We start from the raw sequence: 72,089 nt of genomic DNA, 5'->3' as shown, positions 1-72,089 counted from the left end.
TACAAAGAGTCGGAAGTCAGAGAACTCTAGGGCCCTATTTCAAAGGCTCGCCTAGGACCTTCAAATTCTCAGCGCCGAACTTGGTTGTATCATGGATATTGCACCAACGATAGGAATTGTTGATAGAGGGAAACCGCACCAACCAAAAAAATATATGATAAAATCAAGAATCTGGTCCATAGGTTTATTCAGAGCAGTTAGCAGCGTAACTTAGATTTTGGGAATGACGACTACCAAGTAATTAGAGAAGAAGTGAACAGGAAGAAGACGTAGGGTTTTTGCTTTTTTTTTTTTTTTTTTTTATTTTTTTTTTCAAAAAGAATTTTTGTTGATAATAAGCGTCCATGAGTTGTAGTCTTATCTAACTACATAATCCAACGTGTTATGGTTGTAGTTGAAGACATTTATCTCCATCTCTGGTATATTTCCTAATTTCTTTTTTGAAATATGTGAGGATAATTCGGGTATGAAAATTTTGATTCTTGTAAGCCATGTCCAGTCCGAATATCTGACCTCCATCCCTCCCTCTCATTTATTTCGATAAGTTGGAGAAATTGTCTGCTCACTTTTTTATTTTGATTCTTGCATATCATAGTCGTGGAAATTGTCTGCTCAATCATCTTTTCTTCCTAATTTGGAGAAAATCTGGATTTGCATATCATAGTCGTGGTGGATCAAATATCTATTTTGTTAAGTCTCGCTCATACATGTATGACAAGATGGTCGCAACATCAGAATCAGATGCATTTGTTCGTGAGCATGTTAGGAAGCCTGGCTCACTTCCACTTTTATATTCAAGCACATAGTATTAAAGGTTCGTTTCGAATCTTGCTGTCGCTGTATTAGCTCAATTTTCTGATTCCTAGAGGAAGTTTGAGTTACTGCTGTTGCCGAAACAAGGGTCGGTGACACATAAGTTTGTTTTTTCTACTTTCCAGTAATGATTTAAGTGAAAAATGAGGTAGTAGCCGCTTACAATGGTCTTCGATCTTCTTTGTCAGAATTAAAAGTTGATGTTCATGTCAAAACGGGGCAAACATTTTATTTCCAAGGGTGGTTTTTGTCTTAAGGATGAAGGCTCACATCATAGTTAAAGTTTTAAGGAGCATTCAATTTGACCAGCTCGACATTGCCAAAAATGGACATGTCAAGAAAATGTTAAGGTTGGATAGCTCATATCATTGCAGAAATTCACTCAAATATTTGCGTAGTTGAAGAGGTTATCTCAAGAATTTAGTACTGGTTTGGTAATGATGTGTTTTTATAAAAAGTGGGTATAAAAAAAAAGTTGAGCTCAAAGAAATGTTTGGTAAATACTTAAAAACAATTATTTTCACAGTTTTGTGTGAAAAAAGTTGAAAACGTGAAGCAGCAAAAATGAGTTTATTTTTACAGCACAACAGAAGCAGTTTTTTTTCAACTGCAGCGTCTTTCATTGCCATGGACAGAAAAAGTTCAAGAACCATATCGGGATTGACACGGTTGTGAAAATTATCGGTAATGCCTGCACTGCAGAATTGCAAAATTGTAGTCATGCGTTGTAAATTTTTATTTATTTTTGTTTTATTAAAAGAGAGCGGTATATTATATAACGTGGGATAGGTAAGTTTTTCTCCTTGTTTACAGCCTCACTTTCACCTTTGGCCATCGTTGAATTCCTCAATAGATATTCAAACACAATGAACCAAACAATCAACTACATAACGATCAAGTGGAGCTGAATGTCAAAAAAATAAAAATAAAAATATAAAATAAAATAAAATAACAAATCTAACTCTTACATTTCATTGAAACAAATGTACCTCTCAGTAGACATAACCCGCATTCCTTTGGCACTATTTTTAAGTGTGATTGTTACATCACCTGCCAGTTGGCCTACCAATAAAGCCAGCCTAATCTAACTTCGTTACTTCCGAACATGTTTTCATTTTTATAAGTACCCTTTTCTTTTCTTTTTTTCTTTTTTTCTTTTTTAATCAAACTTTTTATAAGTACTCTTTACTCTGACTTGTTTTCTTATTGCAAAGATAATCTTTGCAAAATTCATTCTAGTACATTTGGTAAGAACTTAGAATTGTTCTGGATAGAAATTTTCGAAATAACTTTGTAACAAAAACAAGCGCGTATTATCTCAATGACAATAATTTCTAGCTTACTGAGGAAAGCAGCTACGGGATCATTGGCTTCCATTCCATAGCAAGCACTCAAATTCCACATCTGACAGTGTCTGACACAAGGGATTAACATCTAATTCTATGTACCAAACTGTAAAGAAAAGAGATCATTGGATTCCTTATCGTATATGGTAGACAAAAAAAGGGTTCTACTGGTTTTCACTGTTCAGCGGTATATTGATAGATTCATTCCACTAGGTCACTTCTCATAAAAATAAAAAAAATAAACACTCCAAAACTGATTCAAGTTCAAAATTTTCTACATTGCCTGGTCTATTTTTACCTATCTCTGCAAACCTTTTTAGCTATCCTTGTCAATTCTTCAGGCATTACCTTATTATTCTATAAATCTTCACTAGAACCCATCCCCAAGACGACATGTTCTCGCGATTTCATTTGACTTTGGATGGCATGAATTGATTGTAGTTTAGAGGACTATGAGCTGCGGCATTTTAATAAACCAATGACCAGATTCAGCAACTGAAGTTTGGATATATCGAAAATGAAGTGAAATCAGCACGAACATGTTAATAAGTAACACGAAGCAACCCATGACATCACAACAAGAATAAGGAAAATTTTGTTGTTTTACTTCCACTGATGAGGGCGAGCCTTGGTGCAACGAAAATATTGCTCCTTTGTGACCAAAAGGTCACAGGTTAGAGTCATGGAAACAGCCTCTCCACAAAGTAAGAGTAATGATGCGTACAATAGACGTTCCTCCCAACTCTCGCAAAGCGGTGAGCCTTGTTGGCTTAGGGTTGCCCATTTTACTTCCACAGATGAATTCCAACAAAGTACATGTATGATTTCAATCTCACAATTCATGTATTATTGCACATCTTCTACTTTGTTACAATGAATAGGAAAAGAAAAAAAAAAAAGGTTTATCCAAATGAGTGTGTAATCCAGCTAGCTAAACCAGATCACTTAGAGCAACTCCACCCCTGAAAAACATGCGCCAGCACCCAGCCCATTTAATCCACTCAGTGAACAGTGACATACCCCAATGAACAATGATAGGCCAAATGTATCTCCACCCCTAAAAAATGCGCTAGCACAAATGATCTCCACCCCTACAAAATGCGCTGGCACCCAGCCCATTTAAAATATTATTATTTTTTAAATAATAAATAAAAAAATAGTTTTAATTTTGGATAGGATTTTTAACCAATCTCGTCACGCCACGTGTCATTATCCGAACGTATTATTTTATGAATAGATTTTCAACCAATCCCTATGCGCCTCATGTCACTATTTGTTTACAATAATTTAGCCAAGATTGCAATAAGATTTTCAACCAATCTTGTCACGCCACATGTCATTATCCGAACGTACTATTTTGGGGATAAATTTCCGATAAGATTTTCAACCAATCTCGACGCGCCACGTGTCACTATCTGTTTACAATAACTTAGCCAAGATTTCGATAAGATTTTCAACCAATCACGTAGTGCCACATGGCATTGTCCACAACCTCATCCTTTCTTTTTTTTGTCCATATAAACCCTACATCCCTACATCCATCCTCACACCAAACTTAATCCTTCTTTTTAGCTCAGAATCCTTCTTCATCGTTTTCAAATCTTGAGTTCTTACAATGTCTTCTTCAAGGAGAGTATATAAACAGCTTGAGGAGCAACACAAAAGATTGTTGGCACAACAGGAAGAATTGGTCAATCTCGAGGAAGGTGGAGGTGGAGATAAGGCTTTCGCGATGGAGGAGGATGAGGATGATGACCATAGAAGGCAAAGGGCCTCACATTCCCATCGTGTCATGGAAGCTGTGGGTCAAAGAGCCAAACCCAGACGTGCCACAAACTTCGATAGAAAAAGGGAAAGACGAGGTAAAGATCTCTTGGAAGATTATTTTATTCCCAAAAACGTATTCCCTGATCATGTTTTTAGACGTCGTTTTAGAATGCAACGAAGTTTGTTCGACAAAATTATGAGTGTTATTTGCAACCGTCATCCAAACTTTGTACCAAAAGAGGATGTTTTTCATGTTCTAGGTTTTCTTCCTGAGCAAAAAATTACGGCTGCCTTGCGAATGCTTACATATGGAGCATCTGCAGATCAAGTGGATAAGATCACGAGGATGGGAAAAACAACTGTTCTAGAGTCCCTGATGCGGTTTTGCTCTACAATTGAAGTGCTCTACACCAATGAGTACCTCTAAAAACCCACGGTAAGGGACATGGGAAGGCTTCTGAGGAAGGGTGAGATGCGAGGTTTTCCTGACATGATTGGAAACATCGACTGCATGCACTGGACTTGGAAAAATTGTCCAAGTGCGTGGCAAGGAGCTTATGGCGACAGAAAATGAGCCAAAAGTATCATTTTGGAAGTGGTGGCTTCATTTGATACATGGATTTGGCATGCTTTTATTGGTGTTCGAGGAGCTCAGAATGACCTAAATGTCCTTGCCCAATCTCCAGTGTTTGATGAACTGCTTCAAGGAAAAGCGCCGAGATGCACATATTGGGTTAATGGCCATAAATATAAGGGACCTTACTACCTTGCAGACGACATTTACCCAAGGTGGTCAACGTTTGTCAAAACAGTCCCACATCCATAGAGTGAAAAAGAAAAACACTTCACAAAATGTCAAGAGGGATGTAGGAATGATGTGGAGCGTTATTTTGGTATTCTGCAAGCTCATTGGGTGATTGTCAAGGTTGCTGCTAGAACCTTTGATGTCGAGGCTCTTCAATCCATCATGATGAAGTGTATTATTCTCCACAACATGATTGTGGAAGATGAGTATGATTATGATGTCGTCGATGAATACGAACCGGATACGATGAACAACTCAAGAACACGTATCTACTATGCTCATGACCGGATTGAAGATCTTGTGCAACACGAGCTGTTAGAATGGGATGGACGTTACAATGAATTGATCGTTGAGCAATACACTTCAGCGCAAGAGCCATACTGGCACATAAGCTGCTAGAATGACTTGATTGAGCACCAGTGGGAATTGCAACAAAAGATAATTAAAATGAGCTTTCGGTTGAAGAATAAAGTGTATTTTTTTAAGTTTATGTAATTTTATTTAGTGTGTTTTTTTTTTTTTAGGTTTATTTGGTAAGGTTATGTAATTTAATTGGGTGGTTTTTTTTTTTTTTTTTTTTTTTTTTTAAGTTTATTTGGTGAATTTATGTAATCGTATTTGATGTGTTTAAATAAAGTTCCAAAAATAAATTTGAAATTACATAAAGTTTTAAAAAATAAATAAGAAATTACACAAAGTACTAATAATAAATAAGAAATTACATCTATTAATAAAAATAAATAAGAAATTACATAAAGTACTAAAAATAAAGACGAAATTACATAAAGTACTAAGAATTAAGACGAAATTAAATAAAGTACTACAAATAAATACGAAATTATACAAGTGGTGATAGGATCTTCGTTGCTAGGATCTATGTAGCTAGAACCCCCTTGACTTGTTTCCGCATCTCTTGCACGCCTCCTTCGCACTACGTCTCTTTTTTCCGAAGTCCAAAAATATTTTGAATTTGGAGACAGTCCTACTAGAGGCTTGTTCATAGTGTCACGATCTGCTTGAACCATCCTTTCTTCTCTAAGCATCTCATTTTCTCGATAAAGTGCTTCTCTAATCATCTCGTTCTCTCGATAAAGTATTCTCTTTGTCTCTCAACCGCCGCATCACGTCTCTCAGTAGCTACTAATATTGCTACCATAACAGCAGCTTTTTCCTCATCTCTAGCTGCTTCCCGCGCCATGTTCAGTTCACCTTGGCGAGCAAGTTTGCCCATATATTTAGTGTAATCAAAACTACCTTTTTCCTTTGATGCCTTTTTACCTTAAGGCCTGAGGGATTGACGAATCGGTTGGCTCTCCGACACTTCGTCTGGCATCCATTCCGTCTCTTCAAATGTGTTGCATTCTTGTTCGGCTGTGTCTGCCTCTAGCGAACTTTGTAGACTCATGCCGTGCATGACAACTTCTGGACCAGTTGCCACAATTCTGTATCTGGGACAATCTTTGACAATTTGCCAACATTCCCATTTGCTGAGTGATTTGTTGTGGTTCTTCGCATTGTAGAATGCTTGTGCTTGTAGTGCCTATAAATGTGGGATAAGATAGTATTATAAAATGCGGGTGTAACACAAATAAATAAATTAAAATATTGATGCGGGTGGAATGCATATAAATAAATAAAAATATTGTCACCTGATCTGCTAAACTTGTCCCACTACGCAGATTACCAGAAGCATGAGAGATGGTGTTTTTCCAACAAGTAAAGGATGTGTTGAGTTTTTTCCAACGACCTTGAAGACCTTGACTAATTCTGGCGTCTTTTCCATGTACATCGCAAAACAATTTCGTAATTTTACTCCACATTTCTAACTTATCCATCTCATTACCCGTAATCAGGTCATGAATACTGTGAACCCAGCATTCACACAAAGTAAGATCTTCGATGAGCTTCCACGTAGTCATTTTTTCCTCTCAAAAATTATATGAAAGCTTAGGTAAAAATTGTTGAAAATATTGAAATGTGGTGTAAGGTGGAATATGTGTGACATCCCACATCGCCCAGGGGAGTGATCCTTATATGTATATTCTAATCCCTACCTAGCACGAGGCCTTTTGGGAGCTCACTGGCTTCGGGTTCCGTAGGAACTCCGAAGTTAAACGAGAAGGGGGCTAGAGCAATCCCATGATGGGTGACCTACTGGGAAGTTGCTTGTGAGTTCCCAAAAATAAAATCGTGAGGGAATGGTAAGCCCAAAGCGGACAATATCGTGCTACGGTGGTGGAACGGGCCCGGGAAGTGGTCAACCGCTGGCCAGGATGTGACAATTGGTATAAGCGCCTAACCCTGGCCGCGTGTGTACCGACGAGGACGTCGGGCCCCTAAGGGGGGTTGATTGTGACATCCCACATCGCCCAGGGGAGTGATCCTTATATGTGTATCCCAATCCCTACCTAGCACGAGGCCTTTTGGGAGCTCACTGGCTTCGGGTTCCGTAGGAACTCCGAAGTTAAGCGAGAAGGGGGCTAGAGCAATCCCATGATGGGTGACCCACTGGGAAGTTGCTCGTGAGTTCCCAAAAACAAAACCGTGAGGGAATGGTAAGCCCAAAGCGGACAATATCGTGCTACGGTGGTGGAACGGGCCCGGGAAGTGGTCCGCCCCGGACCAGGATGTGACAATATGAGGATTAGATATTTATAGGAAAAATAAATAATTTTTTTTAAAATTTTTTCTGTATTTTTTAACAATTTTTTTATCAATTTTAATTTAGGTAATTAATCTGGACCGTTGGATTTGAAAAAGATTCAAATCCAACAGCCTATACCTTGACAAGTGGCCAATGGTCATAATTCTGACCATTGTGCCTTTTTTTTTATATTTTTGGCTGAAAAACGTGGACCGTTGATCTCTGGATTGAACGGTCCAGATCAAGCCATGTTAGTAGCCGTTGGGTTTCAAATTTAAAATTTTTTTACTGTTGGATATCCAAAAATCCAAAAATTTAGCCGTTGGAAATCCAACGGCCGAGGACTGGCCACGTGGCCTCCCATCATATAGGTTTAGTGCACATGTGCAAGCAGGCCCACCTCTGTTTTGTTGTTGGCGACGCACGCCCAATCGCTCGTCCTTCCCACACGCCTGGTGCAAAAAAATTATATAAGGCCGTCAGACATCATGCTGACGTCAGATAGGCCATCCCTTCCCTCTATCGATTATGGGTTGGCCTATGGCCTGGCTTGGGCTGGGTGCCAGCCTAAAGGGCTGGGGTGGAGCAAATAAACGGGATGCAGGTCCATTTTTTGGACTGGGTGCTAGCCTAAAGAGTTGGGGTGGAACTACTCTTATAACACTGATACCAATCAGGCCATGAATACTTTATACAAAACGAATCTAGGAAAAGGGTACAATATAAGACTCGAAGAATGAAACAACCTAAGAATGAGATCACTGTGACTGAGTTAAGTATATGTGACTTTCCAACTTTAAGAAACTAACAATCCTCTCACTATTTGATAGCAGCTACAGTAATTTTGAGTCGCTCACCTTAATTTCATAACAAGAAAGAAAAAAAGAATCAACAGATGAGCGTTTTTTTTTTTTTTTTTTTTTTTTTGTCAAAAATAGACGGGCATTCACTAATCCTAAAAGTCCATAGGCAAAAATCAAAGATATAAAATCATTTCTAAAATGAAGATAAAAATTCCACTACAAGAAAAAAACCATTTCGCAACACTTTTATTTTGCGACCAGCGGAGATTTGGTTGTCAATTCATTGTATTGGCGACCAGCTGAGAATTGGCCGCCATTCGTTATTTTGGCAACCAAATTATTTAGTTGCTGGAAAGTAAATACATACCGGTACAAATTGAAACTATTGGCGGCGAAGAGTTATCTTGCACAGTGAGGCCTACCCAAAAAATGCCTTATAGTCTCATGCCTATTTTGTGAGAAGTATGAGCATATTTTGTGCATGATTCATCGTGCACCTGCAAATGAACAACAATGAAAAAAGGTTGGTCTTTTGGCCATTTAAAGGGATATTGTAAGTTTGTGAGAAAACTGAACAATTATACTCTGCTATTTTGGGTCTCATTATTCTATATTCACATTCGTTTGATTAGAAGTAAATCTTCATATGAAATATTGGACAAAACCTAATGCTTGGATCCGACAACTTGGTCATGTATTCCGTAACCGATACTGTACCTTTGAACAAGAAAAATGTTAAGTTGTATTGCATTCCATAGCTCTCTCACACTATCTCTCTTTTTCTAACTCTCTTCCTGTCTCTCTTTCTTTCTCTCTATCTTTCTCTCTATCTCGAATGAAGCTTCCCAATCTTTGGAAGGATTTTGAGTAATCGAAGGAAGTGGGGAATTTGATATGGTAAACAATTGGAGGGAGTTTTGGCAAGAAGCAGAAAGGGAATGCTCAAATGGGGTTTTGGCGGCAGTTGCAGTGGTCCGAGATGGAGCGGCGAATAAAAGGTAGAAAGATCTTGGCGATGCTCTTTGGGTTTTTGAGGGGTTTTTAGGTTTTGGTGGATTGTTTCCTCCTGAATTATTTCCCTCGCCATTGTTTCCCTGATTGTTCAAGGGGTCATCGTTGGGGGACGCTTGGGGGAGGGGTGACTGTTTCCTAGATTTTTTTTCGGATTAGGCATGGAACAGCACACAAAGAAACTTATTGTTACACAACACAGAAAAAAAAAAAAAAACAAGTACAGAAAACTGCAAACAGTGCACCAATTCTCAGCCTTCTATACGGATTAACTCCTATCACCAAGAATGCCTTGAAAGGGCAGAAACTACCGTTGAACGTACTGTACTAACAACCATTCTGATTGCCTCTATGCATAAATTTTTTTACTGGCATGATGCTGTACCTATGAAGATATTGAATCGCATTCTCTAGTTCTCTCTTTCTCAAACTCTCTTTCCAACTTTGTTTCTCTCTCTTTACGTCTACCTCGAAAGAAGTTTCCCGTTGGAATTATAGGGAGTTACGAAATCTGGAAAAATAATTAAATTTGTAACCTATGTAGCAATATAGTACCTTTTAAGTTTATAATAATTATAACCAAAAGTTGGTATAAAAATATTAATATACCCTTAAAATGAAGTCAATCAAAATGAAATTGAGGATCGTCTCCCTCTACACCTCCAATCTCGTCTCCTTCTAAAAAATAGATATTAATTATGGTGCTTTTTCTTCGGCATTGTCATCTCCCTCCTCTTGTTGGTCGTCCATGTTTACATCACCGCGCTCTGGAACTTGGCCCACGTGGTCTCCGTGCTCAAGCATGTCTACGGGTTCGCCACCATGGAGAAGAGCTATGAGCTACTCAAGGGAGGGTTGGTATAACCTTCGTGCTCATTTTCGGGTACTTGACCATATGCGGGTTGTCGGTGCTATTTTCGGGTCAGGTGTGGTGCATGGCAGGGAGGATTATGGGGCTTTTGTGAGGATTATGGTTGGCGGGTGTTCTGGTGATTGTGAATTTGTTGGATTGCTATTGCAGAATTTGTTTTACTACGTCGACAAAAATGGAGATTAATTCCTCAAATTTACACTCATCCTCCTCATTTGGGAAATTTGAAAAAATAACCAAATTTTAGACCTCATATAGATTTATAGCTATCATTTTAATTTTATGATAATTATAACCAAAACTTGATATAAGCATAAACCAAATCGCCCGTGCCGTCAGATCCTTAGAGGAAGCCAAACCCCAAACCAAGAAAGTAGACACCAAATCCAAGTCCCCTTCACAAACCCCTACAAATATATACAAAGAAAGTATCTTATGGATAGAAAGTGAGGCTAAGGGTATATAAAATACCCTTATTGTGGTGTAGGCCGCATAACACTTAGCCTCGATGGGGATCTAGCATGGCGGTTTAGGGAGGAGAAGTGAGGGATGAAAGTGAATCTGGTATCCAACTTCTTATTGGAACCCGCAAATGTGCGCACAAGATGGGGTGGGGATGAAATATCATGGTTAAGCAGGAGGGAGGAAGGAAAAGTAAATAACAGTAAACAATAAAAGGTGGCAAAGAACACCATATAAGGGGCATGAAGCCCAAATGTGAGACAAGCTCAGGGGTATTTGAGACCAAGCTCAAAGGAAACTGAGATAAAACTCATAAGAGAACCGAAATAAAAGAAGAAAGAAATAAGACTGGAACGGGGGAAGGAAGAGGGGGTGAGATATTGTGAGGGGGAAAGGATAGAGAAGATGATAGGGAAGGAAAAGAAGGAGAGGGCAATGTAGAACGGTGGGAAAGAGGAGGAACAGAGGGAGGGAGGGAGTAGCAGGCTGCCACCTACCTCGAGCAAGAGCAAGGGGTAGCTGCTAAAACTTCGATCTAGGTTGGGTTTTTGCAGCAGCACAGAGAGAGTTTAGACAGAGATTGGTTAGCAGCCACCTCTATCATCTACATTTCCTGGGCCACCACCTCCATTGTTTCCAAGGGGTTTTTAGAGACCTCATGATCTTGAATAGCATACACACCACTATAGACGAACACAAGGCAGTAAAGCCAACCGAGAAGACGATATCTTTACTTCCCAACATTGCCATGTTGAAGGCTTGAAACCATTAATGGCAGATGAAACCTTCAAAGAAACGGTCCCATCTTCACCATTGAAATGGTGGCAGGTTTACAATTTTAGGAATCACTATAATTAAAGTTTGTTGTTGGTTTTTATTTGAACAATGAATGATAATGTTTCTTTTAAGTGTCTTTGGTTGACACTTTGGTATTCTCTTGTAATCTTATTCTACACTATTTGGATTAACTTTTTTGTGTGGATTATGATGGGCAAAGTAGAATTTGAACTAATATTTATTGAGGTTGTTTGGTATAAAATTTGAAAAATATTGCAAACTAAGGTGTTATAAGATTGAAATTAATAAAGTTGAGCAAACCCAAATCCAACCCAAATGAACCCAAACCCAATTAAACCTTAACTCGGACAAGCCCAACTCCAATAAATGTTGGTTTACGGGTGGGTTGACCATTTAACGCATCTAACTTGCTCGAGTTGCATCCTGAGTGCAATATATGACATACAACTCTGTAATCCGGAATTCAATAAAAATAAATTCTAAGAAAATCAAGGACACTGATTACAAATATTTCTCCCTCAAATAGAGATTATATATGTTGTGTGAAAAGTTAAGGTTCTGTTGATCCTAAAAACTACCAAGCTTACGTGGCGCGCGGGCCGAGTAACTAATAAGCTAACTACGTCCTTCAGTTGTGTGTGGGGCGTGCCAACTCGTCAACCGAGTTCGACTGGAGAGTAAAATATATTGATGTGGTGTTGGGCGCACTACTGACTTCTTGATCTTGCGACTGCGGCCGAGAAAGGAACACGCCTCGGCCTTCGGGTTCTAGAACCTAAAGAAAAGGCTGCTAGTTTCTTCGAAGTTCAAAAATTGTCAGCGTCGGGTTCGGTCTTAGTAATTATATTCACGAGAGTATAAGTACGCCAAATTGGTACTAAACTATACGGACACAAATACTCGAAAGAGATAAATGTCTTGATTGTAAATGTTGTTCGGTCGTCATAATGCCGAACTCTAAAATGTACTTGCAAATATCAAATCATAAAACTCGACTTTCAATATGCCAAGCCTAGTAACCTGGTAATACCTCACTTCACCAAGAAGACTGATGAGATGACCTCTACCAACAAGGACTCGAATATCCTTGTTGACCAAGACTTGGATAAATAACCGGTCGAACTCAAAGCAATGTTGTCTATCCAAACTAAAGGTGCTCCTCGGTTGACTGATTCTATGACTCCTGTGTTGTCTATCCAAATTGAAAATGTCACCGGTTGCCTTCACAGTGTTGTTTATCCAAACTGAAGATGTGTTGGCGAGAAGAAAGGGGAAGAGGAAAAATCTCAGGGTTGTTGAGAAGCTTTGTGCAGGGCAATTTGTGTGTTGATTTGAAGGGCTTTGAATGATGCTCTCCCCTCAGCAGCAAACCCCTTATAACTGAACTAGAGATTCACTTGGATTAGAACTCCTCAACCCAATCTTATCAGGTTTCGACCAATCCTAACCCCTATAGGACTTTGAACCAATCTCCTTAACAAACCAAATTCATCCCCTAATTTTAAGCATCCTCAGCTTTAAGACTTCTTGTTGCACTAGGGTTCGACTACCTTACCCTTATCTACACCATTCCTCTCCGTAATAGGATTCGACCGACCTTGATTAGACGACCAATAACAAGATTCTAGATGAATTTTACTGGACCGAGAACGACTCTAACCTTGGCCCAAAATATTGTTTTGGGCCCAAACATTGCCCCCTCGCTTCTAAGGTCTTCGCCCTATAATTCCTGGACAAGCCTCCAGCTTGAAGAAGTGATTTATTGCTAAAGAATAAACCCTTAGCATATTCCCTCTAGAAAGCCAGAGAACATTGCAAGCCACGAATACTCCAACCACCCAGACGCCTTTATTAAGCACAATCTCTTACCCCTATCAATTTTCTGAAAATGCTATAAAACTTAACACGTGGCAGTTTCTCATTGCGACTGTCCATTTTCAATAATGCGTACCCCACGTTTGAGGTGTATGGACACCGAAATGTCTCTTCGTCATAAACCTCATCGTTACACACAATCGTGCAACCTTAATTTGCGTGCTTTTCGGCCTCTTCACCTGGATTTCAAAAGATTTGTTATGATTATGAAATTCTTCGATCGGATTTGCCCTTCATCTCTGATGCGGGAATTATACGCACACAAATTAAACCCTCTTGTGACAATTGTAGTATAGATATAAGTAGGGATCGTTCTTAACCGGGGATTAGGAGGGATTGCAAAATCACTTGGAAACAGACTCAAAAACGTAAAATAAAGTTTAAAACACTAAACTAAACTCAAAGAATGCAAAACTAAACACTTAAAACACTAAAACAAATCAAATGACTAAGACTTAACAAAATATGGGGGGGGGGGGTTGAGTTTTTGACGAAATTAACTAAAATGCACAAATTGTAATTAAAGGCAGAATGTAAATATGAATGTGATGAAAATATGGATGGAATGCTAGCTAGAAGGTTCTTCTCCACACATGTTACACTTGCATACAAGATTGATTTTCAGTTGGTCTTTCGATAAATTATGAAACTCGACGCTCCAAGTTAATTAGGTCCGCTTAAATTAACCTTCAGATTTCCCTAGAATCATTGAATTGGATGAATATGCATCGCAATCAAATTATCCTAACAAGTTCTCTATATGAACAACATGATAAAGATACAAGTTAGAATCATTACGTTCTTTGGAAATCATAAGCATCGACGAGGCATTTGTAACTATGAAAAGCATGATACTCTTGCCAAGAATTCATTTAACGCGATTGTTTATAAGCAACCTCCACTACTTGTGAATATAAGTTCATAACTATTAGGTGAAACTCACTTATATTCTAGCGTCATATTCATGCATGAAAATTAAGCGTGCACTCTCAATAAACATACGTAAATAAGTTATCAATCAAACAGTTAAACAAATTGAATCCACAACTTATGAAATTCCAACCAAAGGTAATCAATTCATATTGCAAGCATAAACATGGTTTCGAATCACCCCCTAGCTAAAGGGGGTTTAGTTCCTCATACGTACAAGACAAAGAGAATTGAAATTAAACATTGAAATCAAAGAAACACCTAAACATTCCAACAACTCAAACTTGAATTGTATGAACGTTTAGGCCCTCTTCTCTTCCTCTTTGTTGCGGCACAAGGTCTAAGGATAGGTTTTGGGGTGGTGTGAAGTGTTTTTGAGGGATGGGGAGTGGTTGGAGTGGCTACAATGGAGGAGAAAAACTGCAGAAAATGGAAGGGGATGCACGGCATAGAATGGGCAGTTTTGTGTTGTGTGTTGTGTGATTGTATGGATGGTATGGTGGAGTGAAATGGATATTTATTTATAGGTGGATGAATGATTAAAAGAGGGAATATGACAGCTAGGAGGTTGGTGGAAAGCTGGAAATGGGATGGGAGTGCACGGCATAGTGGTAGGAATGGGTGAATGTGCATGTGGCTGATTTATTTGAAGATGCATGTGGAATGGCTGGAATGAAGGTGTTTTGCACGGCACCAAGGGGTTTGAATGATTGAATGTGGATGAATGATTGAATGTGCATGTGGGTGAATATGTGGCTGCAATGATGAAGTGGACAACCTGGAAATGCAAGGTGAATGTGCACGGCAAGGGGAGTGAATGATTGAATGTGCATGTGGGTGAATATGTGGCTGCAATGATGAAGTGGACAACCTGGAAATGCAAGGTGAATGTGCACGGCAAGGGGAGTGAATGATTGAATGTGCATGTGGGTGAATATGTGGCTGCAATGATTTTGGAAGAATGATATTGAAATGGGAAAGCATGTGGCTGCCAACTAGAGTGAATGATTGAAGTGGGATGGCTGGAATGAATGTGTTTTGCACGGCAAAGGGGAGTGCATGTGGAATTGCAAGGGGGAAAGCTGGAAATGGGATATGAAATGCACGGCAATGAAGGGAAGTTGCTGGAATTGAAAGGTTTTGCACGGCTAAGGCTTTGTTTGATTGGGCTAGGCCCTTTGTTTTATGTCCTAAAGTGCATACAAGGCCTTCAATTTCGTCCAACACTTTGGCTCCAAGCATAAGCTATCCATTCCAAGTCCAATTTTGCTCCAAAATGCATCTTTTTGCTTCCTTAGCCATATGAACCTAAAAACACACGAAAATGGCTTAAACTACTAAAACAATCAGGAATTAACAATATAAATGCACGAAAACAAGCTAAGTAAGTCGCCTAAATATGCTCCTATCAATCTCTTAAACCTAAACAAGTTGATCTTCTCCTCCAATTACCTATAAATACTCTGCCCAGATTCATTTGACCTTTCACGCTTTCAACTTTCATTAATTCTTGCCAGTATGCTTTCAACCCAGAAAAAGAAACCAAACTTCGAAACCCAAAAAAACCTTCAAACCTTCTTCAATGGCCTCCAATACTTTCATTACCAAGCTCACCGAGAAATGCAACAAATGCCAAGACTTCATTGATCAAAATGCTATCAAAACCCTCTGATTTGATGGTGATTCAAACACCTCCCACCAAATTCTAGGACCACTATTTAAGGACAACATCCCAGAAACCACCACCGAAATGCTGAAGGCCTACTGCCTAAAACCCTTATTCCAATGGTATGATTGGTTGAAGTGGGAATCGACCAAACCCTAAGGGCTTGGCCCTCAACCCCCGTGACCTAGGCTGCTTGGGTCACCCGAATGGAGCCAACTTCAGAGATGAATGAAAGACTCTTGGCATCTGCAACGCCATCAAACTTTCAACCCTTGAGATCAACATGGACCGAGAGCTCTTGATGGCCACCCTGAGCATCTGGTGTTCGGCCACCAATATTATGGTTCTTCCTCTTGGCCCCATTGGTCCAACCATGCTGGATATCACAGCCATATTCGGCACTTCTCCTTCTGGTCTCCAAATTGATACCACTCTTTCTCGGTATCAATTTAACCTGGATTTGAAAACAGTCTTCTACAAGCGTGCCGTCGAAGTTTTAACAAAGATAGATCCAGAGGTGTCAAAAGAAGATGTGCACAAACTGCACAAAAATTTCTTCAACTGCAACACGTTAATCAGCCACTTTGCTGGCTTAGAGGAGGAGGATCTCAAGAAAGGAGAGCATGAGACCTACTTGTTTTATTGGAACAATAAATTCATCTTTTATACCAAGTCGAACAAATGTTTAGTCGAAAATATGCCAGTGGCCGAAGCTCTAGCCAGTGGCCGTGTCCTGGCCCTTAGCTTGGCCATCCTCACCAACCTCACTCAGTGTTTAGCCAAGGCCTTTGTTAGGAAAATCGATCCCCACCAGGACGGCCCACTCTAGGTCTTTCAACTCTGGCTGCAGGTCTATTTTTCGACGTTGAGGCCAGAGATCCTAAACTTCAACTCTTCTGAAGCGATAGGTCTTCAAATGGCCTAGCACCCCATTCCTACTCAGTCGGCCGAAGACATCTTCAAGTATTTCTTTGGCCTTAAAGATCTGTCAAATGATGAATTTCTTGTTTGCCGCTACCAGAAATATGTCTTCCATCAACCTCCCCACAACGGCATAGGAAGAAGTAGAGGAAGCCAACCTTCGACAATCCTAGGGGTCGTTTACCCTAGCTTGCGACCTTCCCCTTGGTTGCGATGCTCGACGAGCTAGCTGGGAAGTCTACCATCCCCACTTTGTGGCTCATCAATTAGATTATCTTCAGGGTTGTCCTATCCCACTCCTCACTTCTCGCTCACTCTTGAGCCGAGAACTCCTCTTCGGCTTCTCGGAGAGGGAATGTAAAGAAGCCGAGTAAGAATATCAAGAGTGATGTACCAAATTCTACCTTCAGTTGAACACTCCAGAGATCCATTGTACCAGCACCTTAGCCAATTGGTGGGATGCCTATATCAAGGATTTCTTTGGTGCTTCAGCCAAGGACACTTCAAATAAGTTTTTGGCGATCAACCAAAAAAGACTTTTGCTCCAAAATCCAAAGAAACGGCTCAAGGTATATATCTTTTATTTCTTTGTTCATTTATTCAAACTTTATTCTGACTCAGACTTATCTTTTCCAGGTGGTTATGTAATAAAACGGGCCGATGAGGTTGTGATAGTCGCAACCAAGAAACTCGCTCATCCTCTAAAGAAGGCTGCAACTATCGCGGCTTCCTTAGCCAAAGAGACAACTACTTCAACTCCTGTAGTGGCCACTGTTATGCCGTTCGCACCAAGAAAATAGCCTCGCTCGGATATCGAGACGATTCGTAACGTTGCCTAGCCCCAAAAATGTATCAAGAAAATGGCAAAGAAAGGATAGCAAGATATTAATGTTATCTCAAGTTAGAACACAAAAGCAATCACTCCTAGTATCCCTATCCCTTCTCCTATTATCCAAGTCTCGGAAAAGGTACCACAAAACCCTTCGACCTCGACCATGGGCCAAGTGATCGCAGTTCGACCCATCGCCCAAGCTAAAACCAATCATCACCTCAGTTGTCGAGGAACTTGCAACTCTAGAGCAGACCGTTGCCTCTGCTGATGTCGACCCAACAGTTGCTACTCTGAAGAAGGGGGCAACCACGACCAAAAGAAACCTTTCCACTAATCCAAAGAAGAATCCAGTGATTGTCTTAGAGGAAGAGGTATAACAATTTCCTTTAATAATGTTCTCCTTTCATTTTGACTGGATCTCCCGACTAACGAACAATCCTCTTTTATAATCAGGAGAACAAAAGCTAAGTGTCATCACTATTAAAGCATCCTCAACGGGTTGAACCACCTACTACGAGTCCCTTGCCTCTAGACAAAGGTAAATGTGTCACATCCCCTCTAAGTGATCTCCAACTAGTGGTCAGGGAGACTGGCTAGGTCAACCCCCAAGCGGCCGAAGTAGGTCCAGGACATGAAACGGCACATTTTGTTGAACCAAAAACAACGACAGAGATGCCGGTTTATCCCCAAGACCAAAACCTCAACATTCCTCCTCATCATGTTTCTTTGACCTTGGTAAGACATCAACATTTTCTTTTATTAATTTCCTACCTTAAAACTCTAAACCAACAAAAACATTAAATGCTAAGTGCTCATTCGCTCATTTCACCAAAAATTCTATGCGCCGAATGTCATTATTTATATTTCCTGGCCACCCCAATGGCCATCAAATGTAGATAACCTTCATCGACCACATGAATTGAAAAGCTACCTTAAACATTGGGCTTGGCCATTGAGCTCTCTGGGTTCGACCAACGAACTAGCAGATATGGCCAAAGTCTCTTCTTGGCAGGTCTAAAACAACTTCTTTCTCTGCCATCCTTTCAAATTCTTTTTTCTTTACAACCCTTTTATGTGCAACCTTCATGGGAAGTTGAGCTTGATGCCTTTCTCTCAAGCACTTCAGGGACGGCTGGGCCTTCTGCAACCCAGGCCAAGTCTAGCCCCCTTGCCAAACTGCAGGAACTTCTGTCTCTTTCGGCCTCACAAATCCTTTAACGCAAAGGCCTTGACTTTGTGGGAGAGTGCTTAAACAACCTTGCAGCCGATGGGTTGCTGAGCAACGAAAGTGTTGTTTATCTGACAACTGTCCTGGAAAGAATTCGATAATATTTCACTATTTTTTAGAAGGCTTTCCAGACAGAGGACGACCTCAAGGCTATAATGGTCTCTCACGAAGCTAACGGACCAGGTCTCAAGGTAATAAAGGCAAAGAATGAGAAACTGGACGACCTTGATCGTCAAATCGTCGAACTTCATTGTCAGAAATCGGCCATTGCTTCTGACCTCAAAAAGGATTTTGAGTCAAACAAATCTAAATTGGCAGAGTACGCGGCTGACACGAAGCGAATACAGCAAATAAAGGCTGACAAAAGAACTCTTGAAGCTTTTCTTCCTTGGACTCCCTAGGATTTTCTGGTGCCGACTTGTGGGCCGATCGATTTCGTTTGTAATTTTGTGTGTACAACCGTTGAAAATTAATGAAACAAAGCCCTCATTCTTGCATCTCCTAAGTGGTTGGATAATATTTCTTTAAGAATTTCCATTGATTGGCAATTTATGAATTAAACCAGTTCGATCCTTGAGGTGGTATGGCCCCTTACCGAGAACTTTATGGATGATGAATGGGCCTTCCCAGTTCGACGACCATGTCCTAAATCTGGGATCCTTAATCCCTACTGGTAACATGGTTTGCCACACTAAATCACCTTCACCAAACATCTTTTGCCTAACTCGTCAATTATAAGCTCATTTAGTAATCGTTTTCTGCACGACTAGCAAGTTATAATCATTGAGCCGAGCTTCCTCCAAATCCTCTAACTTTTGCGTCATGGCTTGACTATACTCGGCACTGACAAATTGCTTTGTTCAATAACTTGTAACGAGTTTATGCTTAGCTCGACTGGTAGCATCATATCATATCCATAAGTTAACGCATATGAGGTCGTCCCTTTTGCTGATCGGAGTGAAGTTCGATATGCCTATAATGCCTCGTTTAACTTCAAATGCCAAATACCAGGCTTTTCTTTTATCATTTTCTCAAGGATACCGATTAGAACTTTATTACTTGCTTTGGCCTGTCCATTTGCCTGTGAGTAATACTGCGTGGACTGTTTGAGTCGAATTTTCAAACTTGTTGTGTATTCTTTAAACCTGTCGGGCGTAAAAATCGTGTCGTTGTCCATTATAATTGTTTATGGTATGCCAAATCTTATGATATTTTCGTCTACAAAAGTGCAAACCTTTTTAGATGTAAATCAGCATATGATTTTGCTTCGACCCACTTGGTGAAGTAGTCGGTCACTACAAGTATCCATGCATGATTTGCCGATCTGGAAAACAGTGTAATCTTGCCGATTACATCCATGGGTCATCCTCTGAACGGCCATAGCTTAGTAACCAAGTGAAGTAATTCGGCCGGGACCCTCTGTATGGGGCCATGGATTTGACATTGTACACAACCTCATGCGTATTCAATGCAATTTTTTAACATACTCGGCCAAAAATAACCTTATCGACTGAGAAACCAACGTGTTTTACGTTCGGATTGATGAGCCCTGCATATTCCTTTGTGTACCTCTGTAATAACTTAGGCAGCTTCTTTTGGGCCGAGGCACAATAACAACAGACCGTCTTCACCTTTCTGATATAGTTCATTCTGATACATGATGTAATGTGTGGCATGTACCATTGTCTTGCGATCTTGTTTGCCACTGGGATTAACAAGATACTGCATAATTAATCTTTTCCAGTCATCTGGTAATGTCTCGGTCTCACAAATATCTATAGGATCCTCTCGTTCCAACAGCGAAGGTAGGGACATAACTTGTGTACGGATTACATGATCATGTTGGAAAACTTATTGATTAACCAAGGTCAGGTGTAGACGTCGCACCACTAGTATGGCCAGGCCCAGTTCGCCCCCTAAGAGTTGTGCTCTGGTGGTTATTTGAGCTAACTCATCTGCGTCAGTATTTCGAACTCGTGAGATGTGTTGGAACGTAACGCCTGCAAATGATTTGGCAAAATAGCTGACAACCATGATATGGTGCCAGAGTACAACTCATGCAATGAAAAGTCTCATTGAGTTGGTTAATCATAAGTTCTAAATCACCGAGGACAAGCATGCGGGCTGCCTTCAAGTTGTGAAAGACATTAAGGCCAATGACGAGGGCTTCATATTCAGCCTGATTGTTTGTACAGTCAACATCCAACTTGAGAGAAAAATACCATCGGTAGTGATCAAAGGACTGGATGACGATTTCAACGCCAGCTGAGGTCGAGGTACTAGAGCTATCAAAATACATCGTCCAATAATTATCACGTGTTTCCACTATGCCAATTTCAACGTCATTGCCCCCAAAACCGTATAGAGAAGGATGTTGAGCTAAGAAATCGACCAACGCCTGTCCTTTGATAGCTTTTTGAGCCACATATTGCAAACTAAATTCAGACAACGCCATTATCCATTTCCCAATTCGGCCTTTTACTATCAGCCGAGTGAGCATATAGTGAATAGCATCTGTCTAGGCGATGACATGAGTACAGAAGGGACCATGTAATGCCTGAGTTTAGACGCAGCAAAGAACAAAGCCAAACAGAGTTTCTTGGTGGCTGAATAATTTATCTCAACTGAGTTAAGATTCCGACTAAGATAAAAAATGGCCTGCTCCCACCCAGTGTTGTTGTCTTGTGCATGAAGAGAGCCAATGGATTCATCGACAACCGAGATATACAACTTAAGAGGTTTACCGAGCTGAGGTGTCATGAGGATAAGTTGGGTGGTGAGGGAGACCTTGATTTGCGTGAAAGCGTCCTGATTTTTTTGCGCTATTCGAATTTGTCAGAATCCTTAAGTTTCAAAAGCTTGGAAAAAGCCTTCATATCTCCCCCCCCCCCCCCCCCCCGAGTTAGAAATGAAACGGCGGAGGAAATTGATTTTGCTGAGTAAGGATTGTAATTGCTTCTTGGTTGTTGCAGGTGGAGCATCAATGATCGCTCAAGCTTTATTCTCATCTACCTCGATGCCATGATGATGTACAAGGAAACCCAAGAAGTTGCATGCCGATACACCAAAGGCGTATTTGGCAAGGTATATTTTAAGGTTATGTTGGCACATACGAAGGAAAGCTCGCTGAATATCCTCTAAATGTGTTCAGTGGCGCTTCGATTTGACCATAACATCATCGATATATACCTCAACGACTATGCCAATCAAGTCATGAAAAATGGTAATCATAACGCGTTGATATGTGGCACCAGCATTCTTAAGTCCAAAAGGCATAATGACTTATTCATAGGTCCCAAGTGCCCCGGGGCAACGAAAAGCAGTTTTGTGAACATCGGCCTCAGTAATGAAAATCTGGTTGTACCCAGCATGGTCGTCCATGAAAGATAACATCTTGTGGTTTGCTGCAGCGTCGATTAGCAAGTCTGAAATTGGCATTGGATATTCGTCTTTAGGAGTTGCCAAGTTCAAATTACGAAAATCAATGCAAATACGTAGAACACCACTTTTCATTAAAACTGGGACAATATTCGCCAACCATTCGACGTATCAAGTTGTCTGAATCAAATCGGCTTTTAAAAGTCGAACGAGTTCATCTTTTATGCCGAGCTGAACTTCGGTCGAGAATCATCGGGGGGGTTGGCGGAAAGATTTACAACCAACCTTGATTCATAATTCGTGCTCAACGAGTGTTCGATCCAGACCAAGCATCTCATGGTAACTCCAAGCGAAATAATCTTTAAATTTTTCGAGTAGTTTACAAAGCTCAGCTTTCATAGGTTGGGGCAACAAAGAACTAATAAATAAAGGTCGAGGCTCATCGGCCGTTCCAATGTTTACTTCGTCCAATGGATTTTTAACTTAGGGCCAACTGTCTTCGAGCTCAGCTGGGGCAGCTTGGACTTTATCAAGTGACAGGACTAGACCGTTGTCTCCTTCGGTAAGGAAATCTACTAAGTTTACGCCAAAATTCGGTTGCTTGGAAATATTATAACAATGAGCCAGCAGGTGTTCCGCAATGGATGAAACTGCGGCCCGACATCTATCTTATTTGGTATCAAGCATTAGGATCGTCAATTAGGTTAACAAACCCGAGTTTCACCGAATCCTGCTGAATAGTTTCAACTCCAACTTCGATGGCTTTCGGAACTAAGATCCAAGTCGACCATCCTTCTTCATTGAAACCTTGCAGGGTGACGTAGTTAACATGATCATCGTAATAGCGAGCTTGAAACATATTAGCTTCAAATGGACAATTGTCAGCTGAATGAACTACAGCCAATTTGTCGTCCCAGAAGATGAGAACTTGATATAATGACAAGGGGATACAGCCAGTTAGGAGGATCCAGTGATGACCAAGCAATGCATTATACTCAGTTTTTGAATCGACTATGAAAAAACGCAGTCATGTGATTTCAACTTGCAATAGTCACCTCTAAAGGAAGCATTCCCTTAGTCTGAGATTTGTCACCGACAAAGCTGCTCATGGTTACCCTTTATGGAATAAGTTCATCGTTTGAGCGACATAGTGCTTTCATGATAGAAACGGGCATGATGTTGACCGTTGTTCCACAATCGATAAAAATTTTGGAAATCTAGTATCCTTCAATATAGGTTGTGACATACAACGGCTTTAAGTGATAAAGATATACGAATGAAGAATAGGGAAACAATTTGGCGAGAGTTGCTTTTAAGTTTATCCTCTTTAATTATTTGCTCGATTTCTTCGACGGCTATAAAATCAACTTACATGGCATTTCCGGCAATCACGTCACCGTGTAGGAAATTTGGTTAGGATGTGGTTGGCCGGAATTCTACGAGTAAGACATAGACTATGCTGATTTCTTTGTTGTCAAGGACCAAAGGGCCTATCAGGTCATGATCTTCGTCATCTGGTTTTTCGAGTGAAATGTTTTGCTCATGGGCATTACTCGCTTGGCCATCTTTGGCTGCAGTGAAAACACATTCATGTGGTATGTCTGTTGGAGCTGTTTCGTTTTGAATTTCTAGCACAAGCTCGCTCAACTTTGGGACTTGGTCTTGTGCTTAGAAAACCTTGTAAGCACGTTCCTGATATGCGGCGTCTCTTGTGTCCAAGTAAGCATCTAAACACGCCACGCACTCTTTTTCATCCGCTGTAAGGTCGAAGAGAGAAACGGCTAAGAAAACTTCAAAATGGTACCGCAGATATTAGAGGTCGTCGAGAGAGAAAGGAAGATCGGCACTATCAATATCAGTATATGGTTTTACCTCAAAGTCGAGAACTTGAGCCTTACATATATGTTAGAACCTAGTCTTCTTTCCTAGATCCGACCACTTTTGGATGATCTATTCGGCATCGGGGCATGTTAATGCCAAGTTAAGAGACTATTGGCATGCTTTTGGCAGGTCATACAACTCATTAGCCGTTGTGAAACTCCCTCATGTATTCCAAAGCTTCGCTGAGAAATGGCGAGTGGCAATTCATTCTAATTTTAATTAATGGCTCTTGTGGGGGGTAGCGGAGGAAGTTTACTTTCGACGTCTTTCCGAAAGTCCTTGAGGCAAGCTTTCATCTCCCCAGTCGAAGAAAGAGTTTGATTCGCTTCTCGGACTCTTCAATTGTGGTTTCAAAATCGCGATTAATTACCTGTTTTCCTTGAAGAAGCTCTGTCATGATTGTCGAAGGTTGTCGGTCATCTTCATTACCCACCATTTTTTCGGCTGTCATTTGGTAGCTAAAGTAGCCTAGGCTACTTGTCAGCAAACCATACAGTCTATTCTCTGGCGACAGCGTTTCTGGGATTTGGACAATGCAGTATATGCATCAGTAAGGGAGTTGTAGTTATACCAACATTGGTCGCGTGACTAAGGTGGCTTGAAGTTTCACCAGTTTACGATTGAACTTAAGCTGCCATAGTTGAACGCATAATAATCTTCATTGTAAAATGTCACGTCGAAATCAAGTCGTCATATGGTCAAAGATGGCTTATTATTCTTTGTTTGAGGGTCGAGCCTATCGAAAACTTTCTAGCGTTGGCCTGCACTGAGCACTTTTAAGATGTTGCTGCAAGCGCCAGTTGCGATTCTTCAGCCCAAAATGGATGTTCCTTTGGCTCAGTTATGATGACGTTTAATTTGCACCGACTACATAAAACCATCGATCCATTAGTTTCCTTTGTGCTAGAGTCTAACATTGACTTGGCATAAGATGGGTTTGAAAAATATTTCGGTGGCTCGTTCGAAGATAGATCAAATTTCAATCGCGGCCAAGAATTCTGTTTAGGGACGTACTGGGTCAGGATAAATTTGGCTTTTCCTTTTCTCTTATCCTTGGGTAGATAAGTATCTACCATGCTTACCGTAGCCGAAAGAAAAGGATCGACGTCAACGACCATTGGAGGTTTTTTGAAAAGCTTGAGTTTGCCATTGTCAATCCAGCTATGAATGGTGTCACGAAATACGACACAATTATTTGTCGTATGCTTGTTTGAGTTATGGCATTTGCAATACTTCTTTCCTTTCAAATCTTTGGCCTTGGGAATATTATGCCCTAGCCAAAGCTTGACGATTTTTGCAAGTAACAATTGGTCGAAGATGGCATCGGCTTAGGGATGTCGAAAGTGTGGACCTTTGACGTTTTGACGGCTGCTTCCACAGAGGCCGAGGGGGTTTTGACATCTTTGGAATTAATGTGAGCCAACGCTTTGCATATGTATGGTTTGTCAATTACTATCTCGACCGCATCCATGCTGGCATATTGGGACTCTTCGCCTTTGGCCAATGCATAACTTACCATTGGGTTTTTGTAGATCGTCCCTCGAGTTGGGGATTTCGAGATTTTCTCTTCTTGAAGCAAATAATCATATTGCTCGACATGTTGAGCCAGTTCATACATATCTCGGAAGTTTGCCCCCAAGAATTTCTTTATGTACTCCACATCTAGGCCATTTATGGCAAGCCTAACAAACTCGACTTCAGGGAGGGGTACTTGGCACTAGTTTCTTGTCAACTTAAACCTCGTAAGATATTCCATTGGTGATTCGTCAGATGATTGAGCCATCCTGGCTAAAGAAGAGACTACCATTTCCATCCCTAGCCGATAGAATTGCTTATGAAATTTCTCAACTACTTCCTCCCAAGTTTGGATGGAGATGGGTGGGAGGTTAATGTACCATGCAAACGCTGAGCCGGTTAACGAGAAATTGAATAGTCATAGTTTATGAAAATCACTGTTAACGTCTCCACATTTAGCAGTGAACCAAGCCATGTGTTAATGAGGACAAGGATGATTCTCCAGCGAAAAGGCTAAAGTTTGGAATCCTGAATCCCTTATGATACTCGAACCTCTCTACAAATGCTAGATATGGGTGAATGAATTTTGAAAACTTCGGCCTCATTTTTAAGGCCGAATGAATCATTCTCTGGACTTCGACCATGTCAATAGGCGTCGTTTCTGCTCCTTGGTCAGTTTGACCAATCTGTTGCTTGATTCACCATTTTTCTCAAAGTCAATCATTTTGAGTCAAGCAGATCCTATCTCGGCTTGTATCGCTGGCAGAGGATTATTCTTTAGAATATAAGGCTGCCTGGGTCAATCGTCGGTTCGAATGTTGTGGACTTTATTAACCAAAACTTCGAGCAATCTGTTGTGCACAACGCTATTATCATACATCTCTTCAAGTATGTTTTTTACCTCTTGGCTAAACATTTGCTCAAATCGTAAGGATTGTTCTTCAAATCGTTGCCGAAGAAAAAATATAGATGGTGGATCGGAGGCCTCATCATTGTCATCGTCATAATCCTCCAGTAGTCCTTCAATAAAAACACCTTTTGTCATTTTGGTGGGGATTTCTGCATCATGAGTCTGACCGCCAACATTAATTTCTTTTTCTCGGTGTGTTGTACTTTGTGGCTTCAGGTGTCACGACAGCAGGAGGATTTTGTGCCTGTGACAAGCCATCGTGTCCTGGGCTTTGGACTGTAGGTGGAAGATTAATCGTTGACTTACCCATGATTGTTTTCTTTTTTACTGACCATGTTTCAATGGTCATCAACTTCGTAATTTTAGCATTGTGTCTCATTGGGCGTGCCAAAATGTTGACCCAAAAAACTACCAAGCTTATTTGGCGTGCAGCCGAGTAACTAATAAGCTAACTACGTCATTTAGTTGTATGTGGGGCGTGCCAACTCATCGGCCGAGTTTGGTCGGGGAGTAAAATATGTTGATGTGGCATTGGGCGCACTCCTGACTTCTTGATCTTACGACTACGGTCGAGAAAGGAACATGTCTCGGCCTTCGGGTTCTAGAGCCTGAAGACAAGGTTGCAAGTTTCTTCGAAATTCACAAATCGTCGGTGCCAGGTTCGGTCTCGGTAATTATATTCGTGAGATATAAGTACACCAAACTGGTACCAAACTGTACAAACACAAATACTCAAAAAAGATAAATGTTTTGATTGTAAATGTGGTTTGGTCGTCAACATGCTGAACTCTAAAATGTACTTGTAAATATCCAATCATAAAACTTAGCTTTCAATGTGCCGAGCTTAGTAACTTGGTAATACTTCACTTCGCTGAGAAGACTGATAAGATGACCTCTACCAACAAGGACTCAGAAATCTTTGTTGACCGAGACTTGGATAAATAACTAGTCGGCCTCGAAGGAGTGCTGTCTATCCAAATTGAAGATGCTCCTCGGTCAGCTGATTCTACAGCTCCAGTGTTGTCTATCCAAACTGAAGATGTCGCCAGTTACCTTCACAGTGTTGTCTATCCAAATTGAAGATATGTTGGCGAAAAGAAAAAGGAAGAGGAAAAAAAATCTCAGGGTTGTTGAGAAGCTTTGCGCAAGGCAATTTGTGTGTTGATTTGAAGGGATTTGAACGATGTCATTCCCTCTTTATTTACAGCATCAAACCCCCTTATGGTCGAACTAAAGATTCACTTGGATTAGAACTCCTCAACCTAATCTGATCAATTTTCAACGAATCCTAACCCCTATAGGACTTTGAACGAAGCTCCTTAACGAACCATATTCATCCCCTAATTCTAAGCATCCTCATCTAAAAGACTCCTTGTTGCACTAGGTTCGACTACCTCACCCTTATCTAAACCAATCATCTCCGTAATAGGATTCGGCCGACCTTGACTGGGTGGCCCATGACAAGATTCTGGATGAATGTTACTAGACCGAGAACAACTCTAAGCTCGGCCCCAAATATTATTTTGGGCCCAAACAGGTTCCATCGTAACCTTAATTGACAAATATATTGGAAGTAACCCAATTTCATATTAGCTCATGCAAGGTTTGGTAGACTTCCGAAACGAGACAACATTTCTTCACATCCTCATATTGGGATGAACAAGAAAGGAATCAAATTCCTATTAGTTTAATATAGCTATGCCTACTAAGATATCTCATATGATCAATTTCATCAACCATCATGTGTAGTATTTTGCTATTTCCATGGGGCTGAATCTAACCTGCAAAGTTTCTACATGTGGAAAAGTATCAAGAGGAGTTAGTGGAATTTGGATCCCAGACACGACCATCTCCAACCAACACGGTCAAAGGGTCATAGGCCAAAATATAACCTGTTTTGACACGAAAACCGTCTCCAACCGAGGGTTAGGACAAAGGGCTTGTGGGCCCCATCGGGCCATAATTCATCACCAAGGCAGTGGGCTGGCCAAAAGGAGCTAGCCAGCCAGCCCGTTTGCACCTGCCCAAACCCATGCTAGCTGACGTCAGGTTACTGTTGGATTTGAATTTTTTTTTTTTTTTTTTTTTTTTTTGAAAGAAAAAAAAAATCTAATTTTTTTCCTATAAATACCTAAGCCATTTTTCACCTCCTTTTCACCATTCCATGCTATCTTACCTCATTTTACTTCAATTTTTCACATCCTTTTCATTATATAAAGATAAGAAATCCGGAGGCATATTCATTTATCGACAAATGGCATTCAATATATGCCCGAAAATCTTATTTTAATATGGTAGTCTAATTCAATTAACCATATTAATTCAATTAAAATAATAAATTACTGAGTGAGCTAAAAAATAGCCTCCTTCAGTTGGAATTAGGTTTTTTGTCAAACAAACTATGTTTGGGCCTATGGCCCTTTGGACCCCTAGGTTGGAGCTGGTAAAAATATAGTCTAGCACTGTTCATTAAGAAATAATTTCTTGCAGGACTATAAGGCTAAACATGATCCTTTGGCCCTCCTTTCGGTTGGACATGACCTAACATCACGAGATCTGGCTGTTTCTTGTTCGTTGAGAAATTGTAACCAACCGAGAGAGCATCCGAGGCAACTATCATTCCGCAACTCCTCGGGCATGCTCTTCAATTTGTACAACTTTCCCTCTAGACTGTAAAAAATAAACCCATCGTAATCATCAGTCAAAGAAATATGAGGATCGAGGAGGAGCCATGGCGGTTCTCGTAGGCAAGTGAACAATGAGGACAGACAAAAAACGCCCGACGACCTGAAACCGCAAACGGAAAACCGCGTGGGACCACGATTATTGCCCAAACTTCAATTGAAAACTGAGACCATCTTTCTTTTTGGTTTTTGGTAAAAGAGTATCTCGTTTTTGTAATTGGCATTGGGTCGAGTTTTCAATTCTCTCTAAACTTGTACTTGTTGTCGATTTGCCCCTTGAACTTTTATTTTATACTTCTCCAAATTTCCATTATCATCACATTTAACCACAATAAATTTTTTTTTGTTGCTAAAATTGTCATATTTCAAGAGAGTTGAACTAACAATTAACGTTAATGAACTAAATAATAAAAGTTAAATATTTATCGAGTATGTGTCGGACAAACACGAATAATTATTGTCATTGCTGGTTTTGTTGTCTCTGCTGGCCAAAATTGGGATGATTTTGTGGTGTGCTCTGAAGTGCTACCATATTAGACTGCAGATTCTGAGCATTCGGCGGAATGTTTCCGAACGAACCTTGTGAACCATGTTGCAGTTGCTGCTGCTGCTGCTGCTGCTGCAGCTGCTGTTGTAGAGGCATCATACCACCGGTATTTGCTGCTCCCATATTAAACACTGCAAGCAAAGACCCCAACTTCGTTTGAGCCAATTAACAAGAAGTGGATATTTGAAATCGTAATTCATATAGTAGATATTCGAAGTAGAACATAACACAAAGAAAGGGGGCTTGTGTCATACTTTGATCACTCAAAATTTGGGAAGCGTGACTCCTCTGAGGATTGCTACCAGGCATTTCGAACTGTGCAGCAAAAAGATAATAAAAAGGATTGTCATCGCATTTGTCGTAACTAGAGGAGCTCACCAAGTAAACGACACCTCATTACCAAAGCCATATTTTGGAGCTCAATCGATGCTCCAATGCATTAGTTATGAACTCGCTTAGCTTTTTTAAAATAATTCACCTAGGGTTAAACAACAAAGCTAATCACATTGGAGATGTACCTGCATTCGTGGCAGAACTGATGGCGAGGACATAGTAGCCGACATGTTTGGTATCTGAAACAGGAAAAGAAATGAAGATAAAATGACATAGATACCACTTTTAAGCATGGGAAACAAAACATAGAGGCGGAGTTATGCAAACATTACACTGTATTCAAACACAAGCATATCAATGGACAAGCAAGCAATACAAGTTGATGTAGGGAATCGTCCGGTGAAGGGGGAATTATAATATACATGGCATGAAAAAAAAAATAGCCATGACTTTTAATTTTTACTATGCATGTCGTGCTTCACTACCATGAGAAATAGCAAATATCTTCAACTCAGCCCATAGAAAAAAAATTCAATGTTCTGCTTCAGGCTAGTCTGGAAAGGATTCTCAAAAGACATTACAAGCATTCCCTCCCATATAGCTTCATGAAAATGCATTGTGTTAAACTTAAACATAATCACCACCGGGGGAAATTTGTTCAAAGAAAACTATCCTGCCAGAAAACAAATGTGATTCTGGCCTATACTTTCATGCAAAGATCAGATCAACACATAATTTCCTCCAAAAAATGTATCAAATCAAAGCTGCGTTAGCATCAAGAGAAATAATGAAATTATAAAATAGTAATTGTCCATTGACAAGAACTTTCCCACTCTTTTTCTTCTCTCTAATCACTAGGTAAAAATTTCCCCACCATGTTGCATTAGAAAAAGCAGTTCCATTTGGCAAATATAAAAGAAAAACATTTAATGAAATAAAATGACGACGAACAGGTATATAATCCAACCATTTGACTTGGTGTCGTTTGAGCAGCATTAAACAATGCACTATTAGCAGTGCCAGAAAACTGGCTAAGATGGCGATTCAATTGGCTTCCCGGGTTAAGTTGGTTCTGACCAATGCCATGTTGTACATGTCCAGAGGGCAACTGCCGACCTTGAAATTGCTGGTGCCCCAGTGGCTGAGAGAATTGCACTTGATGCTGTCCATGTAACTAGAGAAAAAATGAAATAAAATGTATTAGTTAAGAAACCCATAAAAGAGGGGGACGTGAGGGGAGTTGCAGACAAATAATTGTTCTTTTTCATTGTTGATAAGTTCATGCAAATGCTTACCAGTTGGTTAAATAGAAATATTAAAAGGAAGACAAGTGACGTCAATCCAAAGACATGTTTTAGCTAATATCATGTGAGAGAGAGTATAGCAAGCCCACTGCAATCCTAGACCTAAAATTAGAACAATAGTTTTTCCCGTCATCTCTGATAGGAAGGTAAGCTCCTCATGGCTACAAACCATCGAACATAGTACAAGGGGAAAGCAGCTGCTCACTCCCCATGTTTCTCTAACCATCCTTTTGGAGGTGACAAACTCTTATCCAACTCTAATAATTGGATAATGAATGCCCAGCTTATAGGCACATATGCAAAAGGCTTGTAATTTGTCAGGATGTCTAGGTGCTAATTAACAATTCTTCCACTTTATAAAACAAAAGGACATCCCAAGTAAAGTTAGTAAACAGAATCACAGATGTCTTAATAATATCTTAAAGTACATAACCACCCCTGGAATGTGAAAACTTCAATGAATAGAGCATCTAGAACCTTAGAAAAACACAAGAGATCTCCTAAAGGATGATAAAAAAGAAAGGAGTAAATAATAATCAGGGTTCGTTATACACAGAATAGAGATATGCAACCAGGCTCTGGAAGAAAGAAAAAAGGGATAAAAGGAGCTAGCAACAAAGTTACCGACTGAAACTTCTGATTCTACAAAACATATGTTATAGTCAAAAGTTACATTCTCTAGATGACAGGTCAAGAAACTATCTTCTTTTTTTTTGGATAATTCGTCAAGAAATTATGTAGCAAAAGAAAATAAAAGAACCACATCAAGACATTAATAACATGGATGATACAGAAAAGGTTCCAAAACTGCAGTATGGTACAAATAATTTTGCCTTAAAACCTTACTTGTCCTATTCCTTGCATTGCATTGTGCCTAAATTGTTGCTGAGCCAGGAGTTGCTGATGCTGAGGTAATTGCATCAACTTCTGCTGCTGTGGCTGCTGTTGTTGTTGCTTCTGTTGCTGGCTTTGTTGTTGAGGAGATGGGGTATTCATCATAGTTGTACCAGACCTTGGTGAGTTGGCATATGGCAGCGGAGATGTAGTTGTGTTATCAAAGTTTGAAACACTTGCACCACCAGGAGATGCAGCTGGCCTTCCCATAATTTGTGATCCAGAAACCTGCTTTTGACATTGTAGAGTAAGAAGACCAGAGCATAGTATAGTTGAATTATTTAAACTGTCACAGAAGAAGAGACCTTATCATTATATATCAAGCTCAAGTTCACACTAAGGCCATCTCCAATGGTTGTCCCAGATTTAGCCCCCATTCCTAAATATAGCACACCAAAAATATAGTTTTTAAATGAATAGTTCCATCCCCCATGTTGCAGGGGCTATATTTTATTCTTCTCAACATATTATTACTTGTTAGCATATTGAGAAATATTATGGTACATTACTCACCCATCAACTACTATGTATGTTTAAATTAATTAAACTTCTATTTATTGAAAAAACAATATATAAAACTTCTATTTATACATGTTCCAACTTCCAACCAAAAAAAAAATATACATGAATAACTTTAAGGCTTTTTAGCCAAAATGGTCCATGAGATTTCCCTAACTCCTCACTTTGGTCCCTGAGATTTGAAATCCATAGAAGTGGTCCCTGAGATTTGAAATCAATAGAAGTGGTCCCTAAGATTGTCCACCATCAATCATTTTGGTCCCTCGGTGAAAAACTATGTCAAATAAGGATCAAAATAACAAAATTACCCTCAATATAATAAACAATAGGCCAAAATGATTTGACAAAAATTGAGGGTATTTTTATCATTTTATCCTTATTTTATGGAGATTTTTCATGGAAGGATCAAAATGATTGAGTGTGGAGTGTGGACAAACTCAGGGACCAATTCTATCGATTTCAAATCTCAAGGACCAAAGTGAGGAGTTATGCAAATCTCAGGAACCATTTTGGCTAAAAAGCCTGACTTTAAACTAATTAATTAGTAATTAGAAAAAAGTCATTTTGTTTCTCCCATATTCTTCATCCTCATCCTAACCTGTTTGTCTCTTCAGCCTTCTCTCTTCAAACCCCAGCAGCCACCCTACCCAAATTGAACCACAACCACACCAGACCAGCCATCATCTCTCTGACCCAATGGATTTCAATGACACACATCTTGGGGATTGTTTCATGTGGGTGTGTGATATCTGGTGCACTGCGCCACACCAGATCACAACCACCCAGCATCCCTGATACCTTTTGCACGTGGTGGGCCCCTTCAACAGTATTGCCCTGGGCCTTCAACTGGGCTATATTTGACTTGCCCAGCAGCCCATTAGCTCGGGAATCTTTTTTCAAGATTCCGTTTAGCCCACCATTGGAGATGGGTTTTTGTTAGAAGTGGGCTATATTGAGCCCTTTAGCTCTCCATTGGAGATGCCCTAAGGAGATTTAACATCACCTTGTTTTGGCTAAGGTTGAACAAAGTTCAGTTGCAGGTCCAATTAAAAATCAAACCTAATTTAACCACTAATTGGGTTTGAATTGAAGTGGGCTTAACTCAACCCAGTTATAAAGTAAAACTATGATTATTGAAGACAATCCTGGACAATGAATATAAAAGATTAGATGACGGAACCATGCTGGCGAGGATACCAAAACAAGTAGACTAGCCAGCCTGATCACCAATCAATGTCTCAAGATCAACAGGAGAAGGATCCTCAATGCTCAAACATCAAGCTCATTTTCGCTTGGTTAAAAAAAATAAAAAAAATCAAATTGAATATAACATAACTAGAGCATTAGGGAACATAAAAACCATATATTTGACCTAACAATGACAAACGAAGCAAGGGGTCCCAATGAGATGGAAAGGGCCATTGTGGAAAGTATTGCACTAAGCAGTGGAGACTTTTGAGGTGGTAGTCTCCCAACTCCCTAGTGATGTGAAAAAAAGATGGAGATAAATGCCGAAAATATGGCCAGAATGAATGGTGTGAGAAAACGTGAGGAAAGAAAAAGAGATCCGTGAACTTGTACTTTCTGCAAAATATGAGAGCAAGAGACACAGAGAGAGGGAGATGAAGATGAAAATAATACTTTCAAAGATGAAGACCATGCACAAAATGAAATAACATTTAGCATAACTTGGTCAGCAGATTGCCTCACAAATTTGCAAGCATGAAAGAAGAATTAAAACAGACAAAGTTGCCCCTTAAGAGGACTATCATCTAACCTGCATTAGAGGGCTCTGACCAGCCAAGTTACTTGATGATACAGGGGTATTCTTTGAGTACATCCCTGAAAATGTTTAAGGTAAAGTCAAAGGTCGTGGATATAACCAACTATATAAACTTGGTTAAATCAGGATTCATAATTGAAGAAAACGTAGCTGATTATTACCCGATGCTTCAGGGAAAGTTTGCACTCCATCACCTACACTGAGTACATCTACCAGATGCATTGGAAGTGTAGGTGCATTCTGTCTTTGATCTCCAGGTAACCGTAAACCTGCATAAATATACAAACCCATCTACAAAAATCATATACAAGCATATACACTTTGAATGACAAGTTTAAGGAGAAGCGGGACGTCTAAAATCATAAACATTTAGAGACAGTATTAGAAGGTGAAACAAAGAACCAAATCCAAATACGAAGACAGAACTCAAAGCTGACCAAGAATAGTAGAGCATACGAATTAAACGTCAACCAAATTCGATCAAGCAAGTCATTGACGACAATGCACCATAGAAAAGCTGAAAACTTTTTGATATAAAGTTACCTTCGCCAAAGTTAACTGCAGTTCGGAGAAGATTCTCTTGCTCTTGAATTTTGGCAGCCTGCGCCTTGTCCAGAGTAGGAACAATCGGAATGCCTTGACGGGTTCCAAAACAGTAAGCTTTTCGTGTATCAGCCAACACTTTCTCTGCACTTTCACAAGCAGCTCCAATCATATCAATCCTCGCCTGCATACAACAAACTGAAACTTTTAAATTTGAATATCATACACCAAAACAGCAAAAACCCAGATGCCAAATTAAACCCTAAATTACCTTAAGCTTGTCAATTTGGGAAGAAAGTGGGAGGTTCTGCAACCCATGAAGCAATTGCTCCCTCTTTCCATTGTCTTCAACCTCCATCTCCGGCAACAGCTTTGACGACAGCATCACTGGCAACACCGTGGCGTTTTCGGCGTTGACGTTCTTGGGGTGCACCACGAAGGCCTTGGAGACCTTTTTGATTTCGTCGACGATATTGAAGAGCTCGAGGTTGACCATGGAGTACTGGCTCAGGATGTCTTGCCATTTGGGCGTGGTGTTGGCGTAAGCGTAGGCGTTGAGGTCTTCGAGAATGCGGGAGATGGCTTTGAAGAGGCTGATGGCTCGGGTCTTGACGGCCTCGAGATTCAGCTGCTGCTGCACGGCGTCGTTTAGTCTCTCCACCGCCATGGGTTGCGGCGGTTGTTGGGGCTGAGGAGGTTGGTTCTGGAGAACGCCTTCCATGGCGGCCATTGTGGTATGAGAACAGGGGCGAAGGGAGTTAGAAACGGTGAAAGATGAATACGACCCCTCCCCAATTCCTATCTACGAAACACCAACCCCAGCCACCCACCGATGACTCCCCAACCTCCAAAGCCAGTCCTCGCTTCCCCTTTCTCCCTTTCTCGTTGTCGTCCTTCAGATCGAAGGTTGGCGACCTTCAATTACCTGGAAAAATCAACATGGGAAGATTGAAGGTTAAGCTCCCTCACACACCTCTTCCCGTCTGCTCCGCCGGCGGCAACACTTCCTCTCTTTGTTCTGACACCACCCAACTACACCCGTATTTCCTACCAATTTTCCCCAAAAAAATCACAACTTTCCTGAGGAAACCAACCCAAGTTCCCACTCGGAAATTATAGACAAACAAAAACCCAAATCGTGCCCCAGGTTCCAAATTTAATTCCTTAAATTACAGACCAGACCAGAAGCAATATGTTGGAGTACGGATCTTGTCGCCCGCGTTCGCGTGCCGGGTCACCGTAGTTTTGCCAATGAAGTGGGGTTGGGATGAGAGAGAGAGAGAGACCGCGTGGTTTTGGATCGAGTAAGAGGGGTATATAGTCTAGATCCTTAGAGCAGTTCCACCGTGGGCTATTGCCCGATGGACTGGCTCTCAAATAGGGCCAGAGAGCCCGAGTGGGGAGGTCCAGCTTGTGCTGGGGTGGAGCCCGAGCGGGTCTAAGGGAGAGGCCCTGCAAGAGTTGCCAGCCCGAGCGTCTAAAGGCAACGTGATGCAAGGTTGACATTTGGGCAACATCAGCCAAGTTTTATATATTTTTTGCGTTAGGCGCGTGCGCTTCAAGCGCACGTGGGTGCTCGTTGTCCGACACAAATTCAAAGTTGGGGCCCGCGGCACTTTTCTGAGATGTTACTGTTAGGGAGGCCACATGGCTTCCCCACATCCGTTAGATTTCAACAGCTATATTTTATGGACCATTGGATTGCCAACTGTAAATAAATTTAAAAAACCTTATTTAATTTCAGCCATTGGATATGAGATCAACGGTCTACGCTATTCGGCTTTATAAATTAAAAAAAAAACAATTTAAAATTCTAAAATGTTACCGTTGTGCCACATGGGACAATCTAGAGTGTTGCCATTCAAATTTTTTTTTAATCCAATGGCAGAGACTAATTATGTGAATAAAAAATTTTAAAAAATGTAGAAAATTAATAAAAATCCGAAAAAATAATTTTACTTTTCTATAAATACCTTCTCATTATTTCTACCTTACACAACATTTTCATATTTTCTCAACTACTTCCAACCACATTCCTATCTTTCTCTCAAAGTTTCAATCCAAATTTTTTCCAACAAAATGACTAATGATGTAGGTACGAATTGAACACTTTTTGAAGATGTTGCGTTATGTACTAGCTGGGTTGAAGTTACTCATGATCCGATTACGGGTAATGAGATGCAGTTGTGAGAAATGTGGAGTCTTATTCATACCAATTATCTTGAGAAAATTGGTGGGAAAAGAACCAAAGAATCGATGTCCAGTCATTGGAAATTACTTAGCCAATCGTTTAGTACGTGGAGAGACGCCTTAGCATAAGCTAGTAGTAATCTTCGAAGTGAGGAAAATTTAGCGGATCAGGTAACAATATATTATTTATTTGTTTGTACTATACCCAAATTTACACTACCAACTTTGATCACAATTATTTCTTCTCTCACATTGAGGTCATTTTGAGCTCCCGGAACCCTGAAAAAGGTGTGCCAAATTCATGTATCAAAAGATGCTACCGCCTCCAAAATGATACTTTTTGCTCCTTTTCTATCCCCATAAGCGTCTTGTCATGGACTTGGACAGTTTTTCCAAGTCCAGTGCATACAGTCAATGCTTCCAATCATCCTAGGAAAACCTTGCATCTCGCCGTTCTTCAGAAGCCTTTACAAGTCCATCTCAATAGGTCTCCGGAGGTACTCTGCTGTATAGATAAATTCGATTGCTCCGCAAAACCTCATCAGGGACTCAAAAATGGTTGATTTCTCCATCCTCGCTATCTCATCCACTTGGTCTGCAGATGCTTCATATGCAAGCATTTGCAAGGCAGTAGTAATTTTTTGCTCAGGAAGGAGATCCATAACACCAAAAGCATCTTTCTTTTGCACAAAGTAAGAATCATGATTGCAAACAGCAATTATGATTTTGTTGAACAAATGTCATTCTATTCTATAACGACGTCTAAAGTACGCATCAGGGAATGCACTATTATGGACAAAATAATCGTCCAAGAGTTTCGTACTAGAGTCGTTGCCTGCTTCTATCAAGGTTTGCGGAACGGCTGGGCCTGCAGATCTGAGCTACATCTTGGATGACTCGATAGGAATGTGAGGCTCTGGCCATTCTTGCTTCGTCATCTCTCCTTCTACGCTCATCATCATCTTCCATCTCATTTTGGGCCACCTGGAGATTAAGCATTCCTTCTAATTGGTTAAACAATTCTTCCTCTTGCTGATCGATTTCCCACATCGTCCTTGAAGAAGAAGACATTGTAAGAAGGAAGCAGAAACTATGAATAATGATACAGATTTTGATTTTGGTGAAGAAGGAAACATAAACTATGAATAATGATAGAGATCTTAAGAAAATTGGTGTGAGATTTCTGAGGATGGATGGTGGGTTATATAGAGGATTCATAAAGGATTAGGTTGTAGATAATGCCACGTGGCATGCCTTTATTTGTTAAAAATCTGATTGAAATTTATCCTCAAAGATTGTAAACAAATTGTGACACGTGACACGACGTGATTGGTTAAAAATCTTATCGGAAATCTATCCTCAACGATTCTAAAAAGGTAACGACACGTCGCACGACAACATTGGATAAAAATCTTATCAAAATCCATTACCAATAATTGTCTTTTCGGATAATGACACGTGGTACAATGAGAACGATTAAAAATCTTATCCGAAATTACAAATTAAATTATTTTGTATTATTTTATAAATTAAAAAATACTAATATTTTATTGCATATTGTCAGGGCTATTCAGTGTAGGGGTGGAGATGCAAAAGACAATTACTGTTCATTAAGGATGGTTATTGTTCACTGGTGGATTAAATAGTGAATAGCCCAGGAGGCCTTTGCAACAGTGGAGTTGTTCTTAGGCCATCTCCAACCGAACGAGGGCTAGATGGCTCGTTTTAGCCCTCTGGTCCTTTAATATATTAATATTTTAATGAACAATACAAGATCATATTTGCCTCCATCTCCAATCGAGGGTCAAAGGGTCATAGGGCTCTTTTTAGCCCTGTCACAAAAAATCATCTCCAACTGAGGGCTAAAGGGCCAAACATAATTTATTATTTAAATTTAAGAACTACAACAACTTAAATTTATTCTTAAATTTAAAAAGGGTGGAAAATGGTGTAGAAATGACTTAGGTATTTATAGGGAAAAAAAAAAAAGGGAATTTAAAAAAAAAATAAAAAAAATTTGGCCCAAAAAAAAAAAAAAAAAAGGAGGACATTACGGGCTGATATATCCGACAGAAGATGTATTAATAATGAAAAATCCAACCTGGCCCGAGGCTGGCTAGCTAGATTGAGCCAGTCGGTTGGCCCGTTGGCCCTTTTTGTCCAGTGGGGCCCACGAGCCCTTTGGCCTAACCCTTAGTTGGAGACGGTTTTCAGGCTATTTTCGACCCTCTTGACCTATCGGTTGGAGATGGTCTTAGATGATGATGAACGAGACATGCATAGTGCTTTCTGCAGCCATAGTCAAGTGAAGAAGAAGAAGATATAGATGGGTTTTGCACCTTAGATGGGTTGATTAGGCCATAAATAAAAGTTGAGCCTTAAAAGACAAGTTTAGACCATCTTCAATTGAATGGGCTATGTTTAGCTCCCCTCCAGATTATAGTTCTGAAAGAAATTATTTTTTAATAAATAGTATCAGACCATATTTATATACCATCTCCAACCGAATGGACTGTTTTTTACCCCCTTAATAATTTATTATTTTAAGTTTGTTCTTTAATTTTAGTTGTTAGTTGAATTAAACTACCATATTAAAATAAGGTTTCTAGACATATTTTGAGTGTCACTTGTCGCTAAATGAATAAGCTTCCGGATTTCTTATCTTTATATAATCTCAATAATTTTTTAGATATGATTTCGAGTGACACGTGTCGCTAAATGTTGTTTAAGTTTCATGTTATTAAATATTTTAATTTCTTGTATGTTAACAACTTAGACATTAATTCAAATATCACAATTTAATTGAATTACAACTTAATTGAAATACAACATCTTAAATATTAAAGCTACAATAACTTAAATATTAAAACTACAACATCTTAGATATTAAAGATTACAACAAATTAGGAGTTTATAAAGTGTGAAGAAATGAAATAAAATGAGGTATGATAATATAGAAGGGTGAAGCAAGTGAATTGTAGCAAAGCACTTAAAGTGCTTCCTGCAAGAAGCACATAACTTATGTTTCTTGTAAGAAGTACTTCAAATGCTTTTGTCAAAAACGTTTTCAATCATTTTAAATGAACTTTCAAACGAGCTCAACAACTATTTTAATAGACAAAAATATTTCATGGAAGTGTGAAATAGTTTTCAAAAAATCGAAAAAAAAAGAAGTCCTAAACTACAAAAAAAAATAAAAAAAATCTCAAACACAATAAGATCTCTTGATAGGAGCATATTTATGCAACTTTGTTATCTTATTTCTTTGCATTTACTTCGTTAATTTCTATTTATTTTGGTAATTTATGTTATTTTCGTATTATTATAGATCCAATTGGTAAAGATGACAATAAATGGCCAAATGGAGCAATTTGGAGCAGTTTTGGACTTGAATTGGATAGCACGCGTGGAGAGCATATGGGTTGGACATTTTTGGTGTTTAACATGTGCTGAACATGTGCTAAGATCTGGAGGAATCAAAGTTGAAGCTTGGAAGACAAGGAAATGCACAATTTTATCCAACCTTATCCAAACTTATCTTATCTTATCTAATCTTATCTAATCTTATCTAATCTTATTCAACATTATCTCATCTTATTTCCAGCTGCAAAGGGAATCCTTATCACATTCTAAATAATTCCCATATGATTCTAGGAGTCCTAAGATAATTCAAACACCCTAATTCTTTTTCTCCTTGGATTTAGTCGTGCCCTACCCTATATATATATATATATATATATATATATATATATATATATATATATATATATATATATATATATATATTCTTGCCACATCAAGTAGGAGTGTGCCGCAACAGTAGGAGTGTGCATGTTTTATTAAAAGCTTGTGCAGCAACCTGCAAGGGCGAGAGAAGAAGGAGTGTGCCGCATATTGCATTCAACCATTGGAGAATTCTAGAGTTCTTTCTACCCTTGTTTAGTTTCAATGTTTATTTTAGATTGCTTTTCAATTATGATGAACATGAGTAACTAAATTTCTTTTTAGCTAGAGATGAATTCAAAGCCATGATCATATGTTTTATGTAAATTAATTATATCCAATTATTGTTTCATAAAACATGAATGCGATTTACATATCTGTTTTATAGAGAACTTATTCTTGTATGCTTATTAAGGATGCATACTTAGTTTGCATGCAGGGATTTGACGCTAGAATATAAGGGAATTTCACCTAATCATTATGAGCTTATATTTGCAAGTAATAAAAGTCACTAGTCATGATTGAGTTAAGTAAATTCTTGGCAAGAGTATCATGCTTTTCATAGTTATGAATGCTTCGTCAATGCTTATGATTTTCACAGAACTTAATGATCTTTGAGATGTATCTCTATCATGCTTTTCATAGTTAGGGAACTTGAGAAGAATAATTTGATTGCATCACTGAGTCCAATTCAATGAACTTAGGAAAATCTGAGAGTTAATTAGTGCTATTCACAATTAATTTGGGGCATTGTCATTCATGGTTTATAGAAATAATAACTGGAAATCGATTTGTATGCATATGTTTCATGTGTGGAGAACAATCCTCTAGCTAGCCTCTCACCTATATCTCATACAAGACCTAATTCGTTTGCTGCAATTTACTTTATTTTTGTTAAAATTCGTCCAAAAATCCCCCTCAATTCTTATTTTGTGTTAGTCTAGTTTAGTTTTCAGTTTTTAAGTTTAATTTGTGTTGATTAGCATCCCTCCTAATCCCCCGCCTAGAATGATCCCTACTTGCTCATACTACATTCATCTAAATTATAGGGTTTAATTTGTGTGCTAGTTTTTACCACATCAAATTTTGGCACCGTTGCCAGAGATTAGCAAAATTGCTAATCTTCCCCTTTGTTTCTGTTTGTGTCTTTTCTTGTGTTTTTTATTTTGTTTTGTTTTGTTTTCTTTGTTTTAGGTACTAGTTTATGACTCGAAGTTCTCAACCTGTCCGTGGGCAAATATTGGAATTTGACGACGATTTTGAACGAACTTTGAGAAAGAAGAGGAAGCAGCCATAATTCAATCCACCTAGTTCTAGTTCTGAATCCGAATTTGAAGTTTAAATTGAAACAGAATTGGAAGAGGAACAAGACATAGCTATTGACAATCGAACAATCAAGGAACTTTTAGCCTCGGGATTGGACAATGTCGTTCCTCTTTGCATTCAATACCCTGCGGCAGTTCAAGGCAAAACTAATGAGTTTAAATTGAAGTCTAGTTTGTTGCATTACATTTCTAAGTACCATAGGCTATCCATGGAAGATCCAAATAAGCATCTTAAGGAATTTGAAGTAGTATGTTCGAGCATGACACCAATCAATGTGGATGGGAATATTTTGAAGATGAAAGCCTTTCCATTCTCTCTTTTGGAAAAGGCTAAAGATTGGCTCTTTGAATTAGCACATGGAGCCGTCACTTCTTGGGAAAGCATGAAGAGAGCATGGGAAAGCATGAAGAGAGCATTCTTAGAGAAATTCTTTCCAACTTCAAGAGTCATTCTTTTGAGGAAGAGAATTAGTGGAATTCAACAAGGCCCAGGAGAATCATTTCCAACGTATTATGAGCGTTTCAAGACTTTAGTTGCATCTTGTCCACAACATCAAATGAAAGAAGAGCTTTTAATTCAATATTTCTATGAAGGATTACTTCCACTTGAGATACAAATGCTTGATGCTTCAGCAAGAGGTGCTTTAGTCGACAAAACACCAGTTGCTACAAAGATTTTAATAGCAAATCGAGCCTTGAATGCACAACAATACGAAGGAGTTGGACAAATAGAACCTACACGGCAGAATCAAGTTAATGAGGTAAGTGCTATTTCAGAACTTCAATCTCACATGGCTAATCTCTCTACTCTTATATCACAGGTTGTCGAAAGATCCAAAGTGCAAAGTGTAGCTGCATGTGGCATATGCTCTATGCAAGGACACCCTACTGATCAATGTCCTCAATTAATCGAGAATGGGGGATGGGAAAGTGCCAATGCCATAGGTTATCAAGGCCAAAATCAACCAAGGAATAACCCATTTTCCAACACCTACAATCCGGGTTGGAAAGATCATCCAAATATGAAGTGGAGGGAATCTCAACAAACTCAACAGCAAGGCAGATATAGACAACCACCTCCTAGGCTCTATCAAAGGCCATTTGCACCACTATAGCCGCCCCCACAACCTTCCCAACCAAATTCAGGTTCGTCAATGGATAATTATAAAATTCTTCAAGCACTAACTTTTTTGACTCAAGGTTTACAAAATCAAGCCAAAGAGATGGGCGAAATGAAGAATCAAATGGGGCAGATGGCAGAATTCATGGGACAATTTAGAGAACAAGGCAAGCTTCCTAGTTCAACCATGGCAAATCCAAATTGAGGTTTTGAAACTGCTAAGGCTATTACCTTGAGAAATGGCAAAGAGATTGGAACCAATCCAAAAACGTCCAAACAAAGCCACAAAGAGGACGAATAGCTACTGCTCGAAGAAGAAGAGTTGGATAAGGCCACGGAAAAGGAAGAACAATCCTTGCCGTAGCCTTCTAAGGCTCCTACACCACCCCAATTAGCTAAGGTTGGTTCGAATTCAACTCCTTCTAACCCTATTCCACCAAATGTGTTTTCCTCGTAGGTTTATGCAATCAAAGAAAGAAAAGAATGAAAAAGACATCTTAGAAACCTTCAGGAAGGTACAAGTCAATATCCCACTTCTTGATGCAATAAAGCAAGTTTCAAAGTATGCTAAATTTTTGAAAGAGCTTTGTACAACAAGAAGACGGATCTCGAACAAGGAAGTGGTACGGGTAAGTGAAAATGTTTCTGCAGTTTGCAAGGAAAATTACCACCTAAATGAAAAGATTCAAGTAGTTTCACAATCCCTTGTGTTATTGGCAATACTAAGTTTGAACATGTTATGCTAAATTTAGGTGCTTCCATTAATGTCATGCCTTACTCTATCTATGCATCTATGAATCCAGGAGAGCTTAAAAATGATGGTGTTATTATTCAATTAGTTAATCGTTCTAATGCATATCCGAAATGAGTTTTAGAAGATGTTTCGGTGCAGGTTAACCACTTGATTTTTCCAACAGATTTTTATGTACTTAAGATGGAAGATTCGGCCCATTCTACGCCATTGCCAATCTTACTTGGAAGACATTTCATGAAAACAGCCCGAACCAAGATAGATGTGTTTAAGAGGACACTAACAATGGAATTTGATGGCAATGTCATTGACTTTAATATTTCTGAAGCTATAAGGTATCCTATTGATGATCATTCTTGTTTTTCTAGTGATGTAGTTGATTCTTTGGCACAGGAATATCTCGAATTCTTAAATAGGGATGCCCTTGAAACAACCATTGCCGAAGGAATTGGACTCAAAACCAATGTGATCGAACCTAATCATGCAGAAATTGTTGAGATGGTGGCTTCCCTTGAGTCTTTGCCACAACACATTGGTAAGCCTCCAATCCTAATTCCAATTCTCATTTCTACTAATAAGTTGTTACCTTCAGTGATTCAGGTGTTGGAAATGTGCCCTAAAACCAATCATATGATGATACTTTATGGACATTTCACATGTTAAACTAATCTAGTTTAATGTAAAGGGCAAAGATTATTGTTTGAGCCGTCTCATATAAATGTTATATGCTTAAACGATAAGTCCAAGGAATATGTGAATGGAAGAATGCGATCTAAAGAAGTTAGATTCATGAGACCATTCTTTCGTTGACACATCCTAAACGTTCCTGATCATAGGATTGTCAATTGGGCATTGACAGTCCGTTAAGATCAGTACGTGCTATGTCTTCTCTCAGGGAGAGTGACTAGTCTCGAGTCATTGGTGTGTGTGACATCAAGACAAGTACGTAGGTGCTCAATAGAGAATGAGTTCACTGAACACGATCAACGAAGAGTTCTCATATTCATGTCACATGAGAACTCATGGTTGGGATAATGCAAATTAGTCTTTTGACCTGAGGCATCACAGTTGTCTTGTGGTTAGGTCCTTAATCTTTGATTATGTCAAAGTCACTCCATCAGGAGGGTGTCCACGGCATCGTTGGGGTTAAGCCACTTAGCCATGGAGGCAAGTGAATGCGCAACAAGGGATCTCTAACCTTCAAACTGTTTGAGGGATAATACTCTATGATATGATTAAGAATCTTTGGCCAAAGTATGAATGAGATTTAGGAATGTGTTCCAAATCACATTCAAGGTAATCATATAAGCACAAGACTCACATTGGATAGTAGACATGAATAAACTATCAAACCAAACAATGTGGTCAAGAGTATTGTATTAGAGAAAGACCGTATTGCATTTGTAATCCTAAAACTGAATAGGTTCTCCACCTCTTCTGATTAGCTTGGGTAACCATGACATGCTGCTAGGCGTCAACCATGGTTTGCGGAAGCCCTAAAAGTGTATTATCACTAACGGGAGAATTGAAAGTAAGTTTCAATTCACAATCGATTTGAAAGAGTTTGAATCGCCCACTGCCTCGCTAAAAGGAACCTAATGGATCGTACACCGTGTAAGGTAGAGATTGAAGATTCAACGGAGATGAGTAAGAATAATTAAATGGTTTAATTATTTATGGCAATGATTAATTAATATGATTATTAATCAAACGAATAAGTTCGTTAAAAGACCTCGGGATAGTTTTGGACCTTAAGGCCCAATGGGCTTCGAACGTCAAGTCCATTGACTTAAGTTGTGTGACAACTTAATGAATAATGATTCACAAAGGCCCAAATAGCCCAATAAATCCCATGTTAAAGAATGAGTGGTTTTGGACTTATTTACAAGTTTGCCACTCAAATGAATTAAGGAATAAGTATGACTTTATAGCCAAAATTCATTAAGGGTTGTTTTTGGGGAAAGGATGAGAACACAAGCTCTCCTTTCTCTCTAAAATTTCAGCCACCTTGGAGGGATCATCTAGCAATCAAACTCCTCCAAGGTCACTCATTTCTTCTACAATATGCCTTGGTGTGGAGACTTAGAGGTTTTCAATTTTGGGAACTTGGAGAAACCTTTTCATCCATCCAAATCCATGGATCTAAGATGCAAGGAATGAAGGCCCTCTCTTTGGGTGATTAGCCTTTGCTTATGCAAAGAGGAATCTACAAAGGTATTGATTTCTCAACTCACTTTGTTTTGAGTTGAGTCTTGGTTCACCTATCTACTAGGCTTTGAAGTTCATGGGTTAAGTTTTGTTTTTGAGTGCATATAAACATGATTCCGCCTTTTAATTGTTAATTGCATGTTGTTGATGTTGCTCAAATGAACTTGTTTTCACAAATCTTCCTTCATCAGGTACCCTATCTTAAGCTTAAACCATTACCGAATCATTTGAAGTATGTTTTCTTGGGAGACAAAGAGACTTTGCCAGTCATAGTCTCTTCAACACTTATGGCATTAGAGGAGGAAAAACTGATTAAGGTGTTGAAAGAGTACAAAACAGTCATTGGATAGACTTTGGCCGACATTAGGGAATAAGTCCTAAAACCTGCATGCATCTCATACTTCTAAAGGATGGGCTAAACCAACTCGAGAGGCTTAACGCCACTCAACCCTCCTATGATGGAAATTGTGAAAAAGGAGATCATCAAGCTTCTTGATTGTGGAGTCATTTATCCAATTTCGGATAATCATTGGGTTTCACCGGTTCAAGTAGTACCAAAGAAATCTAGAGTCACTATGGTAAAGAATGCAGAGAATGAACTTGTGCCCACTCGTATCCAAACAGGTTGGAGTGTTTGTATTGATTATAGGAAGCTCAACGCTACATAAGAAATACCATTTTCCTCTACCATTCATTGATCAAATGCTTGAAAGGTTAGCTGGTCATTCTTTTTATTGCTTTCTTGATGGTTATTCGAATATAATCATATTGTTATAGCTCCAGATGATCAAGAAAATACTACTTTTACTTGTCCATTTAGTAGTTTTGCTTATTGTCGAATACCATTTGGTTTATGTAATGCACCAACCACCTTTCAGAGATGCATGGTAAATATCTTTTCAGATTTTGTTGAGAAGATTATTGAAGTTTTCATGGATGATTTTAGTGTCTTTGGTGATTCTTTTGATGATTGTCTAACTAATCTCACTTTGATATTGAAACGCTGCATCGAAACTAAACCTTGTTTTAAATTGGGAAAAATGTCACTTCATGGTAAAACAAGGCATAGTTTTAGGTCATATAGTTTCAGAAAAAGTAATTGAAGTCGATAAATCTAAAATAGATCTTATACGCTACTTACCCTCTCCCACTTCGGTAAGAGAGGTTCGTTCTTTCCTTGGACATGCAGGATTCTATAAACGTTTTATCAAAGATTTCTCAAAGATTTCGACACCCTTGTGCCGACTTTTACAAAAGGATGTGTCGTTTGTGTATGATGAGGAATGTGAGAAAGCATTCAAGCACCTCAAAAAGATGTTAACTTCGGCACCTATCATTGTTCCACCAGATTGGAGTCTTCCTTTTGAGCTTATGTGCGATGCTTCAGATTATGCTGTAGGGGCTGTTTTGGGACAAAGAAAGGACAAGAAGCCGCATATCATCTACTACGCTTCTCGGACCTTGAATAATGCTCAATTGAATTACTCCACCACTGAAAAAGAACTCCTTGTTGTTATGTTTGCTTTAGATAAGTTTCGTTCTTATTTACTTAGAACTAAAGTGATAATTTACTCTGACCACGCAGCTTTGAAGTACTTACTTAGAAGAAAGAAGCCAAGCCAAGGCTTATTCGCTAGATGCTTCTTTTCCAAGAGTTTGGCGTGGAAATCTGAGACAAAAAAGGAAGCGACAATGTAGTAGCTGACCATTTGAGTAGTTTGGTACATGAAGAAGACCCTCGACCTATTCCAGAGGCATTCCCAGATGAACAGTTGCTGGTCATTAAGTTAAGTGAGCCATGGTATGTTGATATTATGAATTATATTGTATCTAAACAGGTTCCAAACACCATAAATAGGCACCAACATGACAAACTTAAAAAAGAGGCATGATTTTATTTGTGGGGTGACCTTTATTTGTGGAAATATTACCCTAATCAAATTATTCGTAGGTGTGTGCATGATTCTGAATTCAATTCAATTTTAACTTTATGTCACACTTATGCTTGTGAGGTCATTTTGGTACTAACGAACAGCACTTAAAGTTCTAGAATGTGGATTTTATTGGCCTACTATATTTAAGGATGCTAGAATTTTTTGCATGACTTGTGATCGTTGTCAAATAACAGGCAATATAGGTTCAAGAAATCAAATGCCGCAGACTCCTATATTTTATGTTGAGAATTTTTTATGTTTGGGGCATTGACTTTATGGGTCTTTTTCCTCCCTCTCATGGTTTCAATTATATTTTACTTGTCGTAGATTATGTTTCGAAATGGGTGGAAGCAAAAGCCACCTGTATTAATGATTCCAAAGTTGTTGCAGATTTTGTCAAAACTAACATATTTGTCAGGTTTAGAATGCCGAGAGTAATTATAAGTGATAGGGGTTCTCACTTTTGTAATCGAACCATAAAGGCACTGCTAAAAAAATATAATGTCACACATAAGGTTTTGACACCTTATCATCCACAAACAAGTGGGCAAGCCGAAGTTTCTAACTGAGAAATCAAGCAAATCTTGAAGAAGATAGTTGGACCAACTCGAAAGGATTGGAGCTTGCATTTGAATGATGCAATGTGGGCATATCGTACTGCCTACAAAACACCAAATGGAATGTCTTTTTCAGCTCATTTATGGGAAACCATGTCATCTTCCAGTTGAATTAGAGCACCGTGCACATTGGGCAATCAAGATTTACAACATGAATATTGATGTTGCTGGCCTTCATAGGAAGTTACAATTGAATGAGCTTGAGGAAATTCGGAATGAGGCTTATGAGAACGCTTATATTTACAAGGAGAAAACAAAGGCTTTCCATGATAAGATGATCTGTAGTAAAACATTTTCTATTGGGCAGAAAGTGTTGCTTTTCAACTCCTGCCTTCGATTGTTTCCAGGTAAGTTGCATTCTAAATGGATTGGTCCTTTTGTTATTACTAATGTTTTTCTCTATGGTGCAGTCCAAATTCAAAGTTTAAAGACGGGGAATGAATTCAAAGTGAATGGACACCGTTTGAAGCCTTACTTCCTTACTATGAGTATTTTGAGGAGCATGTCGTGGAGGATATACCTATGTTGTTGGCCTTAGTGAAGCTTAGATGGAGGTATCATTCGGCTAGAAGACGTTAAAGCAAGCACTTCTTGGAAGGCAACCCATGTATTCAAACAAAGAGACATTGGAATTTCCGGCTCCTACAACCAAATTTGCTCTCTTTTACCCTTCTCCTTATTGTTTTTACTTTGTCATGATTGTCTTTGTTTGCTAGTTATCTTTTATTGCTTTCTTGTTTAAGTTTATTTTTGAAACATTGAGGACAATGTTTGGTTTAAGTGTTGGGGGGGGGAGATAAACAGATTGCTTTTCATGACATATTTTCGAATTTCACCACCTATCATTGCTAATATTGTTATTCACTGTTTTAAAGTGTTAATTGTGTGTCATAAAAAAATTTTGAAAAAAAAAATCGAAAAAGCTTGAGAAAATACCAAAAAGAGTCGTTTTTGTTGCTTGTTTGTGTCTTAAAGAAAGTTACAAACATGGTTGGAAGTTTGATATGCTCTTTGGTTAATACTTAGTTATAGTTTTCATTTACGAATTCACATGTAATCAGAAAGAGAAAAAATCAGTTTTTGTAACATGCTTGAAGGAAGAAACTCAAACTAACGCTACAACCCTGTGAGACTTGAGCCTATTCTTTGTTTTGGAGAGTTATTAATCTGTGATATTTTTGTTTTCTAAAGTCGTTGCATGGTCTCATTGCTTGGTTGCTACTTAGAATGCTTTTTCATCATTTTAGTTCCAAATACTAGAACTCATGCCTGTTTCATTCAAAGCATAAAATTGATTGCATAACAAATAGCAAGATGAAGGTATTTAGTTACCACCAGAGTCAAAAAGCCTTATCCCTTGCATATGTATTGTAGGTTTAACCCCATTGAGCCTTATTCAGCCAATTTTCTTTGTTAGCCTACATCATCCCTACCTAGCCTAGTATAGGAATATCCATACTCTTGTTCTTAAAGAATCGTGGAGCATGACTTGTTGGGAATTCCTTTTGATCTACAATTGCAGAAAAACAAGTGTGGGGGAAGAATTTTTTCTTTTAAATTCAATGAAGTAGTGTGTATGTTTCGAAGAAGGGTCCAAAAATGTGAATCTGACCCTAAAGTTGTATGAATCTCCCATTTGTGTTTAAAGTTGGGTGCTGCAATCAAAAGTTGAATTCTAGGTGTTGATTTCATTACCTTGCTTACCATCACTTTAAGAACCCTTGTTTATCCGTAACCTTTCTTTGTTAGCCAATACCTTAGCCCCATTACAACCCTTAGACTTCTATCTTAATTGTTATGTTATTCAATATGTGGAGTTTGAAATTGGTACGAGCATATGGAATCCCTGATTCTCGCTTCTAAGTAGTGGCATTCCGTTCATGAGATCATATACATATTTGTATTAATAATTCCAGAAAGTGTCTTCTTTGTTATAACATATGTGAGTGCTAGTCTACATGTTTACATCAATCTTCTCACATAAACTTAGTATAGGGAGTGTAGTCAGAAAATCTGTGTGAGAATAGAGAGTATATCTGGTGAGGAATTAAGTGAATTTCTCTAAGGCATGTTACTACATTCAAATGTTGTTTTAATTAATCAAATGTGAGCTAGTGAATGATTACTGAGGTTGGGTATAAACTCAAGAGTAAAGATGGCTAAAATCCGTGTGAGTACTGATTTTTAACATGTCATGTTTCATTGGAAATCCTTGAGGTAATTGTTGGAAGGTTTAGGTTTTGTTTTGTTTTCTTTGTTTTGCTCAGGGACTAGCAAAAGCTAAGTGTGGGGGAATTTGATAGGAGCATATTTATGCGAGTTTGTGATCTTATTTCTTTGCATTTACTTCGTTAATTTCTATTTATTTTGGTAATTTATGTTATTTTCGTATTATTATAGGTCCAATTGGTAAAGATGACAATAAATGGCCAAATGGAGCAATTTGGAGCAGTTTTGGACTTGCATTGGATAGCACGCGTGGAGAGCATATGGGCTGGACATTTTTGGTGTTTAACATGTGCTAAACATGTGCTAAGATCTGAAGGAATCAAAGTTGAAGCTTGGAAGACAAGGAAATACACAATCTTATCCAACCTTATCCAAACTTATCTCATCTTATCCAGTCTTATCTTATCTTATCTAATCTTGTCCAACATTATCTCATATTATTTCCAGCTGCAAAAGGAATCCTTATCACATTCTAAATAATTCCCATCTAATTCTAGGAGTCCTAAGATAATTCAAACATCCTAATTCTTTTTATCCTTGGATTCAGCAGTGCCCTACCATATATCTATATATATATATATATATATATATATATTCTTGCCACAGCAAGCAGGGAGAGACTTGTGCTGCATGTTTTATTAAAAGCTTGTGCAGCAACCTGCAAGGGCGAGATAAGAAGGAGTGTGCCGCATATTGCATTCAACCATTGGAGATTTCTAGAGTTCTTTCTACCCTTGTTTAGTTTCAATGTTTCTTTTAGATTGCTTTTCAATTATGATGAACATGAGTAACTAAATTTCTTTTTAGTTAGAGGTGAATTCGAAGCCATGATCATATGTTTTATATAACTTGATTACATCCAGTTATCGTTTCATAAAACATGAATGAGATTGACTTATTTGTTTTATAGAGAACTTATTCTTGTATGCTTATTAAGGATGCATACTTAGTTTGCATGCAGGGATTTGATGCTAGAATATAAGGGAATTTCACCTAGTCGTTATGAACTTATATTTGCAAGTAGTAAAAGTCACTAGTCATGATTGAGTTAAGTAAATTCTTGGCAGAAGTATCATGCTTTTTATAGTTACGAATGCTTCGTCAATACTTATGATTTTCACAGAACTTAATGATCTTTGAGATGTATCTCTATCATGCTTTTCATAGTTAGGGAACTTGAGAAGAATAATTTGATTGCGTCGCTGAGTCCAATTCAATGAACTTAGGAAAATCTGAGAGTTAATTAGTGATGTTCACAATTAATTTGGGGCATTGTCATTCATGGTTTATAGAAATAATAACTGGAAATCGATTTGTATGCATATGTTTCATGTGTGGGGAACAATCCTCTAGCTAACCTCTCACGTATATCTCGTACAAGACCTAATTTGTTTGTGCAATTTACTTTATTTTTGTTAAAATTCATTCCAAAATCTCCCTCAATTCTTATTTTGTATTAGTCTAGTTTAGTTTTCAGTTTTTAAGTTTAATTTGTGTTGATTAGCATCCCTCCTAATTTCCGGCCTAAAACGATCCCTACTTACTTATACTACATCCGTCTAAATTATAGGGTTTAATTTGTGTGCTAGTTTTTACCACACCATCTCTTAGGTAAGTAATATCAAGCACCTTCAAATCAATATTTAAACTTCAACATCACTAACACGTAGAACTGTAACAATACACATTATCCGATTTAGAGCCGCAAATAAAAGTCAAACATGACCACGTACGAAAGCAGTTCTTCATATCTTCACCAGAAAAGAAAAAGTGGATCTTGTAACAAATGGATGCGAGCTAGCAACAACACCACGATATATAATAAGGCCAGACCAACTTTGTTATTTCAATAGAAAAATCAAGCTTATATCAATCACAGAATGCTACAGGCGCTAGAAGCACCGACAACAGCTTGTCCAAGGTTGACCCCAGCATTCACTGATTCAAATACTTTCATCACCACTTCCTGAAATATTAAGTGCCAAAACGATCGTGAATCAGCAAATAAATCAACTTAATTTGTAGGTGAGAAAGACCACGCCAAACTGAGGAAGACACACCAATGCAAAAACGTGACGAAGACGCCCAAACCCTAACCACAATTTACAGTTAACATGGAAAATCATTTTTCTTCTAGTAAAAACAAAACTTATTATTGTTGATGTGTTATATTTTAAATCATTATATTTATCTGAATGGCTTGGATGTTGCGAAACACAGTTAATGCACATATGCTAAATGTAGAGGCTCGATATCCATTATCCACACAATAAAAATCTAACCGTTCGTTTCTCATAAGATTATTTTTCTTTCTAAATGTAATTAAAAAATTTAGAGTGCACAGTTAAATTTTTGAAATGGCAATAATAGTTTCTAATATATATGTGCACACAAATATACATACATACATACATACATACATACACATATATATATATATGAAGGAAACTTACTCTTTTCGACACGGATCATTTGACTTGAGAAGACTGAAGATAGATTGGCTGCATGAACAAATAGATTCACTCATTATAATTACTCATATATGCATATACTTATTCTTAACTGCAAGGATTAATCCCTCGTTTTAATTAACAACCAAAACCTTTGGCTGCCAGGCTGATCATTGTTGATCCAGGTGGTCAAAATCCTCCAACCTTATGTCTTGTAGAGTTCAAGTAGTCAAAGTTGTGGCCTCGTGGTATCACTATTAACACTTAATATATAGCAAAAGGAGATCACCACAATAAAGAGGAAGCAAACTTACTTCATCGTCCCCAGATACATCAGCTTGACCATAGTCCTGACTAGAGTTTGACTGCATATATATGAACAAATTAACAGCCTCGCTTGTTTTGCTTGCTCACTCATAACATGCATACTTGTTATTATCCAACAAAAAATATCATTTACTTTATCATCAAACTGGCTACATCTCTACCAAAGATATATGAGAGTTCTTCAACGTAAAAAGAGAGTGTAGGGTGATCTTTTTGAAGTGCTAATAAAAAGTTTCACGTTGACTGAACGAGTTAATTATAATTTTGATACAAACTGAAAGGGATAACATGTGAGCACAACTCAAAAAAGATCGATCCAAAACACTCAGAAATGTCCATTTATCAGGTTCCGTTCAAGAATCATTCTTACAAAAATTAGTTATACTCAACTCAACCATGTCGGAAAACTGTTTAGCTAGTTATGACTAAAGCTATGTTTTATAAAACAATTAATCGCATCTTTGTTATGTCCGTGATGAAAATCAATGGTAACCATCATGAAATACCCACTTTGTTAGAAATTCCAACAAATTAAATAGATATAGCCTCTATAAATAAAACAATTTATCATCTCTATATGCATTCTTGCATGGCGTGTGATAAGTATGAAAGAGAGCTGATTTACTGGACACAAAAATAAAAAAAAATAAAAACTGAGACTTAGTACAATGGTCTAATGATATTTTTTTTTTCCACTAATAAGTGACAGATTTTAAGTTCGAATCTCATATATTTTGAGTTTGAAACCAATTTATTTTTATTACCCTTTAGAGTAGATATATCATTACATAAAAAAGAAATCAGTGTTACCCCATCTTGTACATGTGCAGCCTTGCGACGCAGTAACAAGTGGCTGTCCAAAAAGGTGTTGTGTTCATGAACGAAGTTTCTGTATCGGTAGCATGAGGTGCAGAGATCGAAAGTGGTGGTTTTGTTAAGATGGAAGCACTCAAGGCAAGTAAAATAAACTCCCTTGAGGAACTTGACTTTACATCCCTTGCCATCACAGAGAAGCATCCCAAAGTTGCCGAAATAGTAAAGAGTGATAAATTCCTCAAAATCTATCTTGCCATCTCCGTTGGTATCCAACTCCTGGAAGCTGAGCCTGACGTGGATGCCGAAAAACTCCTCGTACTCATCGATAGTTATTGTCCCGTCACCATTTGTATCTATTTGTTTAAAAGTTGCATATACGTCATGTTTTTCATTGTTTGAGAAATTGTTGTAATATGCTAAAGCAATCGCTCGTATTTCTTCCATCTCCCTCCCCCTCTTTCTTTTTATCTCTCTCTGATTATGTTATGTAGGTAGAAGGCTTTCAGCCTTAGCTCTCTATATATACATGTAGGAAGGCTGCGTATAAACCATCCCCACTAGCTACTGGTGACGTGACATCGAAAAATTAAAAGACCTTATAATGGCTTATAAAGAGTCGACTACTCACTGTATTGTCAATTAATTTGAAGTGAAACCTTAACTTTTATTGTGATATCATAACAGAGTTGTCCACATGTAAAGTCCAACACACATATATATGATCCACGTTACTGAATTGAGCTGGATGTTAAATTTGAACATTTGCCACACATAAGAAAGTTTGTAAAGGTTATAAAGATTTAAGGTATTCACGAATTGTCTTATATTTTAAAAATTTGTAAAACATGAGGACATGCGAGGATATGAAGAATTGTTCCACGTTGAAAAGTTAAAAAAAATCTTCTAAGAGCTTTTAAAGAGTTGAGGGACCATACATACTCTGTAATTTCGAACCGATTCTAATGGGGAACCCTAACTTCCATGCCTGCTAATGGAGTATAACAGTGACGACCATGCATATCTTAAAGGTGAACCATATGACAACCATGCACATCTTATCTTAAAAGTGACGACCATGCATATGACAACCGTGGTTTTTTTTGTCAATAAAAATGAACTGTGCTCACATTTCATATTCACAATTTGTTTTTGTTTCCATGAAAAATCATTGATTTTTATTTTTTATTACACACTTGTTTTCCTTCATTTAGTATTTTTAAAACAAATCTAACATATCACATGAGACTATCATCGGTAAATTTAATCCCTAGCCAATTTGTACGCCGTCCAAACATGAACCCTAATAAGAACATATTGTCCGCTCATTTCTCTAAGACCTACTCTAATCCTTAGAGTTAAATTTAAATTTTAGGTTCTAAATCTATCTCAACTTGCTCCAACTCTTGGGACAAATATGAGTTTTAACTCAAAACTCATTTCTGGAGCAATTCACTAGTACAAAAAACACTTTGCGCGACGCAGGTCCTTCGTCACGCAAAGTCAAAAACGTCACGCAAAAATTAGCCCAACAAACCTTTGTCTTGCGCTAACCGTCGCGCCAAGGTAGTGACAGAAAGGTTTGCGCAACGAAGAAGAAACATGCGTCGCGCAAAGCCTCTTTGCACGTTGCACATCCCTACGTCGCACAAAGCCACCTAAGCCACTTTGCACGACATAGGTTTCTTCTTCGTCACACAAACCTTTTTTTTTTGTTTTGGTCAAAAATATTATTTTTTTAATTTTTTTAATAAATATTGTAATTAAATTCTAAACAATAATTAATTAACCAAGGAAAAGTATTTAATTATAAAATATATGAAAATGTACATAAAAGATGTCCGAACAAAAAAGAAAAAACTACTAGTCTTCTAGGTTTGATACATCAGGCTACTAGGTATCGGCAAGGCGAAGTGGTTCGGAGGTCGAATATGTAGCAAGATCAGGTGTTAGTAGTGAGATTTGGAGGCCGGACATCTGTATGGCTCGTACAAGGTCTCTCACGTGCCCGACTTATGCCCTCATCTTCTCGCCCTGGGCCTTCATATGCTTGCCCTAGACCGCAAGCTAACACTTTAGGGTTGTCACTTCCTCCTTCAATGCATCAACCTCTGCTGTGTTCGATCTGGAAGAAAAGGCACCCGTCTCATGAACCCGTCTCCCCAATCAATTGAGCACTCATGGCTGGAGAAATAAATGTTGATAATGCGGGAGGTGCAGTGGTCACACTCTGACAACAAGTGATCAACTGCGACATCTATATACTTTTTGAACGATAAAAATATAACATTAGAAACTAATCCTTTCTTGCATTTGAAACTAGAAGAAAAAAAGTAAAGAAAACTGAACAAACATTAACCAAAGATTAAAAAGTGTAATGAATCCAAGGCAGCACGATTGATTAAAAAGAGTCAAACCTAAACTAAGAGACATATCCTAATCTGTCAACCCCCCAACCCAACTTTCTATTTGTTAGTCTGTATGTACACTTTGTATGTGTGCATGTGTATGTGTGTGTTTGCGAGACAAATGAGAGAGATGGTGGTGTTGCTTCCTGCAATTTAAAAATACAATATACACCAAAAAAGCCATATATGTTTTGATAGGTTAAAATTTCTAAATGACATCACACTAGTCATGTATACTTGAAATGAGTTGAACGAACCCCAGCCTCCAAAAACTCAACCCCCTCCTTGCAAATAAGCAAGCAGAGCATAATGTTCAGAGGAGTCTTTGTTCTTACATAGGCCACAGTATGTAACTTCTGGTGAGGGACTGATATAGAACAGATTCTTAGCAAAAAAATAAACAAGTACAAGAAAGCATCTAGAGATGGTCCTGAATAGTACGAAACAAAAGATTGTTCATATCGATAAAACACAAATACCATAAGCAAATGAAGAGCAAAAGTAAAGGCAGCCCTAAGTCTGTCAAGTGGGCAAAAAGTGGGCAAAGATGCCTGAGAACTAAAGCTGCAACCAACTAGGATCCTAAACGATGAAAATAGTCTCATATACTTATCTGATATAAAAGCTCATGTTGCATATATGAAGTTCAAAAGATGCAGATATGAAAAATTGCTTAGTAAATTGTTCTTACAGGATGTTTAGCTTGCTAAGATCCCCTAATCATGGAGAAAGAGAACCGATGAGACCTTTGTTGAATGAAAGATCCCAATGTTAACGTTTCAGATTCGTTACAAATAGAATTCCATCCCTAATCAAGATTTAGCTAAACAAAAAAACTGACATTGCAAAATAAATATGTTTTATGCATATGTTTACAATTAGACATCAAATTTGTTGTGCGTTGTTCAGTTCATAATATGCTGCAAACATAATGCTGGTACGAAATGAGGAACAATCATACTCACAAGGATCTTAATTCAGAGAGGCCCTTGATGTCACCTTCAATTTTCCCTTTCACATTTATTGTTGATAATCCCCTACACGGTAAAAATCCAATGCTCAATTCTATGTACACACGAATATCGACTTAAGACAATATTAGATCACTATCCAATGCTCAATTCACATCCAAATATCCAATTTACTCAAACAAACAAAAAAATATGATTTAAGAAAATAACCTGCAGACAAGATTCACTTTAATCAAAATCCACATCTGATTACTAGTTTTCTCATCAAAATTCAAGCAATTAAGTATAAAATCTCACTTTCCTCAATCACCTAAGCATTCCTTGCTCCCTAATTCTGCAAGAACACCTCCATGTTCATACACAAAACACACATACAAATCAACAAAATTGCAAAAATTTTAGACAATCAACTCGAATCACATCACCAAAAAAAAAAAAAAAAAAGAAAAAACCAATTTGACCCTAAACCAGAACCAACATCCAATTTTATATGGAGATTTCGACAAAGTACTCAGAAATCAACATGCAATTTGACCCTAAACCCTAAATAACAAAAGCCCATAGAAAATCAGAAACCCTTACCTTGATTTTGGGACTTGATTCACGTCAACTTCGTGGCTACCCGTCGTTTAGAACGAGAGGGAGAGAGACAACCGACAGAGTAGTGGTGGTGGTTGGATTCGAGATTGTGAAGAGGAAAGACAGGTCTAGGTTCAAGATTTGGGTTTCAAGCTTGTGAAGAGGAGAGGGAAGTCTACGGGAAAGAGAGAGGGAGAGATGAGCGAGAGGGAAGAGAGAGGTCTACGGGAAAGAAAGAGTTGGGGTCCAAACTAGGAAAATTGAAAGAAAAAAAAAAAGGCCTATTTTTCACTATTATACCACCAAAATTATCACAACTGGCGCAATGTAGGTATACAATTTGACGTCGCGCAAAGTGATTTTGCGAGACAACCACATTAAGGCGTCGTTCAAGGTTTTTTGTTTTAAATTATTATAAAAATTACTGAATTTACTCCTTTCAAATTCAAAAAAAATTTTATATAAACCCCACGATAATATATTTTTCTAACAAAAACCCACAATAATTTTTTTTTACATATATATCATTCAATTTCTTAAGTATTATAAGTACAAAATAAATAAATTAAAATCTACTTAGTAAATATATATACCATTGAACTTGATGGGAAATGCATTGTACGGAACTAGTTTAAAAGATCTAACCGTCAAACTTGTTTGTATATGCTTCGAGATCGCATACGCCAAAAATCGCAAAAAACAAACATGCAGAGATCAAGTAACAGGACAAAACTTTTCGACGGTTATAAACAAAAAATCACGATTTAACAGTAGTTTTAACTCCGATTTTGATGATTTTTTATAGCTACACTCCTAATCCTATATGAATACAATGAACTAATTCGATCGTCAATTTAAAATATTTGCACAAGTGAATACCAAAAAATTTTATGTTATACTTAATGAAAGTATAAATAAACTCCAAGTGTTAGTGAATCCATTGTTTTGATGGGATACGCATTGTACGAAACTAGTTTCAACGATCCAACCGTCAAACTTGTTTGTATATGCTTCAAGATCGCATACGCCAATAATCGCAAAAATCAAACATTCAAAGATTATGTAACCGGACAAACCTTTTCGATGGTTATAAATGAAAAATCACCATTTAATGGTAGTTTTAACTTTGATTTTTATTATTTTTTACAGCTACACTCCTTGATCCTATATAAATACAATGAACTAATTCGATCGTCAATTTAAAATATTTACACTAGTAGATATTATAAAATCTTATGTTATATTTAATGAAAGTATAAATAAACTCTAAGTATTAGTGAATCTATTGTTTTGATGGGATATGCCTTGTACGAAACTAGTTTCAACAATCCAACCATCAAACTTGTTTGTATATGTTTTGAGATCGCATACGCCAAAAATTGTAAAAAACAAACATTCAGATATCAAGTAATCGGACAAACCTCTTCGACGGCTATAAACGAAAAATCACTATTTAATGGTTATTTTAATTCCGATTTTAATGATTTTTTCCGGCTACACTTTTTAACCTTATATGAATACAATGAACTAATTCAATCATCAATTTAAAACATTTACACAAGTGGATACCACAAAAGAAAAAGGCAACGCAAGAACGCCAAAAGAAAAGCAAATGAACAAAAAATAAAAAAAAAATAAAAAATAAAAACTTTGCACGACATAGGTACACTTGCATCGCTCAAAACAGCTTTGCGCAACGCAGGTGTACCTACATCGCACATAGTTGTTTTTTCTTTTTTTTTTCTTTTTTTTTTTTCCTTTTGCTTATGAGTACAAAATAAATAAATTAAAATCTACTTAGTAAATATATATACCATTGAATTCGATGGGAAACGCATTGTACGAAATTAGTTTCAACGATCCAACCGTCAAACTTGTTTGTAAATATTTCGAGGTCGCGTACAGCAAAAATCCCAAAAAACAAACATTCAGAGATCAAGTAACGAGACAAAACTTTTCGACAGTTATAAACGAATAATCACGATTTAACGGTTATTTTAACTCCGATTTTGATGATTTTTTATAGCTACACTCCTTGACCCTATATGAATACAACGAACAAATTTGATCGTCAATTTAAATTATTTACACAAGTGGATACCACAAAATCTTATGTTATACTTGATGAAGTTATAAATAAACTCTTAAGTGTTAGGGAAACTATCGTTTTACTGGGATACGCATTGTACGAAACTAATTTCAACGATCCAACCGTCAAACTTGTTTGTATATACTTCGAGATTGCATAAGTCAAAAATCGCAAAAAAACAAACATTCAGATATTAAGTAACGGGACAAAACTTTTCAACAGTTATAAACGAAAAATCACGATTTAACGGTTATTTTAACTCTGATTTTGATGATTTTTTACGGCTACATTCCTTGACCCTATATGAATACAGCGAACTAATTCGATCGGCAATTTAAAATATTTACACAAGTGGATACCATAAAATCTTATGTTATACTTGATGAAAGTATTAATAAACTCTTGTTACGAAATCTATCGTTTTGATGGGATACGCATAGTACGAAACTAATTTCAACGATCCAATCGTCAAACTTATTTCTATATACTTCGAGATTGCATACACCAAAAATCACAAAAAAAAAAAAAACATTCAAAGATCAAGTAATGGGACAAAACTTTTCGACGGTTATAAACAAAAAATCACAATTTTACGATTATTTTAACTCCAATTTTGATGATTGTTTACTATTACACTCCTTGACCCTATATGAATACAACGAACTGATTCGGTCGGCAATTTAAAATATTTACACAAGTGGACACCACAAAATCTTATGTTATACTTGATGAAAGTATTAAAAACACTTTGCGCAGCGCAGCTGTATGTCGTGCAAACAGCCTTTGCGTGATGCATTGGCTGGTACGTCGCGCAAAGTTATATTTTAAATAACTAAATGACATCCAAAATCCAAACCTAACCCCTCTGACTTTCTTTTCAATTCTTCCAAACTTTGAAAAAAAAAAAATTTATTTGCGTTGTATGTTTCGAAAATGAACTTGTGGTTGTTGATTGAAACAAGGAATCACCAATTTATCGTTGTTTTGTGAATCTCTGCATTTCCAATTCCGCTTTTGGTTTCTCCAATATATTTATAGAGAGAGTATAGACTTCAAACTTTTAAATGAAGGAAAAAAAATATACATTGCAATTTGCAAGGTTTCTATTTGTGCAGCACAATATTTAAAGTTCCAACTGAAAACAGAAACAGAAAATAACTCCATAACAATTAGGCTAATTGTTGAACATCACTGAGTTGTTGTCATGGTACCTTCCATATTTCACTGGGGGTCAAATGATTTTAATCAAGATAAAAAAAATTTGGCATAGTTTACATTGCCCTGAGCAAAAACCAATAGATTGACTCCCCAAAACTGTTTTGTGCGATGTAGGTGCACCTGCATCGCGCAAAGTTGGGTAAAAAATGGTAAAGCATTCTTGGTTTGGCGCTAAAATCTTGCGCGGCGCACAAAATGTTGCGCACAACACTTTGCGCGACGTAGGTGCACCTTTGTCGCACAAAACTATTTTGCGCAATGTCAGGCTTCGTCACGCAAAGTGCCATTGCGCAAAGACCGTTTGTGTGACGTTTTGTGTTTAGCGTCGCGCAAACATACTTTGCACGACGAAATTTGCTACGTTGCACAAACATGTTTTTGTACTAGTGGTTTAGGGTTTAGGGTTTAGATCATAATTCCCTAGGGTTAATGGGTTGGCCCACCATATATGTGTATCTTTTTTAGTTTTATATTTATGAATCCATTGAATACAATGGCTAAAATCTAATATGATAAAATTCAACGGTAAAAAAATAAATATATATATATATATATATGTAATGGTCGAAATTTAAATTCAACGGCTAAACTAATTAAAAAATCATGTGTTTCATATTCTTCCATAGTATTCCATGAGTTTCATGGTGTCGGTTTAATGACTTTTCAATATTTATCAGAAGCTAAATATTTTTAGGTTAAAATGTTTATAAAATTAAATTAGGATAGTCTAAGCATTTTTTTTAGAGAAAAAAAAAAAAAAAAAAAACTTCCTTTAAGAAAAAAATTATTCTAAATTCATTATTTGATAATTTCGGGCTAAAAATTTAACTCAAAAAAATTTGAGCAGAAAAACTATTTCTAGGCTAAAACTTAAATTTTTTGGATTAAAAATTTTAGATGTTAACACAAGAGCGGACCTTAATTACTGATTATAAATTGTCCACTCATTCATTCGGCATAAACAACACTTGAGTCGGAGGGAGCTAGCTGCCATTGGCCAAAAACCAAGGTCTTGTATTCGAAAGTTCTTTGCTACTTCCTCCTCGCACAATAAGGTGGGACCATAAACTGATAAACTTCTTATCCATTACTTATGAATGAGATTCATTTTGAATTTTTGTATTCCGAGTATCCGGACTGAGACATCCCCATCGTTCAAATGAGAGATAAATAGATTTGTGTTGTCCAAGTTTTTGAGTTTTTGTGAAATGGGCTAATAGAATGGACTAATAAGCGTCACAAGATGAAATTGGTAGTGGCTTCGATTTGGACGGTGTTGGTTGGGATGACAGTGCACCATGTGTGCACAATGAGAAGGAAGATAGATAGTAGAGAGAGAAATAACTCATTTATATACAAAGGGCAATTAAGTCATTTTAAGACGTAGAAAAAATCTTATTTCTGTCTGATTTTGGTGCATGACGTGTACATATTCGAAATGTCATATTTCTGTTTCAAAATTAAGAAATTTTCTTATTTCTGAATATTTCCCAAATATTTATAATAATTAGCCAAAACATTTAGGACATGTAAATTGTATATGTATGGCCTAAGTCGCTGAAAGACAGAAAGACCAAGAAAGTTGATGTGCAACATTGATTGTATGAATATTCCCGCGTTCATACTTCATAATCATATTTGACGGTGTCAATGAGAAAATTAAAGACGCAAATTGAATACTGATTACAGGATATACATTCGTTTACTAAACTTGAGAGAATAAAAGGAAAGGTGGTATCCACACAAAATAAGGAATTCAATTCCTCATTTTGAAGGAATTGAATTTCTTAAATGGATGTGGTGATCTAATTCTAAGAGTATGGAGGAATCAGAATCAATTTTTCTTACCCATTATGCCCTTATATATTTACTATAATTTCAATTTTCCCGGCCACCACTATCAAGTGCTAGCAAACGGAAATTTTGTTGGGTTGTATTTCTTGAATTTCTTGTTTCTTTAATAAAGAGTAGCAGATGCCGAGACACACTGAACAATTTCATTTTTTTTTTATTATGAAGTGTGATTAGTGTCACATCCCGGTCAGGGCCCCCACCACATTCCGGGCTCGATTCCACCGTAGCACGATATTGTCCGCTTTGGGCCCCTACCACACCCTCACAGTTTTGTTTCTGGGAACTCAGATGAGAACTTCCCAGTGGGTCACCCATCATGAGATTGCGCTCGTGTGCTACTCGCTTAACTTCGGAGTTCGTACAGAACCCAAAGCCAGTGAGCTCCCAAAAGGCCTTGTGCTAGGTAGAGATGAGAATATACATATAAGGCTTACATGATCCACTTCCCTGGGCGATATGGGATGTTACATTAGTTTTAAAATAAAATAAAATAAACAATCAGTTAAGAAAATTGGGATAATGATAAGTAGTTTTTTTTTTTTTTTTTTTTTTTTTAATTTTTTAATAGAGCATGCTATAAACTTGGTTGTGAGGTTGATGTAAAAAACAGCAAAATACATGTTTATGTTTCCTAAATAGCCCATATTTTTTATTTTTGTTCAGTTTTGATGAGTGGATTAAAATAGTAATTTTATAGAGTTTTGGTTAACAACCATTCTATTAATAGGTAGCTTAGATATGAATTAAAAAAAATTATAAATAATTAATGTTTATAGGGTAATTACTATTAAGGTTTTATATGTTCCGAAAAAATATCACTAATGATACAATTAATTTGAATAAAAAATTATCCAATTAATTAGCATATGAATATGTTATTTAGAATAAGGGTATTTCAATAATCATATTCATTTTTGTCCCAATTCAGGTGAATTAGTAAACAACTTATATGAACTCAGTTTCATTCTTACTCCGTCCTAGAACATTTAAGTAAACAGTTTTAACAAGAATCTGATTCTGACTTCTCATTCCAACTCCTCCTACATTCAATTCTTTCTCAATCCAATTCCTCCTATATTAAATACGGTTATGTAAATGAGTCATTATGAAGACTTACATGACACACCCCAATCCGGAATGTCTAATTGGACACCCGAATCGCGATATGCTGGCCGACACCCGGAAAGTGACGAAGCCCTAAGGTGTAGTGGTGTGGAAAATGTGAATAAATTAAAACTTGAAAGTGACTAATTTAGAGTGCGCATGTGAGCGGGATTGAACCCATATCACACAAGTGATGTCACAGCACAAGTAAATTGTAGTAAAAGATAGAGTTAGAACGATTATACCGAAAGGAGGGATCTTCCTACATGTTAGCTTTTGCCATTAAAAGTCGTCGACAATATGAGCTATGCCACTAAAACCTAGAAGGGCGAAAAACAAAGGTCAATGGGCTTGAAAATTAAAGTTTTGTAAACCGTTTTCGAAAATGTGTACCCATCGCTGTAAAACAAGTATAAAGTTTCTCAAAAATATTATAATACTAGTATATAATGCGGTACCCTGCAGCAATAGTGAGTCAAAAGATGTAGGGTACAACAACAAGGTATCTCAACATTAAATCTCAAATTGTTATTACAAGAAATCAATGCTCATTAATTTATGTAGGCACACAAGTCCATTGCAGAGATATTCAGACAATGGAATAGGCTGGGTGTAGATTTTACATTTTAGTATTACATCACGTAAGCTGCGCTAGTCGCATCACATACGAGTCCAACATATCAGACAAAAGGACAGGCTGTCACCTAACTCTGGATCCAAAGCGAATGTAAACAGTGCATGTGAACTACATGTGAAGCTAGTCCTTGATCCAGAACAGTACAAATAACTAAGAGACACCGTGCAAACATGTAATAATGAGTAGATAAAACACAAGGATGCCATGCCACAAGTTTATGCTCACAAATAATATTAAAAATACAAAGTGTACGAAAAATCTATTTGTAAAGCTAAATATGACATGTCACATCATAGTATATAAAAGCAGTTGTTGGAAAAAAAAATTACATATATATATATATGTGTGTGTGTGTGTGTGTGTGTGTGTGTGTGTGTGTGTGTAAGTAAAAACGAAAAGACCCACTCACAAATACATGTAGGTTGTAACTAGATCCGGCAATTTTTGACACGATACGAAAACGACATGAAAATAATGGGTTTCGGGTCAACACGATAACTAATCAGGTCATTTTCTTAATGGGTATACACGTGGGTAACCCGCTTCGACCCGTTAAGAAAAGAAATTATTTTGATAATTTTAAAGTTTAATTACTAACAGATTTATTATAAAATACAATAGCCATATTAATATATACAATATATTCTATATTAAATATATAGTTTTGTATTATTATTCTATATAAGTTAAAAAAAAAAAAAAGTTTTAGTCTTTATTTATTTTTATTATGAGAGTTCCTTATTATCATTACTAGGATAAATTTTACTTAACATGTTGTTGTCCAAAATTAAAATAAACTAGTATAATATTTGTATAGGCAAAAACTAAGAGGACATACATACAAGTATGAAAAATGTGAAAGAATATGTAAACACTCCGTGACTTATCATTATTCCTCTACGAATAGATAATGGTTACACTTACATTAACGTTTAGATTTTTAAAATCCTCAAAACCCTTATAAATAATGTTTTTTATTTGAGGGCAAAATTAATAAAATTAATAATAATTATTGTAGAAGTGTAAAAAGTGTAAAAAAAAAATGCAATCACTCATAGTGACAAACTTTACAACTTTCATAAAGGGATCGGCTTCGAAATCCAACATTATAATCCATAAACTTTAAATTTATATATAACCGTCGACTGTCATTAACACTTTATTCTTCTTACTGAATTTCATTTAAATTTTTTTTTTCTTTTGAATACATGATCATATGTCGGATGTAAGAAGATGAACAGTTAAGATCTTTGATATCACATTTCGATATTTACAGTTAACTGAAATATGAGTCGATGTCATATAGTTTAATTTGTAGAAACTTTATAAATATCAAGCAATACTTTCACTAACCATAAAACTCTGAATATAATATCAACGATCCAAATCATTCATCTTCCTGTATCCTTTAATAGATCATGTTTTCAAAAAAGAAAATCTGAAAAAACAAAATTTGATGAGAATAATGAAGGGTAAATATAAACAACAATCAACGGTTAAATTTTGATCTATAATTTATATGATTATAATGATGAATTTCGAAGTTAAGCTCTTAATGAAAGCTGTAAAGCTTGTCAATACGAGCGTTTGTATACTTTTTCTATATTTTTTACACTTCTACATTAATTAAAAAACTATTAAAGACTTTACTTAAATAACAGCCGGAAGATAAATGACAGTAAATATGTACCATTGGATTCTATTTCACTTATATTATTATAACTTTTTTGGATGAAAAAACCATTCTCTATTCCAATATTTTCCAATTTTACCATTTGATCGATTTAGGTAAGCGAAAATATACTTAAAAGAAAATTGCGTTTTTATGTTTTGGATGTGACAATATGATATGTATATACTTATTTAGTATTATGTTTTTCTTTTGATTATTTATTGGTTTAAAATATATTTTCCTTAACGGGTAATGGGTCGAGTCATATTATCAGTAATATTATCGGGTTGATTTCGGGTTGGGTCATTTTATCCGTTTATTTTAATGGGTGTTACATGACATGGCCCGTTAAGATATTGGGTATGACACAAAAACAACACGAACACCAAAAACACTACACGAATGCCAGGTCTAGTTGTAACCGTCCAACTATTTTGTCCGCGAGTCTCTTCCTGGTGATCCTCTCCTATATGAGAAATTACTACACTAATCACTAAACTAATAATAATTAGTGCAATAAACTTAATTTCCCCTAGTTTGCACAAGAATTGGATTTTTGTCAAAAAATTCTAAAATAACACAACAGAGTCATTTCTTAACCATTTTTTGCCCAAGATGTATCAAAATGAAGCTCAGGACGAGGGAAACGTTTTTTATACCTCATTGGGGGATCAAAACTTGGTCGGAGGTGAAAGGAAATTGGCTTAAAAGCCACTGCCATATTCGGGACTCTCTAGACAAAACGGGTTTCGAGCATGCAAGTTCAAATCCGTGGTCTAGGGGTTGTGGGAAGTCGTCCTACACTTTCAAACACGACTAAATCAACAAAGTTTAGCTGGGTTTAGTTTGGAAAACTCCTACAACTCGCCGGAAATATAACGAGGTTAAAAAAATGTCTACATGCACACCAATACATGCATGTGTACCTGAAAATCCACTAGAACTTGAAGGATAGCTTTGGGAAAGAAAGTCGGAGCTTATCAAGAAAAAGGGGTCGGGTTCGTATTCGTCGGAGTTCAAAACGGACTCTTCATTTCTGCTATGTGTTCTTCGTGGTTTCAAGTCTGGTGACGAGTTCCAGAGGCCTTTAGGAAGCTTTTGGGTTAGTTTGTGAAATTTTTGGGTGTGGTGTGGTGGTTGGTGCGTGCGTCCGAGAGGGAGAAGATGAGTTGCAGAGGGGGGGAGTTATGGGAGAGGCAGAGAGTTGAGATGTGAGGGAGATGAAAGGAGAGGATGTAAATGATGATGAGAATTGATGATTGAATGAATTGGTAGAGAGAGAGAGAGAGAGAGAGAGGGAGAGAGAGACGTGGTGAGATAGAGTGAGAGACAGAGTATTAAAAGTGAAAAATGAAGAAATGAGAATTGATGATGTCTGACAAGATGTGTAAAAGAGGTGGATTTTAAAACCCATTAAAACATTTGTTTAATGCAACTTGCACATTAAACCACTTCAGAAGTCCAAAGATTGTCATGCACGAAAGCCTCTTTTAAGGCTGGTTTATGTTTTAGGAAAATTAATAAAAATAGTTTGAAAATTTTGAGTTTTAACCATAATGATAAAATAAAAAGTAAAGTAAATAGCATCGTGATTGACTTTTTAGTATAAAAATATGATTTTTCCTACACAAGAACGTGTTTAATCTCCCATTTGCCTTCATTAAAGCCAAGCAATTCCTTATGCCCATTGTACGAAATCCACCATCAAATTTTTTAATTAAACCCAATAAAACTTCGTTTAAAATCCACTTGTTTGTCCTTACTCAAATCAGTCGCCTCATGTAAGTTTTTACAATGTATAAGGCCGATTTCAGCATCCTAGATAAAACCGATGCAATGGTGCATGCTACACAAAGGTCTTCGAATACTGAATTTACCTTAGGTAATTTTATACAGTTTTAGACATAACTTGCTCGTTATAACTCCAAGATGTCACATTACATGTGCATGGAAAAGTGAAAGGAAAATTGAGATCCACGTGAAAGGCCTACGTGGCATCCCAGGGGCATTTTGATAATTTCACTACTATTGATAATAAAATATAATAAATCTTGGGACGAGATGTCACATTACATGTGCATGCATCTTTGGAGACTTGCATCAACTAGCTACCTACTTTTATTTAACATTGCCAACAAACACAAAAATACACTTAGTTATGCATTTTCTTATCTTGAAAATAGTGTAAGTTATAATATCACTTGTAATTAAAAAAATATATATCATTATATTCTTGGTATTTATTTGCTCTAAAACTATGTGCACTATAGTAGGAGGGAGCTATAATTGCCATTGGCAAAAAGGTCTTGTATAAGCAAAGCTCTTTTTGCTGACTTCCCCTCACAATGAGGTGTCATTACCAAAAATTTGGGGTTGCCCTACAAAATTTTGTTGGACAAAATTTTACTCGAGGAATCAAATTTCGTTGAGTAAAGTCAGAAATTCGGGGTTGCCCTACAAAATTTTGTCCGACGGAATTGTGCTTGAGGAATCAAATTTCATCGAGTAAAGTGTAAAGAGACTTTACTCGACAAATTTTTCAGTTGGTAAGGCAAAGTTGGTCAACATTTAGGGTTTATTCAAAACTTTTACGTGACAGAAGAGAGTCGTAGGGCAAGGTGGAATTCATTAGGCAACGTTTTGGCTCCAAGAGTGCAAAATGGTGCATAATATTTGAAGGTTTGCCCAACAAAACTGAAGTTCATCGGCTAGGTTAACGTTGCCTGACCTATCAGTTCGTTGCCCAAAGTTTTCTTGTCATTGGGAAAAGGCCCATAATGATGCGTAAAAAATCTGTCGACAAAAACTTATCTAGCCTAGGCAAATTTAATATGTGCAGCACTAGTCTAGGAAATCATGGTGTGCTTTATACGAAGATAAAAATTTTGAAAAAAACCTTAGACCCGTTTAAGATTCTGTTAGGTACACGTGTAGATGCAGTATGCGGCTCTGCGATCTAACTGATGCTTGAGTTGTCTAGTTCAGACAGTTTGAGAGTGCATTAGTATGTGTTGAGGTGTGCAGTGAATGTGGCTAAGTTTCATTCGTGGAAAATTTGGTTGTATCCCCCTAATATTCTTCGAGTGCATAATAAATATTTGTTTATAATATCTACGTTGTGCACTTGGGGAACCATAGGGAGATGATGCCGAATTTTGTAAGATCAAAAATAGTTGTGTGAATTGCAAACCGCAACACCAAAAGTGCACTTTCAAATAGGATATGATCATTATTGGAGGAATAAGGGGTGATGAATCGTATATCAAATCATTATGACAACTAATTTATTTAAAAACATGCACAATGGACAAAGAGTGGACTAATATCTGGATGGGATCAACAACTTTATTCAATTTTGCAAGCAATCATGTTAGTGCTCAAAATCATATGAGGTGTCCTTACATGGAATGTAACAACTATTTTTGAATGACACTGGACGAAGTCTAATATCACTTGTATATGAATGGATGGTATATACTTACGCCAATTGGACTTAGATGGTGAATCATCCATTATAGCTTCAACATCTTTCAGCAGTTGAATAGTGACACATGAACCCTCTTCATATGGCCGTGTTGATGGCGACCAAGTGATGGACATATTGAATGATGTTTTCCCTAATGTTTCACTCAATACAGATGAAGAGCCATCCACAGACCCTCAGAAGTATGATGAATTATTGAAGGAAACTTAGCGAGAATTGTACCTTAGTTGTGAAGATTTTTTGGTCCTAATAGCCATTGTAGAGTTGATGCGCATGAAAGTAGAGTGTAATATGACCAATCAGAACTTCGATATGATGATGGGAATAAGGTCTAACCTGTGGCCTACATTAGTAAATGATAATACAAGAAAAAGAACACCAATTATACTTTCAAGCTGGACACCAAGAATGAGTTCTTCAAGTGATTACAATGTATGAAATTTCTAGATAGGTACGCTAACAATATACCAAGACATGTTAAAATGAACACTAGAACATTGTTGGGTTTGAAAAGCCAGGATTGTCATGTCTTACTGCAACGACTCTTTTCAATTGGTATGTTGCCCTACTTGGACTCCACGGTTGTTGAGATGATGGCATATTTGTCATGTTTCTTCAAGCAACTATGTGCTAAAACATTATGAAAGTCGGACGTAGATGATATGATCGAAGATATTGGGTACATTTATATATGACAGCTAGAGCGAATATATCCATTGTCATTTTTCACAAGTATGGTTCATGTACTGAAACATTTGCCGTATGAGGCAAAATTTGCTAGGCTGGTGCATAATCGTTGGATGTATCCAATTTAGAGGTAATATTTTCAGTACATTTGTTTATATTCTTTATCAAGCGATTGAAATTAAAAAAAATTTCATAATGTTGACATTGTTCAGATTGTTGGCCATTACAAGTGGTTCGTTAGCAACAGGGTATAGCCCCGAATGATCCATAGCAGAGGCGATCTGAGTATAAGAATCGCTTAACTTTTGTGCGAAGTACCTCTAGAATATTGAAACTTCCTATAACAAGTACCCGCGCAATTTTGACCCTGTGAACGGGTTGAAAAGTTGTCTTTGCCCTCCCTGCACGCCCATTCGACGAATGACATTCTTCTAAACCATCAAACAAGCCGAATTGGAGGTGGCTCACTCATTCATATTAAAACTACGATTCTTAGACCTCCCTTTATTTTTCCTCTGATGTTGTCCGTCGTCACCACCCCATCGTGCAAAAATTGTCCCTAATAAATATAAGATTTTTGTTCATATTTTTTTTGGATTACAGAGCAATTATTTTTATAAGAGTTCAAGTTTACAA

The 72,089-nt window shown here is 37.6% G+C and overlaps 3 protein-coding genes and 1 long non-coding RNA gene across 4 annotated transcripts; 1 reads left to right on the top strand and 3 right to left on the bottom strand.

Moving 5' to 3' along the window:
• The first annotated feature begins 3,774 nt into the window (after positions 1-3,774).
• On the top strand, positions 3,775-4,353 carry LOC137732768 (uncharacterized). The gene has a single exon (XM_068472042.1). The coding sequence runs from the start codon at positions 3,775-3,777 to the stop codon at positions 4,351-4,353; it is 579 nt and encodes a 192-aa protein (XP_068328143.1).
• Positions 4,354-29,520: 25,167 nt separating this feature from the next.
• On the bottom strand, positions 29,521-36,342 carry LOC137731885 (mediator of RNA polymerase II transcription subunit 8). The gene is made up of 9 exons (XM_068471130.1): positions 35,335-36,342; positions 35,064-35,247; positions 34,682-34,789; positions 34,515-34,579; positions 32,171-32,446; positions 30,988-31,194; positions 30,206-30,259; positions 29,942-30,002; positions 29,521-29,818 (listed from the first exon to the last, which is right to left on the bottom strand). Exons 1-9 carry the CDS (start codon positions 35,791-35,793, stop codon positions 29,601-29,603), a joined length of 1,632 nt encoding a protein of 543 aa, XP_068327231.1. The 5' UTR covers positions 35,794-36,342; the 3' UTR covers positions 29,521-29,600.
• Positions 36,343-53,033: 16,691 nt separating this feature from the next.
• Positions 53,034-55,197, bottom strand: LOC137732766 (uncharacterized). The gene is made up of 3 exons (XM_068472041.1): positions 54,748-55,197; positions 53,925-53,975; positions 53,034-53,126 (listed from the first exon to the last, which is right to left on the bottom strand). Exons 1-3 carry the CDS (start codon positions 55,195-55,197, stop codon positions 53,034-53,036), a joined length of 594 nt encoding a protein of 197 aa, XP_068328142.1.
• Positions 55,198-56,543: 1,346 nt separating this feature from the next.
• Positions 56,544-58,947, bottom strand: LOC137732555 (uncharacterized). The gene is made up of 3 exons (XR_011068353.1): positions 58,712-58,947; positions 58,124-58,195; positions 56,544-57,014 (listed from the first exon to the last, which is right to left on the bottom strand). It is a non-coding gene; the product is annotated as an uncharacterized lncRNA (long non-coding RNA).
• Positions 58,948-72,089: the final 13,142 nt, after the last annotated feature.

This window comes from Pyrus communis, chromosome 4, assembly GCF_963583255.1.
Source record: "Pyrus communis chromosome 4, drPyrComm1.1, whole genome shotgun sequence".
Classification (NCBI taxonomy): Eukaryota; Viridiplantae; Streptophyta; class Magnoliopsida; order Rosales; family Rosaceae; genus Pyrus; species Pyrus communis.
Note: the sequence above shows the minus strand (reverse complement) of the source record. Positions and strands in the feature narration are given on the sequence as shown.

What these genes read in the sequence shown, in the direction of transcription:
- LOC137732768 (XM_068472042.1), top strand. Translation starts at nt 3,775, where the DNA reads ATGTCTTCTTCAAGGAGAGTATATAAACAGCTTGAGGAGCAACACAAA.
- LOC137731885 (XM_068471130.1), bottom strand. Translation starts at nt 35,793, where the DNA reads ATGGCCGCCATGGAAGGCGTTCTCCAGAACCAACCTCCTCAGCCCCAA. An exon ending in TGCAGTTAACTTTGGCGAAG is followed by an intron (nt 34,790 to 35,063) that starts GTAACTTTATAT and finishes ATATTTATGCAG; the next exon opens with GTTTACGGTTACCTGGAGAT. An exon ending in CCAAATTTTGAGTGATCAAA is followed by an intron (nt 29,819 to 29,941) that starts GTATGACACAAG and finishes CTTTGCTTGCAG; the next exon opens with TGTTTAATATGGGAGCAGCA.
- LOC137732766 (XM_068472041.1), bottom strand. Translation starts at nt 55,197, where the DNA reads ATGGAAGAAATACGAGCGATTGCTTTAGCATATTACAACAATTTCTCA. An exon ending in CTGCACATGTACAAGATGGG is followed by an intron (nt 53,976 to 54,747) that starts GTAACACTGATT and finishes ATATATATGCAG; the next exon opens with TCAAACTCTAGTCAGGACTA. An exon ending in ATGTATCTGGGGACGATGAA is followed by an intron (nt 53,127 to 53,924) that starts GTAAGTTTGCTT and finishes TTAATATTTCAG; the next exon opens with GAAGTGGTGATGAAAGTATT.